The 72,089-nt window shown below is 32.3% G+C and overlaps 1 protein-coding gene and 1 pseudogene across 1 annotated transcript; one reads left to right on the top strand and one right to left on the bottom strand.

Moving 5' to 3' along the window:
- Positions 1–27,971: 27,971 nt before the first annotated feature.
- Positions 27,972–56,398, top strand: LOC132728398 (G-protein coupled receptor GRL101-like). The gene is made up of 17 exons (XM_060714047.1): positions 27,972–27,987; positions 28,687–28,857; positions 29,168–29,278; positions 29,659–29,778; positions 30,634–30,822; positions 31,105–31,313; positions 34,224–34,324; positions 34,953–35,155; positions 38,899–39,036; positions 40,574–40,690; positions 41,280–41,804; positions 43,910–44,957; positions 46,905–47,434; positions 51,130–51,257; positions 51,727–51,775; positions 52,297–52,532; positions 53,089–56,398. Exons 1-17 carry the CDS (start codon positions 27,972–27,974, stop codon positions 53,239–53,241), a joined length of 4,044 nt encoding a protein of 1,347 aa, XP_060570030.1. The 3' UTR covers positions 53,242–56,398.
- A 7,330-nt stretch (positions 56,399–63,728) lies between these two features.
- On the bottom strand, positions 63,729–67,465 carry LOC132728397 (uncharacterized; annotated as a pseudogene).
- Positions 67,466–72,089: the final 4,624 nt, after the last annotated feature.

Genomic DNA, 72,089 nt, shown 5'->3' with positions numbered 1-72,089 from the left:
ACGAAATTCCAAACGAAACAATCATTATAATAGAAAATGCCAAATTATTCATATTTTTTAAATTTATGACTTCTTATAGAATGTCAGTAATGAAAGATTTTTTACTAAAGTACAACCTATCTGGCTAGCTTACGGAACGTCGGTGGTTCTACTCAGGTGCCCGTTCGTGCCTGAAATAATGCACGGAAGAGCAACTGAGGTTTTCCTCCACCAGTAAAGCTGGAACGTCGCGATATGACCTATACTGTGTCTATGTGACGTAAAACCAAAAAATAAATAAATAAATAAATAAATAAAAAATAAAGTAAAACTGTTTTAAATGTTAATAGATTAACTTTTGTTTATGTAATAAATATGTAAATAATTAAATATGCATTGTGTCCTTGGCAATAAAAATATCTCCGAAGTTCGTCCGCATCTAATTCTACATTATATCAAAGTTGAACTTTTTTAATCGACATCAAGTCAACCCTTTTTCTTGTTAGGTCGTTGGGGGGATGAGTCCACTGAACGCCGCCTTTCCTTGTTGATCTTGTTAATAATATTTCATATTCTTTTTTGACCCAAGTAATAGATCATTTTACTTTTACTTTGAATATAGTAAAATAAAAAAACATTAAGTTTAACATTATGTCCGTACATGCCAGGGTAAAAAACTTTCTTTTTTATCAAAAGCTGTAGTTTTTCTTTCGTAATTGCTGTAATAGGGTTGGTTATATTTTAAATTGATTTCAGTTTAGTTATGATATAGTGGTTTTGGGTAGAAATTTGCTGACACCATTTTGGTACCCAATTGACTGTCGGACTCAGTCTAATTCCTTTAAGCAAAGTAAAACTTTTGGTTTTGTACTCTCTTTTTGTATGAATTACTTATTGATGGTTCCGTCTTTTGTTTAAAATATGATTAATAAAGCTACATTTAATAAATTTCATAAAAACAGAAATAGCAACATTTCATTAATAAATTGTGTTTCATATCGACTCCATATCTTATTTTGGTGTCAATACAACCAAAATGAGTTTTATAAGCATGAACATCCGCAACGTTATTGTGACGAAATTGGAAGATCAATTCCTGTTTGCATGAGAAACTCCGCCTTCGGATCATCCGTTCTGTCCTAGGGTGATAATTTGGTCTTAACGGTACATGGGAAAGTCCAAAACTGGATTATCTGGATTATTATCCGATATCGTAAAAGTAAACATTTACATATATTATATAGCATAAATCTTACAGTATCGTTTGTGTATTACCATTATGGCTCTGCCGGTAGATCGAAGTTATTGTATCTTTTCATGTTATGTACTCATAGGTTCGAACCCCAAGTAGTGCCATTTTATAACCACATTTTTTTGTTCTTGCTCTGTCTTTTTTATTTATTTTTCGTTTTCCTTTTTGTTTTCTTCTTAAAATATATATTTTATAGTATTTATTCATTATTTTTATTTCTTTTCTATTTTCTTTTTGTATTTTTTGATCGCAGTGTAATAAAATATTCGATCTCATTTTCATGTTTGTATATGAAAAAACCGGTCAAACTTGTTTTCTGACCATTTGACTTTTCTGTGGTAAAAAAATGTGTCTTACCAGCAGTCGAACTTCTGCATGCACAGGTAAAACACATTACCGACACGGTTGCTCTACCTACTGCGCTAAAAAGACATATGCTAACATGTAGTTTTATTTTCATTTTTATAGGTTGTGGCATTGATCTGCCTAACCTATTTTCGCATTGTTATTGGTCTTTGTTATGTAAACAAAGGCTCAAGTTATCATCCTTGGACAGTAGCAGTCCTAATTCAACGGTATATGTCCGCATTTGTAACGGATGTTTTTATGGTATGCCTAATGCACCGTGAAGCTAAACCGCGTAAAGTGTGTTTGCACATAAAAATGTAATTTTCTTTGTTTGAGAGTAGCGAATTAGAAGAAAATTAATTTCCCTGAATGTATTGAGTGACCGCTAGGTTTCGCTATTCGTATAATTCTGCACGTGCAAAATTATCGATTCAAGTCATTCAGCTTTGGACAGTCAGACTGACCTGTACGCTTGTTTTAAAACTTTTTTTTTAACAACGTGTTATGGCTTCGGGCGATGAAACTAACAGTTCCAGTATGATTTATACAGGTATACATGAACAATTAAATGTGATATTGTCGGAGCTCTCTAGTTTGAAGAAAGAAGTACACAATAACAACGTTTCTGTTTCTTCAGAAGTAAAACATTTAAAAGCTGAACAGGAGAAAAAGTGGAAGTTCGAAGGTGATAAGCAGCCGTATTGTTTCAACAGTGAACTTGCGGACATTGTTAAGCAGGCCTCGTGGGCTATTGAACACGGCAAAATTGAATATTGTGGTGATCAGCTGAAAGAGTTGGCTGAGAAGTTGCACGTTAGAAATAAAGACATAAGGATAGCAGATAGTTCCCCTGCTGGGTGGGATACGGTGCGTCAGTATAAGTGCAATCCTGTAGCTAGCGATAAGGAAAGATGAAGCCAAGATCAATAAAGCGGAAAATCGTGCACTCAAACTTTAACATTCTTCCACTAAAGGCGTGGCGCACGTGACATTGTGCGTCCTGTTGGTCCTAGTTTTCAGCAGTCTTATTCTTCAGTGCAAAGCGGAATGTCGGGCCGGGGACGTAATTTTCGTTCCTCATTTGCTCCAGTCTTGCCATACGGATACGGCTCCAACTTTGCTTATGGTACCGGAAGCGGCTTCTACGGCGGCCCTGTTACCCCAGGGCCATGTTTTAATTGCGGAGAGAACACCCTTTTCTGAAGATATTGTCCACGAGCGCAGTCATCAGCAACTTCCGGTTTCGGACAGCAAACCACAGCAAAGAAGTTGTTGTGAAGATACAGACTTTTCTATGAAAGATGAGTATGATTGTTCACGGTTTACACATAAATATCATGAATATGAACAAGGTCAAATGAATATTATTGTTAAGGGCAGATTAAAAAGTCATATTGATTTTTGGAAAATTGGTTGTAATGATTTCATATTAGATATTATTAACGAAGGATATAAGATTCCATTGTATTCTCAACCAGTTAAAGTTATTTGTAAAAATTATAAATCAGCATTATTAGAGCAAAATTTGTCTCTGGGGCGATTAATGATTTACTTGATAGACATTTGATAAAAAATGTTCGAAAATTCCCTATGTAGTTAACCCTCTTACCGTATCAGTTCAAAATTCAGGTAAAAACCTCTTATACTTGACCTGAGAGAGGTTAACAAGCACCTGTGGAAGCAAAGTGTTAAATATGAAGATATAAAAATTGCTCTTTCCTTTATTCAAAAAAGGTGTTTTATGATAAAATTTGATTTAACAAGTGCATATCATTTTGTTCAAATATTTGAACCGCATACATAGTATTTTGGTTTTGGTTGGAAAGACAAAGATGACAATGTCATATATTATAAGTTTTTAGTACTTCCTTTTGGTTTATCGTCTGCCTGTTATTTGTTCACGAAATTGTGTAGGCCTCTGATAAATTAGTGGCGTGGAGAAGGATTGCTTGTTACAATGTTTTTAGATGATGGATTAGGGAGCGCGTATTCATTGATAATTCTGTGAGGTTAAGTCATATTATAAAAACAGATTTACTTAATTCGGGTTTCGTACCTAATGCTACCAAATGTATATGGGAACCTGTATAGATATTAGAGTATCTTGGGTGTGATTGAAATACAATCAATGGTACTATTTCCATTCCCGATCGTAGATTGTTAAAAGCACAAGAAACTATTGATTTTTTGATTGGCCTTATATACAAGAAGGTTAAAGTTCCAGTAAGAAAAGTTGCTAGTGCAGTTGGTAAGTTTATTTATATGGCGACAGTCATTGGGCATATATCTCAAATTATGACTAGATATTTAACTTTAAATGTATTAAATACACGGTATTGGGATGAGCGCATTTCCCTCAGTGCAGAGATTTATGAACAGCTTTTATTCTGGAAAGGTTACTTATCGTGTATAGACAAGAAAGATCTTGAACGATCTCATATCAGTACTAAAGTATTGTATTTTGATGCAAGTGACACAGCTTAAGCTTGGTATGAGGTTAATACCTTAAATGGGGTATCGCATGGCGTCTGGTCAGAAACAGAACGCACCCTATCTTCCACTTGGAGGGAATTGGTTACTGTCTACAGAGTATTGTTGACTCTAGGACATTTCCTTAAAAGTCAATGTGTTAAGTGGTTTACTGATAATCAAGGGGTTAAGGCTGTAGTTTTAAATGGTTCTATGAGGCAAGAACTGCAAGAAATTGCTTATGCAATTATGAAGAATGCTATTTCCTTAGAAGTAGAGTGGGTCCCCAGAACACAAAATGAAAAGGCAGATTTTTTATCGAGGTTGTCTGATTTTGATGACTGGGGAATTTCGTTTGATATATAAGAAATGATAACTGATCGTTTCGGTCAATTAGAGGTTGATTGGTTTGCGTCATATTATAAAGCTAAACTGACTAAGTTCTTTTCAAGATTTTGGAACCCTGATTGTTTTGGGATCGACGCCTTTCCTGAAAGCTGGGAAGGGCAGTTTGGGTTATTTGTACCTCCTATATCTATTATTCTTAGAGTAATTATGAAATTGGCTTGTGATCATGCACATGGAGTATTAGTTATTCCTTGTTGGAAGTCCGCTATATTTTGGCCGTTTATATGCCCGAATGGGTGTTTCATCAAAGAAGTTGTAGATTGGTTTGATTTACCTACGGAAAGACACTTTTATATTTAGTGTAAAAATGGCAAAGGTATCTTTGGAAATACCGATTTAAAATTTAGAAAGTAAGCTTTAAAATTACAGTTAACTCAAAGGAAATAATTAAGTTTGTATTTCTATTAAGTCATAACCGGATGGTCTCCCTTGCAAAAGAAAAATGCGGTATCGCATTTAGCAGTATTGCTTTATACGGCGGGATCGCCTTTTGTATTGCTTGTTACAAGAACATAATGCTGTATAGCATTTTTTTGTTATATAAAATTGCAACAATAACATAAAGAGATAATAATAACAATGCATAAATTTGAGTTTGCGCTCATATATATTAATGTCATTTTTCTTTTTTACATTTTTTATAGATATACGCTGAAGATATTGAAGAACTGCCGGATGTTTTGGTGGGAAAAGTGGACTGGCTCCCGGACCTGTTGCGTAATTCAAGAGCACGAGGAACAGACAAAAAGTATACTGGTGCATTTTTACGTTTTCAAAAATGGGCTCTGTGTAATGGGTTGGGGAGTAGGGATACTTTGCCTGCTAAAATACTGACAGTTGCAATTTATCTAGCATCATTTGTTCAAACTGTAAATTCGCCAAGCCCCATCGTTTCAGCTTTTTATTCTATTAAATGTTTTCACGATATGTATGGATTAATTTCGCCTTCAGAATCAAAGTTGGTTTTATATGTTCTTGAAGCTAGTAAACGACTTCTGTCAAAGCCAGTTAAAAGGAAAGAACATATTAATGTAGAAATTATTAATAGTATTTATGACAGATTGTATGTAGAGAATAATATAAAAAGTCAACGAATTATCTGCGCTATTTTGATTTCATACGCAGGTTTTTTAAGAAGCTCTGAACTTTTAAAAATTCGTGTTAGAGACAGAGTGTTTAATTCTACTTAATATATGTCTGTTTTCATTGAAAGTAGCAAGACAGATAGATACAGAGATGGGGCTTGGGTATTGATCGCAAAAACGGGTACAAAGTTATGCCCAGTTGCAAATGTTCAGAAATTAAATTTGTGGGGAGAATTTCTGGATTCTGTAATATATGTGCAAAAAACAAGCTGGATACAGAAGAAGGAAAATAAATAAGCAAATGCCGTATTCTAATCTACGAGATATTTTATTGAAGTGTTAAAACCTCATGTTGATAATGTTAGTAATTATTGTTTGCATTCACTACGTTCAGGAGCAGCGAGTGCTGCAGCAATTAAATGTATTAAAGACAGGATTTTTAAGAGACACGGACGATGGATAAGTGAAGGTGGTAAGGATATGTACATAAAAGACAGCGTTCATGAGCGTCTGTCAGTGTCTTTAAATCTTTGCTTGTGAATTTGAATTATGTTATAGACAATTTATACACTTCCATTAATTCGTTGTGTTATGTTAATTATTTTCATTTAAAATGCATTTTTGCAATATAAGTTTGTCCACAATATATAAATAATACATGCCCGTTCTTTTTGGTTCATCTGACTGTCTAGACGCTTACTCAAATACAGATTTTGTATTGCAACTAGTTGATGTTTTATATTAAAACAGTTTAAGGTATAGTTAGGGAAGGAATGGTATAAAGGAAATGTAATTTTCTTTGTTTGAGAGTAGCAAAAAGAAGAAAATTAATTTCCCTGAATGTATTGAGTGACCGCTAGGTGTCGCTTTTCGTATAATTTTGCACGTGCAAAATTATCAATTCAAAAATCATTCAGCTTTGGACAGTCAGACTTACCTGTACGCTTATTTTAAATTTTAGCAAGGTTTTCATACATTGTGGACCAACATTATGTATAAATGATATTTCAAGTTTTTCATATAGATGTGACGTAATCGTATAAAGTAATATTGCTGGTATTTCATTCAAGCATATTTATCAGAAATAATGATATTATAAATGATTACGTGTTTTGTAAAATTGTTAAACACATAATAGTCAAGTTTTACTGTATTATTATACAATTATGATAATGTATGTCATATTATAAGTGTTCATCTGACTGTCTAGACGCTTACTCAAATACAGAATTTGTATTGCAACTAGTTGTTGTTTTATATTAAAACAGTTTTAGGTATAGTAAGGGAAGGAATGGTATAAAGGAAATCTCTTACCTACCTGCTCTTTTGTTAAAATCGGTCTAGTAAATCACTTACGACCGCTTAACAGGTCTACAAATCTATACCAACCTGTTATTGTTCTATTGTTCTCTATACAATCGAGAAACTCGTGCATTACACAATATTCACCAATAACAGATATCCCATAAGAGAGAAATTTTGAAAAATAACGATGAATTGTGCAATTTTATAGGGGGTAGGGGTGAGGAGGGGAGGTAATGACCACTTCAAACAGGAAAAAGGGTCTATACATATTTCACCAATTAATAGAACTAAATTAGCGCATACGGCTGTAAGGACCCTAATAACATATATTCCAGATACGAACTGGCTACGTATACTGTTCTGGCGTTGAAATTTGTGTTTCGCGATATTCATGAGTACAATAACGCACATTTAGCCTTTCTTTATAGTTTACTTTTCGGTATACCTAACACATTTGCCAAACCATATAGCTTCATAAAATACTTGTTTTCGACATATATTTCCACAACTATGTCTGACTTTGCACAATCCTGCATTATTTTAACAATTCTGCATCATGGGATATATACGACGATTATATTATTGGTGCATATCGAATCAAAGTCAACTTCTGCATCTTTCTTTATTAATATAGTAATTATTTTATTTATTCTGCATTATTATTAATTAATTTAGTAATATTAATAAATGCTGAGTTTAAAACTGATGTATTGATAGAAAAACAAAAGAGCATGTAGGTAAGATAGTAGGTCTGCATTGTATTTACAGACCCGGTGGCCTTTTAAAAACCTCGATCACTACACTCTCTCGGTCTTCAAATCGCCAACCAGGTCTGTAAATACTATGCAGACCTATTCCTCGTACGGTAACTATTACATATTTGCTGTGTTCCGGATAACAACTATAACACTGTGAAGTAGCACATACACGAGCTGACTATAGTCTTCATTTGCATGGTAAAATTCGTATACTAACTTCAGTGTTACCGTGGTGTTTTCCGTTAAAAAAACCGTAATTTATGAACAATTTTTGGTGAGATTTACAACAATACTGTTAAAAGCTTAATGAAACTATAGAATGCTTGGTATTGAGGTCGAAAGCAAAATATTTTAACATATTTATTTAATGTTACTTTAAGATTCTTATAACCAAATATTCATTTATAAGTATTACTTGTAATTGGGAAAATCGTGTGAAATTAACCTTTGAAGTACGTATTCATATTGCATAATCGTTGTAGTAAATAACAGTTTTTATTAATTAAACATGGGATTGTCTGTTTTTATGCCATCGCAGGATCTGCGGGGGTCATTGATTTTCACTATTTGTACATATAGTAAAAACTTAAAATACCTTCTTGTCTGAAGGTACCAGACTAAGAGGTTTGATATTTGGTATGTGTTATTAGTCCCCTACCGGTTTAACCGATGGGGACTTTAGGTTTACCCTCCGTCCGTCCGTCTGTCTGTCTGTCTGTCAGTCCGTCAGTCAGTCCGTCCGTCCACAAAACTGGATCCAGCGATAACGCAAAAAGTACTGAAACTTGATACATGGATAGATGGCAGTATGGAGATTATGCACGTCTTTTTCTTTTGTTCCTATGTTGAAAATTCTGGTTGCTTTGGCAAAAAATAGTCTAAAAATATGGCAAATTTAACACATAAACTGGATCCAATGATAACTCAAAAAGTACTGAAAATATTTTAATGAAACTTAAAATACGGGTAAATGGCAGTCTGGAAATTATGCACATTTCTTTCTTTTCTTCCTATGTTAAAAAATTCTGGTTGCTATGGCAACAAATATCCTGAATTTCACGATTTCTGATTTAGATTTTTCGGCTTTTTCACTTTAAGTTCTTTATTTCTTAAGGTGTTTACTTCAAACTTTAAATTTAAGTTTCTGGTCATCAACCACATCGTATGAGACAATGTTTACAACTCTAGCTCAAATATATCAGTATTACCTCCCTTGAACTAAGAATTTTTATGATTTTTTTTTGTCTTTTTTTTTAAATAACTTCTTTATTTCCTTATGTATCTTCTTCAAACTTCATATATATGTTTCTTATTATCACTCAACATTTTTGAGAAGGTTAAATACTCTAGAAAGACTATTTTCAGAATTATGTCCCCCTTGAACTTAGATTGTTTTCGAGAAATTGGTATTTTTTACTCCAACTTCTTCATTCCTTATAGGATTTACTTTAAAATCCCACATCGTAATAATATGACAAGGTTGAATAAACATAATTTCCTTACTAGGCAAGGAAACTTAACACATTACTGTGATATAGACAAACTTAAAACTCAAAATATTTAAGTTCATTCATGTACTGGTAAAATTGAATGGCCAATGGCCCATCAGAATGTTGCTGGGGTACTAACCGGTAGGGGACTTATGGATTGCTTGCAATACTATGATAATTGCTTGTTATCTATAGGTACTCTACCAAAGTTGTTCAAATTTGCCTCTAGTGTCAAATTCAACTCCATACCGGGGGTCATAGGTTTTTCATATATGTATATAGTAAAAACTTAAAAACTCACAAAGGCTAGAGGTCAGATATTTTGCATGAAACATTTTGTAGTGAACCTCTAGCAAGATTGTTCAAATTATAGCACTTACGTCAAAATTGGCCCCACCCCGGGGTCATTGTTTTCACAAAATATATATAGTAAAAACTAAAAATACCTTCTTGACTGAAGGTACAAGGCTAAGAAAAAAGGCTATCATCTATAGGTACTCTACCAAAGTTGATCAAATTTTGCCTCTAGTACCAAAATAAGCCCCGCCCCTGGGATCATAGGTTTTCCTTATATAAACACTTAAAAAATATCTTCTTGAAACTGACAAATGCTATAGGTTAGATATTTTGCATGAGACTTTGCGTAGTGAACCTCTACCAAGATTGTTCAAATAATAGTCCTGGGGTCAAAATTGGACCCGCCCCGGGGTCATTGATTTTCACTATATGTACTTATAGTTAATTTTTAAAAAAAAAACACTTCTTATCTGAAGGTACAAGGCATAGAGCTTTGATGTTTACTATATAATATCATCTATAGGTCCTCTACCAAAGTTTTTCAAACCTTTTCTCTTGTGTCAAATTTGCACTGCCCGGGGCATTGATTCTCATTATGTACACAACTTAAACAAATATTTTCTGAATTGGAGAAAGCTACAGCTTTAACATGAAACGTTGTTTGGTGGACCTGTATCTAGATGGTTTTGAATTATACCCTTGGGTCAAAATTTTGCCTTTCCCTCAGAGACAGTGACCTACTTTCTTGTCCTTTGATGTACAACTATGAAATTTTGACCATGTGCACAGTTTTAGTTGTAAAATTAATCTTTGATATCAGATTAACTAGATTTTGATGATGTGACCTACTTTCTTGTCCTTCGATGTGCAGCTATGAAATTTGAACCATGTGCACATATTAAGATGTAAAGTGAACTTTGATATCAGCTGGCATATATTTTGACAAAGTGTCTTACTGTGTTGTCCTTTGATGTACAATCATGGAATTTTGTCCATGTAAAATATGACCTTAACCACCAAATTCAATAGACACAACTGCATTGAAAGATTCCTACTCTGATCTTTTCTTTGAATAACAATAGATTTAACCACTTATCTGATAACAAGAATTAGATAGGTCAGTGATCTATGCATTATGACAATTTTTACTTGTATAGAAACAAAAAAAAATCTGTTCCTACATTACTATTTAGTGTTGTATTAATGCGGTGGCATAACATTTTTCACAAATGCAATCTTGTTTAGTTCTCAACGCAAACCGTTATTTATATCAATTTTGAAACTTTAATTTTGCCCACAATATAATAAGTTTACTTTGTGAGTGAAGTTATTGGTCTCCGTGGTCAAATAAATGCTACTGTGATTGTCAACAATACAGGCATTTGTAGACTTTGCAATAACCCCGAGGAGCAATTTAAATGGGGAGAAATGCCCTGGAAGAAATACTTCCCGTAGACTTTGGCCACCTATCGGTGCCAATTACAAAGGTTATTTGTTCGTTTTTCCAATTTGTATTCATCCGTTTTCGAAATACATTATTTTTTTAATCTTAAAGATACTGTAAAGTTTGTGATTGATATTGTAACTGTGTGTATACTACACTTGCAAAATATTATATATGTATTTCAAACATCGCAGAATATGTAAAATGTTTGTGCACATTATATTTAATCAATAAATTACATGCATTCATTTCTTATTGGAAAAGTTGACTTACAATTTATAGAAATTAAACTTCTAATTACCTCCCTTTATTTAAATGAAATGTTAAATTGGGTAATATCTGTATAAAAACTTACAATATTGACAAATCTTAATTTGAGCATCATAATTATTTTTGAAATAAAACGATGAAAAAAATGTGTTATAGGATCCTTAAATATAGCCGGTATTTTCTTTTGTTTTACCCTCATTCATATATTTTATCTCGAAATAAGTTTTTTTAGCTCGACTATTCGAAGAATATGAGAGCTATTGTAGTCGCCCCGGCGTCGGCGTCAGCGTCCGCGTCGGCGTCTGCGTTGGTTAAAGTTTTTTGTAAAGTCAAATATCTCAATTATTACTTGAGATATTCAATTGAAACTTACAATACTTATTTATAGTAACAAGGTACATCAGATTGACAAGTGGAATAACTCTGCCTACAATATTGACAGAATTATGCCCCTTTTTAACTTAGAACTTTGGGTTAAAGTTTTTTGTAAAGTCAAATATCTCAATTATTGCTTGAGATATTCAATTGAAACTTACAATACTTATTTATAGTAACAAGGTACATCAAATTGACAAGTTGGATAACTCTGCCTACAATATTGACAGAATTATGCCCCTTTTTAACTTAGAACTTTTGGTTAAAGTTTTTTGTAAAGTCAAATATCTAAATTATTGCTTGAGATATTCAATTGAAACTTACAATACTTATTTATAGTAACAAGGTACATCAGATTGACAAGTTGGATAACTATGCCTACAATATTGACAGAATTATGCCCCTTTGGAACTTAGAATTTTTTGTTAAAGTTTTTTTTGTAAAGTCAAATATCTCAATTATTGCTTGAGATATTCAATTGAAATTTAAAATACTTTTTATAGTAACAATGTACATCAGTTTGCAAAATTGCATAACTCTGCCTGCAATATTTGCAGAATTATTTGCCTCTTTGAAATTTAGAAATTTTGGTTAAAGGTTAAATGTCTTCAAAGATATTTACTTGAAACTTTACACATGCACTTAGGGTCATAATTGGAGGGTCATACTATCAAGCACTTAGAATAGTCGAGCGTGCTGTCCTACCGACAGCTCTTGTTATTTTTGTATTCAAATCTTCAGATATAATAACAAATGTTATAATTACGTCTGAAGTCATGTTATTTACGTGTGCCTTTTTCCCGCGCTTCTTTGAAAAACATTCTAAAAATGCTGGGTTTTCAACAAAAATTTGCGTTATTATAAATAATTTATACAAGTTACTGACGGGATATATGATAAAATATAGCCTTGCTGACATAAATATTGGTTATATTCTCCCTTATATCCAGCAATCAACTTGTATTTATAATAATATAAATAAAAAATTCGAAATTGGTTTATAATATAGTCATGCTATTTTGTTTATTGCTTAGTCCATGGCGAGTGGAGCCATTGGTCACCGTGGTCAAATAAATGCTTCTGTGATGGTCAACAATACAGACATAGACTTTGTAACAACCCTGAGGAGAAATTTAGCGGGCAGAAATGTCCTGGAAGAAAGACTTCTGGAAGACAGTGTTCGCCTGTCGATGCCAATTGCGAAGGTTTTTTCCCCATTTTGCACCTATTTCGAGGTTGTGAATTATTTTTCGTATTTATCGTAAACTCAATAGAAAAAACAACAACACACAATAAGAAGAAAGCAAGTTTAGTTCCATTATCTAAACATAATTACTTTTGTAATATATAACCTGAATTATATAGAAGATATAAAAAAATGTAGTTTTATACTGAATTTATTAATGAGTTAAATATAATTGAATATTAAATAAAACTATAAAGAGCATAATGTTATGTTATTCAAAGATTTCATCAACTTTAGTAATGAAGCTTTATGAGTATGATATCCTTTTCGATATACAACCATAAGAACTATTTACCATGAAAAGAAAAAATTATTAATTGACGCGCTTAAACGGTAACAGTACCATTTTTTCTACTTTATGCTTTGCTCATTTATCATTGATTATAAAATCCGATCTTAAATTCTCTTAACAACATATATGTTACAAAAAATTTTAGTTTCTACTCTACAAAGAAATTTCAAATAAAAAAATATTTATTAAAGTAGATATGTCTACAATTCCTTCAATCAAATATTTAACAACAGAAATGTATCATTCATATATTCTCATGAAATGCTGCTTGACAAAAATGACGAAAAAATAGTGTAGGATGAATATTTACATGAATAATATAATATTTTGCTTTAGAACATTTTTTTTATCAGATATATAAGTATATGAAATGTCCCATCATATATCTCACACTTGCCAACAATTTAAATGCATAATTCTTTCTTGGTTTAGGTTTATTATTTTGTCCAATAATATCAAAATAATTATTCATTGGATAGCCTCCGTGGTCTAGGGGTTAGAGTTGATGACTTCTAATCCAGTTACCTCTCTGGCGTGGGATCTATCCCCGGGAGATGCTTTGATAGTTTAGCACGGAAGAAGGTAGTTAAGTACTGGTGTTACTCTCCAGGAATGATGGTTAGGAACTACCCGCCTATATGACTGAAATATGTTGGGAAAAGGCGTAAAATGAAACAAAAAACAACAACAAAAAACTAACATTGTATTGTCTAACAACATTGACCTGGCACTCTTGCATTTGACCCTGTAGTCGTTATATTCCGTAAATGTTACGATCTACTTGTAAATCGACATGAATATAAATATCCAATTGTTAAAATGCTGTAAATTATAAATCCCTTGAAGCGCAGTTGGTAAAGAGTTTTCTCTTGAAGAATGTAGACGTAGACAGTAGGTTCAAATCTTACTTCAGCGATTTATTTTTTATTTTAATTTTGAAATTGCAGTTTTCCTTAAACTATGGAAAACCTTTTTATTGTGTGTATTATTTATGTAGTATTTTTAATAACTGCCTTAAAAGCGTGTATGCGCTGAAGCATATACGATTGCATAATGTCACAAATAGAACAGTTGAGAGACACTATAATTAAGTAAAAGATTTCATTGTGCATAAAAACGCCACTAAAAAGGTATTCTAAAACAAGGTGTAGTAAAATGATTTCAAATTTATTCTTGCAAGTACATGAAGTAATTAAAAAAATATCATAACGTGGAGTTGGTAAGGTATCGAACCAGAGACCTTCAGATCGGTAGTCCAATACTTATACCAATACACCACACTTCACTGACGAGTGAACTTAGCAAACATATCGATATATTTTATAGGTAATGGTCTATTCAAATGACCTTTCCGAATATAAATGAAATGCCAGGTCAATATTGTTGGACAATATAAGATATTACATTATAGTCCAATTTTCTTTAATCTGAATTATCGCTGTATTTGAATTTAATCTTTTATTTACTTTACTTGTGAATCTGGTGCACCACTACACTATAACTACAAAGATCACACACACACACACACGAATAATCGAATGTCTACCGTTACAGTTGGTCATTTACTTCTGTTGAATGAATTTTATTTATCTATGAAATGATAGTCAATATAAAATTACAAAATGCCTTCAGTCAGTTTGGCAAAACAATTAGCAAAATGAAGGTAGTCAAAGCAAGAGCTAGCACAGAATTTTATTATATGTGTTGTGTTTTTACAGTTCATATTGATCCTGTGGAGCGTACTGTTTCTTCAAAAAAGATGTCAGGTTCGAGAACAATTTGGTTTTAAACCTTTTACAGCATGTGTTACGTTTTACTTTCTATGTGCAATATAATCATAATAAGAATATCTAAATTAAATTTGACATTGTAGAAAGTAATGCATAGTCTCTAGGTTTACTTAGTTATATTCTTTGTTTGTTAGGCATTTCCAAAATTCTTATTTTTTTTTATTTCCAAACAGATGTAATCTTATTATTATTTTTGGATTTAATATACAGATAGAAATGGCCTAAGCAATTGGATTGCTTGGAGCAAATGTTCCACTGAGTGTGGCGAAGGATTGATGACAAGAAAACGAAAGTGTAAGATGTCAGAATCAAAAATAAACAATGATGATTGTAAAGAAGATGTAGTTGAAAGTCGTCCATGTACTGGCTTTGGAAACTGTCCAGGTGAATTGATCATTTTAATTATCTTTTAAACTTTCAGAATTAAGATACAAGTAATTTGCTTTTTAAAGTATTTATTTGTATTGAAATGAATGTACTCCTTTTTACAGATGTTCCAATTTTCCAACGTACAGTACTATCAGAAAAATATTACTTAAAAAATAAGAAAAAACAAATTGTGTTATATTTAAATTGCTTTCGTTGCGTTCATTGAACGCCGCCTTTCCTTGTTGATCTTGTTTATCATATTTTCTATTTTCTGCTATACCAATTGATAATTCGGACTTATTTGTTGTTAGTTCTAACTGTGTACCATTTTGTGCTGTTTTAGTATGTTCACAAACATTCAAGAAGTGCTATAGTATAATATCAAAAGCAACAAACTGGAATCAGGCAAGACTAGAATGCTGGACAAGGAATATGTCGATGGTTTCTATGGCGTCGTTGTCCGAAATGCGATTTATCAAATACTTGTTACGTAAAAGGAGGCACATAGACGTTCCTCCAACAGCATATTTCAATGCTGAATATTATGTTCACATTGGTTCGTACACTACTCCAAATTATGTTCAATCTTAATAAATATATCTTCTACCTGATGAGTCAATACATATTGATTCCAATTAAAACCATTCTATTTCTGATCATCAAAATAAAGTGGTGGTGAATTTTTTCAGACACTTAAACCTAATTTGCCATTTTGATGCTCTCGCATAACAAAATGTAACATTTTCTTTTTTTACCTGACTTGAGTTGTTTAGCATGACTTCCTACAACGGGGTTTTCTTATATACGAGTATACATTAATTTTTGTTCATTCTAACATTTTATTTAGTTCAACTTAACAGGAAACTAATAGAACAGGAAAATAAAGAATTAATTTCACAAAATTATTCAAGGGCACTTAGTTTGAATACTTTACAAAATAATAAATCTGGTTTTGAGAATAATGACGATAAATGTCAACTTGATTTTTTATCTTATTTATTGAATTCTTAGGATTGACAATCAGTTCCATATCTGGCAATGAATTAGCTGTATGGGAAAATGGATTCATTGCAATCTTTACAGCATGGTATGATAATATTTTATAAAAAACACTTTAATGTCATCAGTTTTTTTTTCTTTTTACAAGCAAGAAAAAAGGAGTAATTTACAAACACTTGTATTATGTATTTAAGCTGACATCAGTTTCATCATCACATTTTCATTTCAATTCTTATGGGTTAAAATTGGTTTAACAATGATAAAATAGAGAAATACAGAATCCCTAAAGAAATCCCAACACGACAAAATTGAAAATGTTGCAGGCTCGGTTTGATTGAGCCTGCACATGGACGGTATTGGAAAGTGCAAGTTACCGTCCACGCCCACTATCACCGGCTTAAGCAGAATTCAACATTTAAACACTAAAATGGTGAAATTTTGAATTTTAAAACATCCGCAGATGTGTTCATACGGTGGTTATCATGGAACCTTCAATGTGACACAGTAGTGTCATTCCATGAAAAGCGGCGTATGGTCCTCAAGTGAAAGAATGCGTGTGCCCTAAACGAGAAAATAATGGGCGGAACTAAATAAAATGGAATTTTGAAAGGGGATCTGAGGTTATGAAGCCTGCATATGAAGCCTGCATATCACAGATAAGACGTCAAAAGACAAATTTAAAAAGCAGGCAACATATCCTAAGGGTGATTAACAGTATTCAAATAGGAATACTGGAACCACCCAAATTGAAAAAGGCCAAATACAAGAAAATAAAAATGCCATGTAAAATGTATACACAACAATAATGTCGTGCTGAACGATCTTCAAGGATCGAAAATATAACATCATTGATTAATTGTACGGGGAGACTTTTTACAGCCGCCACACGGTATGGCGGCATGGCCTTGTGGAAACGTAAGCTCTAAGGATTATTGGCTCGTTGGTGTAAGAAACAAACTGCTAGTTCAATGATTATTATACTTCATACTTTTTGCTTAATACGTGTTGTTTCCAGCAATGGACATTAGCTTATAACTTTATATACACTCGACCTTAAATAAATGCCGTATAAACTAACATGGCTTTGCTTGTTGGATATTTATGATTTCTTCTTAAAGGAACTTGAAGATAATGACATCGGGAAAGTGCAGCCGGATGAATTTCAAGCTTTTCTATGAAAACAACACATGGGAATGTGAAGACTGTATTCATAAATTGGCAGAATATGTTATGTGTGAAAGTAAAGAAGAAGGTAGAGACAGTGGTAAGCCAAATATAAAATCAGTACTTATTAGCTAAACAGAACCGAAGGTTCATGGTGAGCTATTAGTATCTTAGGGGGATACCCCGGCGTTCGTCGTCCGTAATCATGCGTCATTAATCATCTTCTTCTTTGAAACTGATGGGCAGATTGACCTAGAATTCATTAGCGTTCTTGTGACAGTCACACTTAAATTTGCTCAGTTCATGTCATTTGTCTCCTTTTAAGGGACAACAGAGCTAAAAATAGAAAAAACTTTTGAACATCTTCTACTACTAAATCAAATGATGGATGATCACTAAAATTTTTCTGAAGCATTCTTAGGTAGTCTTTTATCAAATTTACTCATTTAATTCGATAAGCCCCTTTAAGGGGTCTCTAGAGCTAAAAAAAAGAAACAGTCTTTAGAGATTTTCTACAGAACTAATTGATGGATGATTATTACATTTTGTCTGCAGCATTCTTATGTAGTCTTTTATCAAGTTTGCTCATATTATTAATAGTTTAATTGGCCCCTTTTAGAAGCCGCTTAAGCTAAAAATAGAAAAAACATTTGAACATCTTCTCCTACTAAAATAATTGCTGAATGATCACCAAACTTTTGTCTGTAGCATTCTTAGATAGTTTTATATGAAGTTTGCTCATATAAATTTGATTGGCTCCGTTTAGGGGGCACTATAGCTAAAAATAGCATCTGCCTCTACAGAATAAATTGATGGATGATTACCAAACTTTCTATGTAGCATTCTTTGGAAGTCTTTTGTTAAGTTTGCTCATATTCATTTAATCGGCCCCTTTTATGGGCCGCTAAAGCTTAAAATGGAAACACCTTTGAACTTCATCTGTTACTGAAATAATTTACGGATTATCACCATATGTTTGTCTGTAGCATTATTAGGTAGTGCTTTATCGAGTTTGCTCATATCAATTTGACAAGCAAATTCGTTGAATTTATATCCCGCGCCGAGTACTGGTTATTATTAACACAACAACTGAAGACATAAGGCTTTATTTATATATTAATCATGGCATAAACTGTAATATTCTTTGAACTTGAAGCCTTGTACCTTCAAACAAGAAGAAGTTTTCACTATATACATATAAGGAAAATCTATGACCCCCTGGAGTGGGGCCAATTTTGACCCCAGGGCTAAAATTTGAACAATTTTGGTAGAGGACCTATAGGTTATATATCATATACCAAATATCAAAGCTCTAGGCCTTGTACTTTCAGACAAGATTTTTTAATTTTGCATTTTTGAAACTCCTTTTCTGGCCCTGTGACCTACTTATGCTACAGAACGGAACCATTTGATCAACTTTGGCAGGGGACCACCCTAGGATCATTCCTGTAAAGTTTGGTTTGCTGTGCAGTCATTTGTTTCTGAGGAGATGTTGTTTAAAGAAATTGCTGACGACGCACGACGACGGACGGTGGGGGATCACAATAGCTCACCTAGATGTAAAAACATCTTAAAACTCCAGACTTCATTGCCATTTTCAAGCATCAAGAAGGGATCTCACAATTTTCAAATAAGTTGAAAATTGCAAAATTTTACTAAGTCAAGGGCAATAACTCTAAAAAATAGTAAAAATATCCGGAAGAAAATACCAAGGTGCACAACTACACATACTGATCAACATTCCTGTAAAGTTTCATGACTCTAGGTCAAATACTTTTCGAGTTACATGCGACACAAGTTGAAAATTACAAAATTTTACTAAGTCAAGGGCAATAACTCTAAAAATACTAAGCCAAATATAAAATCAGTACTTATTAGCTAACCAGAACCGAAGGTTCATGGTGAGCTATTAGTATCTTAGGGGGATACCCCGGCGTTCGTCGTCCGTAATCATGCGTCAACAATCATCTTCTTCTTTGAAACTGATGGAGGGATTTACCTCGAATTCTGTCTGTAGCGTTCTTGTGACAGTCACACTTAAATTTTCTCAGTTCATGTCATTTGTCTCCTTTTAAGGGACAACAGAGCTAAAAATAGAAAAAAACTTTGAACATCTTCTACTACTAAAACAAATGATGGATGATCACTAAAATTTTTCTGAAGCATTCTTAGGTAGTCAAATTTGCTCATTTTAATTCGATAAGCCCCTTTAAGGGGTCTCTAGAGCTAAAAAAAAAAGAAACAGTCTTTAGAGATTTTCTACAGAACTAATTGATGGATGATTATTACATTTTGTCTTCAGCATTCTTATGTAGTCTTTTAACAAGTTTGCTCATATTATTAATAGTTTTATTGGCCCCTTTTAGGAGCTGCTTAAGCTTAAAATAGAAAAAAACATTTGAACATCTTCTCCTACTAAAACAATTGCTGAATGATCACCAAACTTTTGTCTGTAGCATTCTTAGATAGTTTTATATAAAGTTTGCGCATATAAATTTGATTGGCTCTGTTTAGGGGCCACTATAGCTAAAAATAGCATCTGCCTCTACAGAATAAATTGATGGATGATTTCCAAACTTTCTATGTAGCATTCTTCGGAAGTATTTTGTTAAGTTTGCTCATATTCATTTAATCGGCCCCTTTTATGGGCCGCTAAAGCTTAAAATAGAAACACCTTTGAACATCATCTGCTACTGAAATAATTGACGGATTATCACCATGTTTGTCTGTAGCATTATAAGGTAGTGCTTTATCGAGTTTGCTCATATCAATTTGATAAAGGGGTGCTTTAGCGAAAACTAGAAAAATATTGAAAAGTCTGCTTCTACAGAACTAATTGATTGTTGATCACCAAATTTTAGGTAGGCTTTTATCAAGTTTGCTTATTTTATTGTTTCGCCTCTACGGAGTAGTGGCGACATATAGGGATCACTTCTCCGTCGTCTTTCTGTCCGTCTGTCTGCCTGTCCGTCTGTCCGTCACAAAACTTGTCCGGACTACTCCTCATTAACTACTGGTGCAATTTCATCGAAACTTTACAGGAATGATCCGTACCAAGTCTTGTTATGCATATTGTCAGAATTTTCCGGTTCAATGATTTTTGTCTGAATTATGGCCTTTTAATAATTTTTATTTTTAAAGTTTGTCCGGACTACTTCTCTTATACCACTAATGCAATTTCAATGAAACTATACAGGATTGATCTGTAGCTCAAGTCCTTGCGCATATTGCACGGGTTTTCCGGTTGAATGATTTTGGCCGAGGAACGGACTTTTGATAAAAAGGTGTTTTTCTCTGTGTGTTGCCAGATACACAAAAGTTTATCCCTACTACTCCTCATAAACTATTGGTGCAATTTCATCCAAACTTTACAGGAATGATCAGTACCAAGTCTATTTGTGCACTGTCCGTCTGTCTGTCTGTCTGTCACAAAACTTGTCCAAACATGAAATTGGCCATTATGAGGCGACACATGTGATCACTGGTCGCTCTTGTTTAATAATATCATTGGTCTCTTCTAGGGGCCGTTAAATCTATAAAAGGAAAAAACCTTTGAACATCTCCTACTGAAATAAATGATGAATGATCACAAAATTTTGTCTGTGGCATTCATAGGTATCAAGTGTTTAGTGGCCTCTAAAGCTTAAAAAGAAATACATTTAAACGCCTTTTTCAAATAACTAATTGTTGGATGTTCACCAATTTGTGTCTGTAGTATTCTTAGGTTGTCTTTTATCAAGTTTGCTCATATTAATTTGATTTGCCCTATTAGGGGCCGCTAAAGCTATAAATAGAAAACCTTTGAACATCATCGCCTACTAAAATAACTGATGATCACAAAACTTTGTCTGTATCATTCCTAGGTAGTCTTCCATCAAGTTTGATCAAATTTATTAGATTCGCCCCTTTTAGCTTAAGCTTAAATGTATTGCGCCATAGCATTTCTTCAAAATTATAGTTTAAAGATATTCTGTGCTCAAATTTAATATTAGAAAATATTGACAATGGATATACAGTCGCTTTATAAGTGTAAAGTAAACGTAGTTTGACTTCACACAAAGTAGTGTTTCAAAATCTTCACACATAGGTGGTAATAGTATGAATACATAGTGTCATTAAAATAATTGCCTGTTTTTTTATTGAAAAGATCAACTTTACTTGGCAGCTTCCCTAACATAGTTTATTTATTCTTTAATTTGAATAAGACCAATTCAGTAAGAATTTTATAGATATTGTACATAAACATTCTATTTCTGGTACTATTTAGTGTTCCAAAGTGCAAGGTAACAATAAAATAATCATGTATGAATATCTTTCAACTCTAGAATATGGACACCAAGTTGCAAGCCAGCGTAAGGAATATTCCTAGGAAATAAAATTAGGCATAAAGAAAGGTTATATCTGTTTCATGTACCTTTCTAACAAAGATGAGTTTGTATGCTCAATATCTTTATTGAATTTTGTTAAATATTGTTGTTGTTTTTTCATATTTTCTTGAATTTGATTCAAACTTGGACATAGCACATTTCAATAAATTTTGGAACATACTGTTGAACCTGAAGATTCATGTGCATAATTGAATTTGATATCAGTTGAGCTGTTACGGATATTTTTGAAACCATTTCACCTACATTTCATGTACAGACTTGAAATTTTGACCAGGTTGCGAATTGAAATAAAATATCAACAGGCTATTTTTGATATAATTACATGTATATGATATTTTTTGACCTAGTTACTCGTTTTTTTATGAACCTACTTGAAATATGGACAAGGTGTTTAGTTTCTGATCCTGAATTGAATTTCGATATTAACTGGCCTACTTTTGATATCGCTTATTCTGTTTTTTATCTTTTATATACAGTCAAGGGCGTTATTTGTGTAGTAATTTTTATTGAATTTGAATTGAATTTTAATATCAGATATCCTAATTTTGATATCATTGACACCATTTGACCTACTTTCTTGTTTTTGACATTTAGACTTTAAATTTGGACCATGGGTGTAATTTCTGTTTGATATCAACATACCTTTTTTTGATTGTTTGATGTACAAACTTGAAATTTTGACCGTGAATTTAATTTCTGATGCCATAATAAATTTTGATATCAGCTGACCTACTTTTGATATTATTGAGATCAGCTAACTTTCTTGCTTGCTTTTTTGACATGCAGACATTTAATTTGGATCATGGGTGCAACTTCTTATGTCAAATCATTTTTGTTTATAAAATCGGATCTATTTTTTTTATATCATCTGACCTTCTTACAGACATGAAATTTAGACCAAGGGTGTAATTTCTGATGCTGATTTTAATTTTGATATCAGCTTGCCTACATTTGATATTTTTTACTTTTTTAACCTATTGTCTTTTTTGAAGAACAGTTATGTTACCATATAGAATGTATAAAAAATATGTTGTCCAAATTTGTAAACTTCAAACATCTACACCTTACATATTTTGCATAAGACATTTTGTGTATTCATTTACAAAAGTTATAAAAAATATTGTCCCACCAAATTTAACCCTGCTCTTTTGGTCATTTATTCTGCATTTATTCTATATAATGTCATAGGTACACACTTGCAACATACATATTTTGAACAAAGCCTTTCCAAAATATAAGGGCAACATATTTCAATTTATATAGTGGATATAGAAATGATGGGTTAGATGAGTGCTCTAGGGCCATTTTAGTCGCTCTATTGTTTATTATGAAGGAAAACATTCAGTGATGTGAAAATATATTACTAGAGGGGCAAGTTAAAGTTGAGCTCAACTTGTCGGAAGAAAGAGCTGGACTTGCCTTTCATCAAGTTTATTTGAATAATAATGTCCAACATTTAAAAGCAGTAGTTTCTGGTGAGGGATTTTATGACCCTCTTGTTTCATTACTTGTTAGTATTGGCATTAACTTCTGAGATTCGTTTATGAAAACGAAGCATAAATTGTTAAAAATTTTAATCATCTAACTACCCCCTCTCTTGAACTGTTACAGTTATTTAACTTATTTAGAAAATCGTAATGATTGTTTTTCCTTCCCATTACCGAAAAATTATAATTCAATTTCGTACAACTTACACATTAAAATGGCTTTGATAAATTAACTTAGGTGAAGCAAATATCTTAATACAATTTCATCAACAAAAGCACATTTTATCCTTATAACTGTTATTTAACAAAACAATGAAATATCATATTTAAAAAATGTATAAAAATTACCAAATTGCAGTTCTGGTCAAGTCCATACATACATTTCGTGACACTGAGCTTGTTACGATCCCTGAGCAGATACCGGCACAAGATTATACCGGCAATGTCAGTGTACAAATAACTGGTGCAAGATGCAATTATAACATGTCATGCACATACTTATTCGCCCAAAATAAAATTGCATGCAAATCTGAAGGAGTTTGGGAGGAATGCAGTATCAATCGTAGGTCCTACAATGGTTGTTTCTATGTAAATTATAGTGTGGAGAAAGTATAAATGATTACATTTAAAATTTTGAAATCAAGGATGAAATTACTCATATTTCAGGAAATGCATACGTAACTATGTTCAATAGACAAGTAAATATAATTCTACAATTTGGATTTAAAATGTTTCAGTCACAAAATACAGCTGTTTCTTCGTAAAATCACGTAGTTTGTCCTGTGAAATCACGTATTTGTCATATAAGTAAACTTCTTAGTCCAATGATACTGCTTTTCACATGAACATGTTAGCAATATTCCATACTGACGTTGCAAGACTCTAATCAAGCGCATTAAACCGTTTACCAAGATTAATACCGTCAAATTGAGGAGAGGAAACAATCTCATGTCAAATTAAAGGATTACGGTCTGGTTGAATAGCTTTAATTTTATCGTCGCCATTGTACGAGACGTACGAAACATTATATGTTAATACAAAATGCCGTTTGCTTATCAATAATATAATTAAAGCATACTCGTTTAGAAGCTTCTTAAAATGAATCTCTATAGACTTAGATATTTTTTTCTTATCCAACCGTATTGACGTATTCCATTACTTTGAACATTTCAAAGGCTGGTCATAAGTGTTAAGGTTATTTTCAAAATGTTTCATTTTAGTGCCTGCAAAGACCGATTCGAATGTTACATACGAAAAGTACTTGGGTACTCTCAGCGAAACATTCTCAGGCAAAGTGTGTCAAAGATGGGACCAAACCATTCCACAAAAACACACGCTTGACGGCAACATGTTTAAAGTAGGTCCAATTTATGAATAGATAGATAATCACGAACACTTTATTCCATTCAATTATGACATCCATGCTCATTTGAATTTACAATTTCAGTTGAACATTTTCTTACACAATGTAAGAAAATTCTGTATTGTAAAAATTATACATTTCACTTATTACTGAGAACAGGTATGAATTGACTTGTTTTCATCAGTTTAAATATGAGTTTACTGTTTATCTTACTGAATATTATTTACATGTATTTCTATGTGTTGATTGTTGTTGCGCATGGAATATAGTAATAATCTCAGTTTTGCAAAGAAAAAGCAAAAATTTCAAAAAGTCCAATTCGGATGTGTTGGCGTTGTTGTTGATTAATAATTTTGTTAAGATTTTTGTTTTGGATATTGTCATAAATACTGAAATTCATATTATATTGAAACTGTAATAGTTGACGCGTCGTTATGAGCCCATTTTCATGTTTACCATTAATGGAGATTCATTCCACCAATCAATTTAAAATTATACTCCCATTCCTTTTTTGTTTGAATTATTATGAGCCTCTTTTCATGTTTACCATTAATGGAGATTCATTCCACCAATCAATTTAAAATTATACTCCCTTTCCTTTTTTGTTTGAATTATTCTGTCCGGCATAAAAATAGTTGAACGGGCCGCTCCTCGGACAGCTAATGTTTTAATCTTGTTTCGGCAAATAAAAATGCTCATATGTCAATCCGTTACACCCGTATCTTTATATATTGCCATTTTGTTATGTATATTTGTTTGCGTAAGGTAATGACTCAAATATTAAAATTATCATTTTAATCATTATTTTCCTGTCATTGGAATGTTTCCCATTATGTAAACCAATATAGAAATAATGAAAGAATTTCTAAACAAGCTTTCAGCTATCTAATTCACCTTTTAATGCATTTGATCGATTTAAGTATGTGTGTGCGCGCGTATGTGCGTGTGTTTAGACGTGTATTTTAGTCGTATTAATATTTAGAAAAGGTTAATCACATATGTAAGTTATAGTGTTTTTTACCCAGGGAGAAGGTATATCTGATGCAGCTAATTATTGCAGAGACCCTTGGGATACCGGTCATCTTTGGTGCTTCACAACAGAATTTAATACACGATTGGAGCCCTGTTTATTACAAGGTAGAAATTGGTTTAAATGTATACAAAGAAAAACTGAATATTGTGGTCGAATTTTAAAGTTTTGAAAAAAAAAATTTTCTTTTTCCAAAAATCTATTTCATGAAATGAAAAAGATAGTTTGCTAGCATTTGATTCTTACTCCTTGGAAAATAAGATTATTAATTCCTATATCATTTTCACACCTGGAGAAAGAAATCGAGGATCTAAATTTCAAAATAGTAAATTGCTTCACTTTTTCGTACAATTTAATAAATTTAAATAATACAAGAAATTCCAACTTTATTTACCTGTTTTTGAACCTTCATTTAGTTAGGTTTTATTTGTTTAACTGTATTTGGAAACTGACACGTGTTTTAAAATACACTTAGATTGACCAACTTGTCCCTGATCGCGTTTGATTTGAATCCCAAAAGAGAAGATTATTCTTTCATGTGAGGAAGCTATTCAGCTCTCTGTTCTTGCCTGACAAGGTTAGCTGAGGTAGAAAAGCTGCAAAGTCGCTATATGACCTATACTATGTTGGTGCGAAGTAAAACCCAAAGAATATTTACCAACTATTATCAAAACTTTAGAATTTGAACGTATATTTGTTTATTTAAAGATAATAAATATGCAAAAGTTATTTTGCAGTAAATTTGACTTTAATTATTAGGCCTTAATGTTACGATTTGCATTTGGTAACTTATATTTCTTTACTTCATAACTTACAGATATCAAAACTAAACGTATTTGTGTAAAAAATATGAAATATACGGAAAAAAGAAATACAACGATAACTGGAAAGCAATGCATCAGCTGGGACAAACTGAATCGTAAAACAGCTTTCTTTTCCACCGCTGATCTTGGCACATCATTCAACTTTTGTCGAGATCCTTCAAATTTTGGTTTCAATTGGTGCTATGTAGCGGTAACAAAAGATACTGAACAATGGGAACCATGTCAAACAGAAGGTGACCGTTATCAGTGTAGCAATACCACGTGACTATGACGTTTTGGCATCATTTCCAAGACAATTACTGCTTGATTCGGAAAAGAAAATAGCCGTAAATATTTTATTTCTGTACCAATTTCTTTGGGGTATGCACCAGTCCACGGGGAAAAATATAAGCTTTCCACAGAATATTGAATCTTCGTCAGTTTATAAGCCGTTTTATCAAAAACTTTGCATAACCTTGGAAGTTGCTTGTATTAGAGCAGGCTTCAGTTGCAAGCTATTTCGTTTTCTGGCGTTATCTTGTCTACGCCATGATTAAAATGTTAGGTTTACATCAACCGGTAGTACGGAAGGCAAAACTCTTCCTAAATATGTTAGACTGGTGCATATCCCAAAGAAATTGGTACAGAAATGAAATATTTACGGCTATTTTCTTTTCCGAATCGAGCAACATTTGTCTTTGAAATGATGCCGACAATGACGTCAATGTCACGTGGTATTGCCACACTGGTAATTAGTACTCTTCAATTACTTGAACTTTCAATATCGTCTTTGTTTCAAGAATTTTATCTCTTCAGATATCAAGAAGATATTGTCACGTATTCGCAGATGCTCATTTGTAGATAAGAAAGTTTGTTTTTTTAGATGTGTATCTTTATTTGATTGTCTTAATTTTCTCTTTATAGCTTTTGTTGGTCATAGGTTTTATTCAGTTTTGCAATGATTAAAAGAAATAAATAAGACCACATGTCGCGCACTCGACACGATTAATACTCAAGGTCATGCAATGATGTATTTTACAAAAACAATTACAATTTCTGCTAAAGTGCTGTTTGTCATTTCCAGAAAGTGAGATAAACATTAATGAAACCACCTTTCATACGAAGGACAACCTATTCATTTGCGACAATGGTAAATTGCTCCCAAATAGTTTTCGATGTAATAGAAGATTGGACTGTTATGATGGCATAGATGAAATTAATTGTACTTTTTTTGGTAAATAGATATTGTGTAAATCGTATTACATAGCTAAATAGGATTTTATCTTATTTTTGCGGTTTTTTTTAAAGTAAACTCTTACTATATTTAACAAAAAGGCAAATATGTTATATTGTTATTTATTCTTACAAATGTTATTTCTGTAAAAATTATTGTATACATAACATTCACTCGTTCAGATGAAACATATATTTCTTAAAGAGTCTTCCTTAGGAATTGTAGTTTGTTTGCCTTCAGCATCTGCAGGGCCTTATGGCCAAAGAATATTTTTAAGATAACGTGATTAGAGACTCCTTTACAATAAAAAATGTGTTGGTTCTGAAATGCCGATGGCTAACTGTAATATTAAGAGAGTAAAAGGATAACAAGTTTTTTGTTTGTTTTGTCTACATCATCATCAACCACACCATCGGTCACAAGTAAGTTTTTTTTCTTCTCAAATATCGGTAAGCTTGTTTAAATGACATGAAGCGTGTCTCTGACTGCCTCTATATCATAAACAAAACTTCTAAAACTTGCAACCTATAGTTTTTGGATATTGGTGTGTTCACTGGATCAAGTATATTAAAAAGAAAAGGAATAACATGCTCCAAAGTTGGAAAATGGAGCATGGTCAGCATATGTAGCTGTGCACATTGGGTTTTGCTTGTGAAATTCAGTATTTATAGAGTTATCTCCCCTGATGTAGTAACAAATTGCAATCTTTAACTTTTGTCTCGCATAGTCAAAAAAGTATTTGCCTTGGGGCCGTGAAACGTTATAGAAATTTTGAAACATATTGCTAAATATAAATAATTAATGTTTGTCTGAATGGACTTAATTACTTTAAGTGTTTGTGATGAAACCAATACGATTTTTGAAAGATTAATTTTAAGTAATGAATTTGTTTAATTATCACAAAAATTATATTAACAAACTTATTCCTATACATTGATTAAAGCCGTATAAACAATACACTGTATCAAGACTAAGACAAGAATAGACTAAAGGATTTTAAATTTTGTATAAGTTTTACCCTTTATATTCCTTTAACTTCAGTTCATCCAATGGTAGATGAAAATTTTGGAAAAAATAACTCAAGACGATTTGAAATTGGATCTTTCTTTAGATGTAGATCAAATGAATATATTTCTTTAATCGCTACATGCGATGGAGTGATAGACTGTTTTGATGCATCAGATGAATTAGGATGTACTGAAAACAAAAATGGTATGATGCATTTTATCAGTTTAACTGCGACGTTATAAGTAAAACATGGATGCATAGCCTTCAACGACATTGTATTAGGTCCGAAATTGACCAGCATAAGTACTTAGTATACAAACAAGTGAGATTATTCATAAATATATTTATCAAAATCAGAATGAAACAGCATGAAATGAATCATGAAACAATGAATAATATGCATAATTTGCTCAAAGTGTCGGTGACAGTAACCACGCGGTCATAGATGCCCTATCCATGCATTTATAAAATATATTTCCAAAAGCCTAAATATTTTTTAATTAAATTTTAAAAGGTAATACTTGCTCGAAACATCAGTTCCAATGTGACGATGGTGATTGTATACATATCAGTCAAGTTTGTAACTTCAAGAAAGATTGTATCGACGGGTCTGATGAAAATTGCGGTATGTGCTCTTAATGAGGTCATACAAGTTTCAATTAACTTATTTTATCTTTTTACTTTAAATATTATAGCATATAATATTTTGAAATCAACCTGATTAAGCCCTTATTCAAAAATGTCTTAACTAATAATTGGTGCAGTGCTTTTTTCAAATCCAGCGGAGTCGCACACACAGTTGCTTCTGTATTAATGTGTGCATTTTTTTCTATTAAATAGCACCAATTGATTTATTTAAGAATTTACTCATTTTATTATCTAAGGCCTCATAACCGAAATGGGCTCCGCAAATACGTATATATATTTGCATTTGTGAGTATATAACACATACATTTGACACTCAATTTAAAAACCAAAGTACATTTTTGTCTGTTTGATAAATAGATTTTGAACAGTGTTCGGATTTTACGGAATACCAATGCGGTAATGGACTATGCATTCCACTGACGCAGCGCTGCGATGCAGTTCAACATTGTGCAGACGGAGCAGATGAAGAAGCATGTGGTTCGTTATATACATACGAAATTGATAAGATTTTATTGTGACATCTTACCGGTGATGATATTTATGAAACAATATACATTCATGATTTGATCATATTAATATACTTATTGATATTGAAAAATGTACCATTGCCAATCAAGATGAATCATCATGTAAGTTTCATTAAGTCAACTAAAATATCTTCATAATTAACCCATTAGCAGATATATACGCGTTTCTAAGCCTTTTCAACCCCCTTTTTAGTTGTCTCAAATGGTGATAAAAATGCCTTTTTTAGGCCCCCAGCACTTTGTTTTATTTGAGAAAATTTGTTTGAAAAAGTGACCACTTTTTCCTGCGCCGCCCTCTTTTCAAAAGATGCATCAAAAGGTTGCCAGATGTAGGATGTGCCCCCTTCTGTTTGGGGGAGATTGAAGGGGGCAGTCCACCTCATCGCCAAGAAAATTGTGGACTTGTGAGAGATTTAAAATGACCCTACGTCGATTGTAAGGTAACGTGTAACCTAAGCTGAAAAGCCTTTGACTCTATCTCAAGAAGTTTAGTGATTTTTTTGCAATTTTGAGATGTCCCTTCGTTGTCATGGTAACAGGAATTTAAGACTGAGCATGTAGTTACAAAGGCAATGGTCCAGTGAACATTTGTGCCAAATTTGATAAGTATTGGATCAGTTTGTATAGTTTTATAGCAATGAGAACTTGTAACGGGAGTCTTTTCAATGAAAACAGCCATTTTTCACAAAATGCTCATGCGGTAATGGGTTAAGTAAATTGATATTCATCAGCCGGATAAATTTTACAATGCCCTGCTTCTATATTCTTTAAATTTAAATGGAGAATCCTACCATTTTTTTCATAGATATATGTCAACATAACCTCGCCTTTCATTGTGACTTTGGAAGATGTATACCCTTAAGGTTAATTTGTGACGAGTATCGACATTGTGAAGACGGCACAGACGAAACTGATTGTGTAAACAAAGTGTTTGATTCATGCCAAGATGTCTGGGATAGTGGTTATAGAAAATCTGGATATTATAACGTTATGGGTAAGTTCAATGATAAAGAAATTAAGTATTACTGTGTACAAAATTGCAAAATAAAGACCAAAAAAACATCACTTTACTGTTATATGTGCATTGATTTTAGAAAGTTCCTTTACTGTATAGGAAAATCACTAAAAGGGAGAAGACTTTGTTTTTGAGACGTTTTTGTAGTACAATTTAGTTTTTAGTTTTTTTCAATGATGATTAATATATATGCACATACATTTCAAAAGACTTGTCTGTAAACCTTTATAGAATATAAATATTTGTTTTGACATTTTACAGATAACCAACGAAAGCTTCAGTGTTTATTTGATGAAATGGACAATAACACAATCAAAACTGTTTTGAATTATGATATTTTGTTACGTCTTATTATCATCAGCTTTTTTGAATTTTATCGTTTTGAAATTTACGACAATCCAACAACATCGAGTGAAACAAACACGAATTTCGTACTTTATAACAAAGTTGATACAAGCTGTATTCTACAGGTATGTACATGGTAATATTTTTGACCAGCTGAAAATTAATATTCTTAACCAGGTGTTATATTTAACTAGAACTATCCCTGAATGCGATTCATGCCCCAACGATGACCTTGACAGAAATTGGAATAACTATCATATCAAAATATGTTTATTACATGATAGAAATTGACACAGTACAAAAAAAATGATACTACTAGTATTAATTCAGTTAAAGTATTTTCAGTACTAATATTTTTAACTCACAAATCCAATTGCTTTCTACATTTTCCTTAAAATTAAATATATCATGAAGTTACTTTTAAATTAATTATTTGTCAATTTTCAAGTCAATATAATTTTACATTATTCCATTAAATTAACATTTCCTACAAGAGTGAATGATAGGGGGTAATTCTGTCAAAGTATTTTTCAATTTCATAAATAGATTTAAATAAAAAAAAAATGTTATGACAAAAAGTAAATCCAAATGTACTTATAGTGACATTAAATGTCCAGGTCATATTTGAATCATCCGACATCGGTTGTGTCAGAAACGTTGTTTTGACAAAACATGTATCACATTGATAGCTAATAACAAAGCTATGAGAATTCAAGCTTAGTACAATAATGTGATCTTGCCAGATAAAGTGTCTTTAAACTCAATCAGTTCAATTTTCTGCAAAATTATAAGCAACAGGTATTTTAGTCCAAGTATGAAAACATTTCATATGCCAATAACAAAGTTACAGCAAACAACAGGAAACAATGGCAAAAGTTCAATAATTAAACTTTCAAGGTCCATGTCATTTATGAATACAGGTCAAGGTAAGTATGATTTTCATCAAGGTCTTGTCCTTTATGATGATGTGATGAGTTTAAATATATGTTATACACTGTTACAGCAAATAATCAACAAGATTCAATAATTTGACCATTAAGGTCAAATTTATTTATGGCTCATTATCAAAGTCAATGTAAACAACAAAGTTACAGCCACTTTGGTATATTTTTGGAATATTCTAAAAGTTAAAAGGATTTATATTAATTACGTTAATCTTATACTATCTAAGTCATGTCACTTTGTACACACACACACACACACACACACACACACACAGACACACACACACAGACACACACACAGACACAGACAGACACACACACACAGACACAGACACAGACCCAGACACAGACACGCGCACGCACACGCACACGCACACGTACACGCACACGCACACACACACACACACACACACACACACACAGACACACACACACAGACACAGACACGCGCACGCGCACGCACACACACACACACACACACACACACACACACACAAGTATTGTAATATTGCATTTTTATTACATGTCTCTCCAAGTATGAATGATTAACTACACTTATAGCAAAGTTACAAACAAGTTAAGCAAAAAACAGTCAAACTTAAAAAAAACACTTTCAATGTTAAGGGCATTTATATGTCTAGGTCTGATTAAGTTTAATTTCCCAATAAGGATGTTGTGTTTATATATGAAGATAATTTGTTTGTAAATAACCAAGTTATAAACAGGTACAGCAAAAAAATCAGCAAAATTAAATTATTTGACCTTGAAGGACAATGTCATTTATGGCTCATGGTAACGGTCAATCTAATAAACTTGCAGGAACATTCCAAATAATTGTTATGTTAATATATGAAGGCAATATATTTATAAATAGCAAATCTATAGGCTCTTTTGTAAATTTTCGGCTATTTGATAAATTAAAAGGGACATAGTTATGGCAAAATAACCATTAGAGTTATGAAACTTGACCATTTGAGTCCACAAAACAAATATATTCAACCATAAAATACTTACTACAAGATAACACATTTAAAAGCAGAATTGAAAAATATAATATGCTCGGCCTTGCGTAAATATTTTAATCACAGAAATTTATTGATATCTATGAAATTTCTTATCTAATATGTCTAATTTAAATGAAAGAATGAATAAAATATGTAATAACTATGGAAAATTGCATTTTATATTAGCGGTCAAGTAAAGTTGGTCTTTTCTTAAAAAAAGCTGCAATTTTTATAATGTCAATATATCGACTTTGTGTGAAGTCAAAACATGTTCATTTTTTATTTACAAAGGGAATGTGTAGCAATTATCAATGTTTTCTAATAACAATTTAAAGCATATTAACCCTTAAGAGAATGTATTTTAGACAAATTTATACAAATAAATTGTCAGATTTTTTTTTATTATTATCAAATGCATAATTTTTCTACTAAGAAACACTCTCAGTAACGTTCCTGACCGTTGAAGAAAAAACAAAACATTTTATCATTTGATAAAATAAGATTTAAATTTGGCGGGAAGCCCTTCGCTTATTTCAATACATCTTCGGCTCGAAGTCACGTGGTATATGAATATACAACTGTATATGTCTATTCATCAAAAAACAAAACTTCCACTAGCGAGCTTAAAAATCCATCGATGTCACAATAAACATCGAGTTAAGATATATCTTTTTACATTAACAATATTCACCTATTTTGAAATGTTTATGCTTCACAATAGCAGATGCCAAGTGCTGCAGGACAACTTTAAAAATTGTTTCATTCATTAGTTCGTTATAATTATATTTTTCGGGTTCCTCGAGATAAAATATTTCATCACATGACTGTTGAAGACAGAATACCACTGATGTAGATGCGAGGGGAAGTGAAAGATTTTGTACTTTAACATCGTTTCTCATGACAAACTCAATCAAACCGAGACTGCAAATTTCATATTATATTTTCATTGAATTACACTGATCTTCCTTTTCCAGGTTTTTTTTATAGTACACACATCTGATTTTAAAATGATTTTATGAGTATTAGCATATATCTTTGTTATGATATTTACATTCCATTAAACATGATAAACTGTTTACTATTTTAGATCAAGCTAACGTGTGCACCACCTTATGACAGTGTTGCGAGGTTCAACAACTCACTTCCACCTTGTTTTTGTTCAGTTTATAAATTAGAAATACCCCGACGGTAAATACTGCACGTATCCATTTCTACTTAAATTAAAAGAAAAATGAATTAAACAAAACTATACGCTTTCCATGTGTACTTATAACTTATGATGGCATATGTTATAAACCATCTAAATACCAATTTCCTTTACATACGCTAAAATATAGAAAATAAAAGAAAGGTCAGAGAATGTTATTAAACTACCGGTAATTAATTGTGTCATTTTGGCAATTATTGTACATAACGTCTCATGGAATATCTTCAAATGCTTTACTACATTTGATCAGATCTAATCTACATGCAGCTTTATACTCATCAGAACTTATTTATCATGTTTTGCAAATGACAAATAATTATGTGAGAGCCGTTACCACATTTTGAAACAGATGGAATATGTATATAAGTAATTGTCTAATCAGTTAAAATTTCATGTCAGAGTTAAAGCATAAGCTGATAAACACCGCTGACACCGCTACTATTTTTTGATTTTTATTATTAAAATTAAATTGTCAAGGAGAACACATTATTTAAAATATTTAGTTATTTTAAAATTTCACTTGGATGGGCATAATGTCACTTTTGATTTTGATTTCATTATAAGTTTATGTTGTATAGGAACTAAATTTTTCTCATAATGTTTATGCAGAAGTGGAGATGAAATGAGTATAGAGAAATGCAAAATTTTGGCCAACAATAATTGGACAATACATCACGATTATCCTACATACAAGGGTTCTGTTCCAGGATATACAGATTTGAGTCATAATCAGTATGTAAATGTTCATTCCCGACGGGCAAAACAAGATGAAATATCTCAAACTGTACTAGGACCTGCCATATGTAGGGAAGGTAAGTCTGAAGTAATTCTTATAAAAAATGTCTTGATATTTGGTATTTATATGACCAGTTAAGCATTTGTTAGAGGAGTGAAAAATGTTGCATATCTACCTCTAAAACAGACTCAATGAAATTGAGTCTACAATTTTCATATACTATTTCTTTGCTTCTGATGGACCACCCATTTTCCAGATTTTTGAGACCGTTTCAACTTTTAACATTAAAATCATGTTTTCCTGTAAATGGTCATATTATGAGGCGATACAACAGTTTACCTTTAATTTAACTTTTCTTAACAAAATATTTGAGATTCCTGTTTAGCAATTTAATAAACGAATGTGATTTACATTAGGTTTAAATTTTGATTATAGCAAAAATGGAAGCAAACGAACCTTTCCCCTAGTTTCCTTACACATGTATATAAATATTAGTACGTCAACAAGACATCATAAATAAAAATTAGTTTAAAAATGATTATTTAACTGAAAGGCGTTTTTTTTTATAGGATTCAAACAACCACATTGTCATATTAAGCCCATTTTAAACCACTGATTATTTTGTAGTGATTTACGGTTTCTATTTCCTCTATAGTTACCACATACAAATCACTGAAAGCACTGTTGGGGGCAATTTGTAGCAATGCTCGAGATCTGTAGAGCTGTCCATTTGAGGTGATCAAGCTGATGTCATTCCTTCTTTGAAATCACAATTAATTTGTGTATATTATAAAATGTAATACCTAGAAACTCTTGTTAACTTTAAAATTATATATTGCAAACATACTAACAAACCCAAGCCCAAATGCATGGTTTAGACCATTTCATAATCGAGTGATATTTGAATTAATTATCAATCATGTCAGTTTTTTCATTAGTGTTCTTTTGTCCAATTTTGAAATAAAAATCCATGAAAAATAACAATTTATGTCAATTTAAGCAATTTCAAAAAATTGACTTTGACGGTAAAGGTCCGGTAAAGGTCATAGTGACAACATGATTTTGTCACATGTGTTCTTTTGTCAAAGAATGAATCACATATATAAAGAAATAAAAAAGGTTGTGACAATCTAAGCTAATTTTAAAGATTTGATCTCAACAAAGTTTAAGGTCATACATAAATTATCCAATATGCGCGTTATGTCAAAGTATGATTTAAATCCATAGATAACAAAAAATGACAATCTTATTAAATGCAATATTCGACATTGACAGTAAAGGTCCTTTATGGGACAGTATCATATTTAAATTTCTAGACATATCAGTTCATTTAGAGGCGTTCGTTTGTCAAAGTATATATGCCATCCATAGAAATGGCCAGTTGTAATAAATTTCACTTATTGGTCCTTAAGTGAACTTCACAATAAGCATTAAAACTTCTTTTATGTCTTGTCATAAGAATTGTTGTGCACAAGTATAAAAATAATCCATTCAGTAATTACAGTCATAGCATATCATGACCTACAATTGTAAAATACAATGATATTTACTTTCAATGTGAAGATCATTTATAAATCAAAGTCAAATTTGATCTTTTTAATGCCATGTCAGAAGGATTGTTGTGCTTAAGTATGAAGACACTACATTCATAAAACCCAAGTTTTAGACAATTATGGCAAAAAGCAAGTAAATTCCACTAATTTGCCCTATAAGGTCAATGTCATGAATTTGTGAAGTTCAAAACCAATTTGGTTTAATTGAAGATGTTGTCCAGAGGATTTTATGTCCAAGTATGAAGACAATCAATTTAGAAATTACAACATTATAGCCAAATGTAGCATAAATCAAGCGTAATTTGAGAACCGGCTCTTGATATTCAAGGTCATTTATGCATCAAGATCAAGGTTAGTCAGGTCAAATTGAAAGTCTTGGCTAAAGAGTTTTTGTGTCCAAGTATGAGGACAATCCGTTACGATTTTTTTTAAAAAAGAGGTATGTAAGGGAACAAGATATATGCCCGTGGCAGTTCAAAATAATAGTCATAAGTAATCAGATTATTTGCACTACATTCGTTATTTGATTTAAATATAAAGCTTTGTAGAAAAAATATAAACGTGCATTCATATAAAGTTAACATATCATGTTTTTGGTGCGTAAATTGACAAAAAGAATATTTGTAAATGTCGTTAGCGATAAATATGTTCTTATCATATCAGTTAGTACACGACATTCCATTGTGTCACCGTTATTATGTCCTCTTTCGTGTTTTGTCCCTGTCTTCTGAGTGTCCTGTGTGTGTGTGTGTGTGTGTGTGTGTGTGTGTCTGTGTGTGTGTGTGTGTGTGTGTGTGTGTGTGTGTGTGTGACTAGCTTGCGTCGGTGGCCTCGTTCTGTTAACGACTGTTTTCCAACAGAAAGACAACCTTCATCATTCCTACTTTTGATGTTTTCGTCAAACAAACGCCCCTGTTTTCTAAAAAAATGTATTGAAAAAGTTAATTGATGACTTAGATAAAAATTATTTCATACCTGAAAATCTTTTTTTCTGACTATTTTCTTTTAAAAGAACACTCTGATTAATAAAGGTAAATCACCAAAAACGATGTTAGGTTTATAACGCAAGAGCTCTATCAACCTAGATAATGTACAGACTGAATCAAACCAGTCTGCAATTTTCATGTAATTTGTTGTTATTAATGCTTCCGAGTGATCACTCTGTTTCTAGATTTATTGACACCTGCTGCTGTGAAATATTTATTTAAGGTATTAGCACCCTAATGCATTACCTCCGCTTTGAAGAGTATTCAAACAGGCTAGAACTACTGTTAACTACATTGAAAATGAGGGCCATGGGTTCAATCCCCAGAAGGGTCAACTTTTTTTTTCTTTCTTTTTTTCTTTTAACATTATTTATGTATCTCTCATGTCCCATTTGGAAAGAAAAAAGTGTTTAATTTTGATTTTTTAATTTATATAGGTATTTATTGGCTAAATTATGTTAAATCTAGTAATAAATATGGTACCTGATATTTTCAAAGTGTAATATAATCAAAACTAGACGGTAAAAGTATTTTATATTTTACAAGATCAACCAATATACTTTTTTAAAAATTTAGGGAAACTTTGAAAACAGGCACTCATTTGGGTAAATTTTAAGAATTTTTTTAAATTAGGCTCCCTAAGTAGAAAAATGGTCAGACACGTGGTAAAAATGGGTGGGGTAGGGTAACATTTTTATACAGATTTCATAAATTTTAAGTAGAAACCATAATTTTTCTTATTTGGATTGTTAGCTGAATGGTACTATTTGTTTCTTACCAAAAATTAATGGGAAAACATTTTTCATTAGAATGTTATTGCAGATTATTTAAAGGTTCCTACTTTCTAAAAAAGGGCCCTCATAACATCCTAGCTTGAGTTCAGAAAAGTGGCCATAACTTGATTTCCGTACGGTAAACTTTGTTTAAATTTTGCATACAGGTGTACTTTAAGGTATACATCTGACTTATGATGTCAATTTTTTAGTTCCTGATAGTGCCCATTAGGGTCCTAATACCTTAATTATTTCATACTATAATAGTTAACACTGCAAAATTTACAAGGTCATTGAAACATTTACTTTAATTCTTTATACTGTTATACTCTTGATAACTAAGCCAAATCCCATTTATTTTATTATTTCATACTGTGCTAGATATTATTTCCAAATTGGCAAGGTATTGGCATTACTTGGATACTTCTTTGGAGTACAAGACAAACTGAGAAAGGTCGTTGCATCAATTATTTCATTACATTATATTTGCATTTCATACTACTGTAGATTACAAAGTTGTAGATGACAGGTTTCTTTGTGATATAAACGGGAAACATATTCCAAAAACCATGAGATGTATCCATGACATTGACGAAACCGGCTTTCCTATTGGTTGTAGAGATGGAAGTCATCTGAACAATTGTGGTATTTACATGTTTTATTTAAAAAAAAAATGTAATAATAATAATTATAATTGTCTTGAGGTACTTCCAATGTTATGCGTGTTAGGGGTGTTGTTTAAAACGAACAGCCTTTAGATGTCTTTTATATACAACAACGGTCTCGTGTATCAAACTATTGAAATACAAAGTCTAAGAAATACAAATGCTTGAAAATATATATAAATATTTCAGGCTAGGAATGAAAGCTAGGTTTGTCCTAGGAGTATATATTGCACGCCCACTCATTGTTAAATTAAGCTCTAGCATGAGTATAAAGGTGCAAAATTGTATATGGAGCGATTTGGTTTATTTTATCAACCTGAATGCAAAAAATACTTGTTTTTAGTGGACACAAATAAACATAATTTAGCTCATCGCAAAAATTTAATTCCTTGCCGAACGGTACAAAAATACTCTGTAGTATATTCAGTATGACATCGGAAAGGGAAGTCTTTCGTTGTTTTTATTGTTGAACATTCAATATCTGGTATACAAATAAATTTAAACCAACTAAAGTTGTGAATTGTTTAAAAAAAGTATATTTTTGTCATAGACTTGGTTAGATGAATATATTGCAAAGTTTTCTTTACACTCTTCTGATAAGTTTCCAAAACTCTAATAGTATTTACATGTAAGATTTAAGTCCATCTATAATACCTTTCCTAAATATTTAAATGTTTAACTATTATTATGACTATGAAAGAAATTATGAAGAAGATATTTGTTTGGTTTTGTGTAATGTAATATGAAAAAATTAAATTACGCCACACGTAAGAAAACCGTCACGTTTACATGTATTCTTAATTGGGATTTCCAAAAGTATACATATTATTCTAAAATTTGTTTTTCCCACTTGCAACCTCGCCTTTTTAGGAAATGAAACTTTAAGGTCGAAGAAAAATTACAACATAAGGCAGGCAATGGAAACAAGTAAAATTAATGAAAGTTTGCTTCGATAAATAAAATAAACAATGATATAATCTAAAAATATAAATATATTATTATTTTTTTAATTATTTGTTATTTATTGTGCGAAGTCATGTATTCGGAACCTACCATTTGAAGAATTAAAAACACACCCAGGAGAAGGACAATATAATTTAAAAGTATTACAAACAAAAAAACAAGTTTTGACTTGTAAAATGTAGAAAAGTTTTAAATGCTGAATAAACGTTTTATTCTTCTTCATCACATATTGTTTTCAGGTACTGGTTATAATGAAATGAATTATTTAAAAAATAGATCATCTTTCAATTTAAAAATATTCTTACCCTCCTTTAATTTAGATAAGAAATCGTTTTTACATTCAATGAATCTTTTACTTAAAAGATATACTGAGTATGTTATGAGTATAAAATGAAATATTTCAAGCAAATAAGCCACTTTTTTCAGTAATAAACAATAATAAGGACGATTGATATTCTTAAACATGACATTTTTTCACATATAGGTATTACAATTCAATAAATGTTCGTGCTTGCGTGAGTTATCTTTTTGGAAATTATACATTTGTTTTGTAGAGCACTATAAATGTCCTCGTGGTATGGTCAAATGTCCACAAAGCTACTGTATTCCACAACGGTTTCTTTGTGACGGACAAATACATTGTCCTGGGACTGAAGATGAAGACTTGTGTGGTTAGTCATTTGTTTAACATTTTATATAAGACTGTTATGATGAATGGACTGGTATATTTCTTCAAGGATTTGTAACCGTTTGATATTTGTCTTGTCTAATAGCAAGATTTCAGGTTATTCGCTCACCCGTTTCTCAAGAAAACGTGTTAAATTATTCATTTTTCGACCAAGCAACAAAAAGCATTCTAATGTATTTAACTCAAATCGGGTGAAATATTGCACAAAAATCCGAGTATCATTTCAATACATTAGTTTAGAAATAAATATATCATTTATTTTTTCAGTTAATATGCGGGTTTCATATTGTTCTAACATTTAATTTGATATACGGTGCGACAATATGGCACACATAACAATGATTTGATTATAAAATAGAAACAATAAAAACATCTACAACAACAGAAATATGTGTCATGAAATCAATTGTTAACTCGTATTTTTAAACGTAAATTTGTCAAAAATGAAATGCTGTATCATGAACATCCTTTTAATTCTTATTTATAACTATACACATTATTTTATATTTGTTGTTTGTTGTTGATGTACAGTATAGCCTTTTATATATATTTAATTGACTTTTAAATTACAGGATGTTCTCCGTCAAGAAATGAAATACTTATCATACATGACGAAGAAAGTGCCGATGGACCGGCTATATTTCATTTTGCTCAGCAATTTTCCACTTCAACAAATATTATTCGTGTATTAAGTTATAAGGCATCAACACCTCTCCAAGATTATGGAATCAGTAACTTGGTGCTAAACGTTCATGATAAAGAAATAAGCAGGGGTCAAGATTTTGAAAATTCGTTTAGCTGCCAGTACAGGATAATGGCAAAACATCTCCTAGAGTCAGTTCACTTTACAAACGATGGTGTGAAAGGTTTCATTCTAATTCAAACCAATGGTATTGCAGAAAATGTCAATAAAGAAATCATCCTTGACACAAAGTTCATCTTGGAACATGACGCAAAAGTTTACAGGGTGATTGAAAATTTCAATGTTTCCAGTTATTCCAAGACTACAAGCCTAAGAAATGTTTTAGATGTTTATGTTAGAAGATGGGAGATTCTTAATAGAATTGGTGCCGAATATTTTAGCGATATATGCAATGGTAAGGTTTACCCATACATTGTTATAGAATAAAGAGTGATAGCGAAATGAAGCAACAATATGCGCATAAAGATATATATAAAATTGTATAATTTAAGCACGATGTTTAGGAATCGCGTTTGGGCTTCATGCGATTAAGGTTAATTTACGTCTCTGTCATCACGTATGAGCTTCACAAGTGTGTTTCTTCTTTGTATATTTTTATCAAATGCATCAAAAATCTAGTTGGAAGAAATGTTAATCATACAGAGACGGTCATAGCGCCAGTTGGGGTTTTCCAGGTCCATGTCACGCGTTCTCTTTTCAGGTCACCTGAGCTAGGTCAGGGTGAGCTTTAAGGATCCGTCCGTCCACATTTGTTTGTTAACTTTCTAGTGGTCCCATTTTTGCTTCAATCATCATCAAACTTTTTCAAGACGTTTGTCTAGGTAATTGCTCGACGGATTTTGAACACGGTCATCTCGAATGAAAGACTAGGTCACAGGAGCTAAAATAGATTTGCTTTTTTTACACTCTGATTTAATCCAAATATCCTGGAAATTGGACTGCATGTTTGATATGATGATTTCTTAATCAAGTTTAAATAAAGGTCATCTGGTATAAAAAACTAAGTCACACCGCCCATGTATGAAAAACCTTGTTAACACTCTAGTGGTCAAATTTTTGACTTATTTTTCAACAAACTTGGCCAGGGTGCTTGTCTAGAAATTTGCTCGGAAGAAGTTAAACATGGATCATCTCGGATGAAAAACTAGGTCACGGGAGCTAGAGAAAGAAACAAAAATTGTTAACACTCTAGTGGCTGCTGTTTTGAACAAAATATCCATGAAATTGTTCTGAAAGTCTGTTTTGATGATTTCTAAGTCAAATTCGTATATGGGTTACCTGGGGTCAAAAACAACGTCACACTGCATAAATATGGTAAAACCTTGTTAACACTAGTGGTCACATGTTTGACTCAATTGTCATCAAACTCAGGATGTTCGTCTTAGTAATAGCTCGGATGATCCAATGGGTCAGGTGAGCGATCTAGGGCCATATTGGCCCCCTTGTTTTACATAAATGATGGTAATGGGTGACTGATCTGTATTTACTATGGTATGTGTTAAAGAATATACCTCTCTTTTATCTTGCAAGATTAAACAGTTAGATGACGAACTTCAACCCTCCCTTGTTGATCTTTTTTCATATTTCATATTTTGGCATAATTATGTGATTTACTCAGATAAAAACAAATTTTGACACATTTCAAGAATTAATTACTTGTCATATTTAAAAGTTATTTCTGATTCTCTTTAGAAATATGTATTCGGGCGTGCATTACCCGACTTTGCGTTAATTGTATTAGAAATAGAAATAATATCTATGTTCTGTTACAAGTATCAGTTTATCAATTCTGAAAAGCCAAGCCATAAATGTTAGATACTCATTTCGAAGCCCTTTTTGTAAAGTGTATAATATATAGATGTAAATAGCAAGTGGCAATACTCAAAATAATCGCATACGCTAGTGTCCTTGCGAACTCAAACTATAGTTTCAAAAACTTCACAAGAGCAGGTGTCAAGTGCCGTGTGGCAGCTGTAAAAAGTTGCCCCGTTTTTCACTTCAGTGTTGTATCTTTTTAGGACCTTCGGGATCATAAATGCCAACACTATCAAGAGTTGAGAATTCAGTATCGCCCACGTTGGTGCTAGGGGACCTGAGGGATGTTGCACTTATTCATTATCCTTCATGTACAGACTCAATCAAACCAAAAAATCTGGAAAGAAAGTGATACCTCGGAAGCATTTATTGCAACAAAATTACATAAGAATCGCAGACTCGGTTTGATTGAGTCTGTACATGAGGAATACTGAATACGTGCAACATCACTCACGCCCCCTAGCACCAGCTTGAGCGGTACTCAATTCTCAACACTTATTAGTGATGGTATCAATGATCCCGAAGGACCAGAAAAATATAACAACAAGTCTACAACTTTCAAGAAATTTTGTTGTGATTAATGCTTCCGATGGATAATTTTGTTTCCAGCTTTTTGTATTCAGTGCACAAATGTACTTATTTGATTTGTATGTATAAGACTTTCTAAAATCAATTTGTTTTCAGTTACAACAAGAATTCACTGCCCCTATGGTTACAAATGTGCTTGGAGTCATGCTTGTTTATTGATAGATCAAGTCTGTGACGGGATTGTTCATTGTATCCATGGTGACGATGAGGCAATTTGTGACTTTAAATGTCCAGATAATTGCACATGCCATGGGTATGTTGCTGATTGCAGCAACACTGACTTTCAGTTATTTTTATTACAAACAGTACCAGGCACTGTCCGGTATCTTGACTTTAGTTCTAACAAAAATCTTAGTGCTATCTTAGAGGAATCTCATTTAAATTTAAAAGCTTTAATTATCTTGAATCTTTCGCGTTGTGATATACAGCGTTTAACGTCATATGCGTTTAGAAGAATCAAGAATATTCGCAATTTAGATCTCAGTTACAATTTAATAACACTTTTGCCAAATTATGTTTTTAGCAGCATAAGGCATCTCAAAATCCTAAATCTGCAAGGCAATTATCAGCTATCAGTTATCGAGATGTATGCCTTTGCTGGACTTGTCCATGTTGAAGAACTGGACTTAGCTAACGCTAAACTGGAAACAATTTTGGCAGACACGTTTTCAGGAATGACTCTGAAAAGCTTAGACATGTCAAAAAACGCACTGAAAAGGTTTGCAAATTTTGCTTTCCGCGATGCATCTATACAATTCATTAATTTTAAAGAAAATGATCTAAGTTCGTTTGGTACAGAAATATTTACCGGACTTATTGGTTTAGAGAAACTGATCACCCCGGATTTCAAATACTGCTGTGTTCGACCGAACTATGTTAAAGAAGAAAACTGTTATCCTCAAAAAGACGAGTTTTCATCCTGCGATGACCTAATGAGACATTCTGTGCTACAGTTTTTGATATGGTTAGTAGGAATCACTGCGTTTCTTGGAAATATTCTGACGATTTTCTATAGGCTGAAATATGACAGAAAGAGGTTAAATCTTGGGTTTGGCATATTTGTAACAAACTTGGCAGTTGCCGATTTTCTAATGGCTATATATCTCATCATAATAGCTGTTGCTGATTCTGTGTTTCGGAAAAGGTAAGTCACGTGTTATTTCAAATATGAAAGGTACCTTTTGAGATTTTTATGGCTATACAAGAGAAGTATGTATTTTAAGCATACATGCACATTATTTATAAACCTGTATAACAAAATCTGAACGGACATATAGATAATAAGTCCTTTGATATCAATTTGATACGGAGAGCCTGATATAGGCTAGGAAGTGGCGAAGCTCGATTGAAGTTGATATCAAAAGACAATACCATGTTTTACCATTAATCATGTTTTTCTATTAATCATGTAATATTTAGATACATTAAAAATTGCATAATATTCTACTTTTAAACAAATTTTGTTGAAAGAGGCTTTTTTGTGCAAAAAGAAAATTCTTTGAGAATGAATAACACCACCCTTTGTTAAATTCGCCGCCATTTCTGCATAAATTAATCATCACATAACGGTGTATTTATTGAATAACAAACACATTGCACCAAGTCATGTTGGATTCATATTGTTGTGAGTGATAATTAATCTTTTGTTTTTGTATTTATCTAAAATAGTACATTACTAAAATAGTGTATGGCCCGTAACTAAAATAGACCCTAGAATTCCCAAAATATGAAGTCCCACGATATATTATTTGAAAGTAGACTCAACATTGGTAAACCAACTCTACATTATTTCCTAACAAATAGTTCTGTACACGATGTCATTGAAGTTTAATTTTTAAAGAAATATTAATAGATTCAAAATTGATAATGTTTACCAAGCGATATTTTATTTGATCAAATTTGAATAATTAAGGTGATTTTTATAGTTATTTATATACTACATACGAACTGCCAAATTCTGGTAGCCGTTGCAAATAGGGTTGACCCATAACTTTATTGTCGCACAACGTCAAAGTAAAAGCGACATATTAAGTTATGGGAGCCAGAACACGACAGTGATTAAATCTTTTGGTAATAGATACAACATAATATAATAAATTAAGATCATTACCTTTAAACATCGATCCAAAAATATCCCTATGAATATCATGATAAACTTAACTGTACTTTACTTTCTTGAAATGTCAAATTAAAAAGTTAACCACGGCAATGAACACAAGCGACACATATGCGTATTTTTTCTAAGATAATTTTGCTCAATTAACAAATAATGATCTGACGAAACAAAGTAAACATTTACAATTTTTCCCAGAAAATCGTCAATCATGTTTAATATTATGTTTATAATATGTCGCGGGCATTCCATTTTGTTTAGTTTATTCAATTGTTTTCTCGTTTAGCGAACGCGCATTCTTTTACTGGCTTGTTATGGAATGGTAATACTGTGTCTCATTGACGATTCTATGATAACCGCCGTATGAACACATCTGTAGATGTTTCTAAATTCAAAAGTTCACCACTTTTGTGTTTAAATATTGAATTGTGCTAAAGCCGGTACTAAGGGGCGTGGATGACGGTCCATGAATAGGCTAAATCAAACCGAGCTTGCAACACTATCATTTTTGTCGTTTTTTGCGTTCTTAAGGCTTTCCATATTAATCTCTCTTCTATCGATGATGTCATTTGCGAAATAAATAATGATGTCACTTTATAACGTTGGTGCGTAACTAATCGCTATCTAATTTGTTCGTAATTGAAAAGGAAATAACAATAGAATTCACATCTTGATTCGAGTTTTGCAAGGGTATGAGATAAATTTGTCAAAAGCTGATAAAAAAAGAATATAACCTATTAAAAAGTCTAAATGAGCGGCGCTTATATTTTGATTTCAGTTTACTAACCTGATATCAAAAATTATTACCAGGAAATTGTTATTGGTCAGTTACCATAGCAGTTTCGTACTAAATTATATCAAAATCTTTATTTCCTTTATTCTTCTCCTACTTCAGTTATAACTTACACCGATGTCAGCTGAACCTACCTCATTTTTTTAATCAAGTATTTGTACACTGTGTCTTTTTTATATAATCAGATACATGTTTATGGACGACTTCTGGAGGCACAGTGTTTGGTGTAACCTTGCAGGAATACTTTCAACTGTTTCTTCGGAAGCAAGCGTTTTATTTCTGTGTCTTATCACAATGGATAGGCTTTTGGTCATCAAATTTCCTTTTGGACAAGTTAAACTTTCTAAAGACAGAGCTGTCACATGTGCTATTTTCACGTGGTTATTTTCAGCTACTGCAGCCATACTTCCTGTTGCATATGAAGGATATTTTAAAAACGAATTTTACTCAAAGTCTGGCGTTTGTATTGCTTTACCGCTAACAAGAGATCGTCCGCCTGGGTGGGTTTATTCCTTATCGGTCTTTGTTTGCCTGAATTTCCTTACATTTATCTTGGTCGCAATTGGACAGCTTTGGATTTTTATTGAAATTCGCAATTATTCTGGAATAGCAACCACTGTGGAAGCTTCAAGAAAAAGGGACCTAAAAATTGCCAGGAATCTTCTACTTGTTGTAGCAACGGATTTTATGTGCTGGTTCCCTATTGGAGTTATGGGTAAGATACTTTATATATTTTTGAACTGGCTCCATACATCGCTAATAATGGAATTACACTAATTCACCATATACATGTCTAAATGTTGAATTTAACAATTAGTTAGGTAAAGGGGGTGATAAAGCCAGTAAAAAGGGATGTGAATGGTAGCTTGACTTTACCATTATCTTTCGTAAATAGTCTCCATGGAACTAAGCCCGCGAAATTTTCAATTATGCAGTTTTTTGTGCCTTTTTATGCTCCCCGAAAGATTTGAAGGTCAAGGTCTAAGCATGACCTTGCAGCAAAATTGTGTCCGGCCCATAACTTTGTTATTTGAAGTCGGATTTCACAACTATTTCACAGAAATGATAACCATATTGTGACAATATGTCGCGCGCAAAAAGGGGGTTATTTTTTCATTTTGTACTCTGTCTGTGACATAACTCTGACACAACAAGAGGTATACCTTCCTGTGTCCAAAACCTATTGGGGGAGCATCACTTGGTTCAACCAGCTCTTGTTCTTTATTGTCAAAAGTGTTCGTAATTTACGAATCATCGTAAACATCTTGAAAAAGACTGTTACAGCTTTGGCCGCAAACACGGTAAGTTTACAATAACTAAAACACTTTTGACATCGAAGGTTTCATTTCTAAACGTTTCATTTTATAAGTTAATCGTTAAAAAAACAATAACACAAAAAATACATTTTTCCATTATTAATGAAAATTTGAGAGTATCTTGACAAATATGGCCAATAGTTTAACATGTACAAACATTATATCATACAACATAAAACAAAAAAAATCAAGAAGCAATTTCATATACAAGACAGTGTTGCCTCAACTTAAATTTATTATAGACAAAGTGAGCACAATCAAGAATAAGCTTTATTTAAAAAGTAGACCATGGATGTTTTCCAAAGTATTTGATTCTAGTATAAATTGGACCACATGAATTCAATACATTTATATATACATAATTTACATTTGCGATCATTTCTTTCAATGTAAAAAAGTCTACCAGTTTTTATTTCCTATTTCTAAGTTATGAAAATCTAGTTCAAAACAAGCACAGTGTTTAATATCTTAACACATTATTTGTTGAATCATCAAGATATCTTAAGCTCATCTTAACACGAAGTGTTGGGGCTATGTCCGGCGTCTGGCGGTCGTTCGTCGTCAACAATAAGGTTGTTTACACTCTAGCAGTCACAGTTTTCATTGCATCATCATCAAACTTTGACAGAATGTTTGTCTCAATGAAATACAGGTCAAGTACTAAGATTGGTCATCTCGGGTCAAAAACTCGGTCACAGGAGCTAAAAATAGAAAAAGCTTGTAAACACTCTAGTGGCTGCAGTTTTGATCCAAATAGTCTTGAAATTTGTCATTCAGTTTGTTTTGATGATTTCTAGATAAATTTAGAAGATGATTCATCTCTGGTCAAAAACTAGGTCACAAGAGCTAAAAATAGAAAAGTCTTGTTAACACTAGTGGCTGCAATTTGATCCAAACATTCAGCAATTTGTCAGGGGGATTGTTTGATGATTTCTAGGACTAGTTCGAAGATGGGTCATCTCCGGTCAAAAGTTAGGTCACAGAACCTGAAATAGAAAAATCTTGTTAACACTCTAGTGGCTGCAGTTTTGAATTAAATATTCTGAAAATTTGTCAGAAAACTTGTTTTGATAATTTACAGGCCTAGTAAGAAAATGGAACATCTCCCGTCAAAAAATAGGTCACAGGAGCCAAAAATAGAAAAAGCTTATAAACACTCTAGTGGCTGCAGTTTCATCTAAATTTCCTGGAAATCGGTCAGAAATGTTGTTTTGATATTTTCTAGTTGAAATTCGGATATGGGTCATCTCCGGTCAAAAATTAGGACACAGGATCTAAAAATAGGAAAATCTTGTAAACGCTCTAGTGGCTGCAGATTTTATCCCAATGTTCTGGAAATTTTTAAGGAAAGTTGTTTTGATGACTTCCCGGACAGGATTGAAAATGGGTTATCTCCGATCAAAAACTAGGTCACAGGAGCTAAAAATAGAAAAAGCTTGTTAACACTCTAGTGGCTCTAGTTTTTATCCAAAAGTTCTGGAAATTTGTCAGGAAGGTTGTTTTGGTAATTTCTAGATCAAGTTTGAATAATGGTGATCTCCGTTCAAAAACTAGGTCACAGGAGCTTAAAGTAGAAAGTCTTGTTAACTCTATTGTGGTTGCAGTTTTGATCCAGTGGAAATTGATCAGGTGTGTTGTTTTGATGATTTCTAGTTCAAGTTTGATTTTGGATTACCTGGGGTCAAAAACTAGGTCACACTGCCCAAATATGGAAAAAAGTTGTTAAAACTCTTATGGTACCATTTTGACTCAATTCTCATCAAACTGGGTCATGCTTGACTAGTTTATTGCTTGGAGAAGTTCAAATATGGGTATCTCTGGTGAAAAACTAAGTCAAAGGAGCTAAAATTAGAAAAATCTTTTTAACTCTCTATTGGCTCCTGTTGTTTTTTAAAAATCCTTGAAATTAGCCAGCAAGTTTGTTTTGATGATTTCTAGGTCAAGTTTGAATATGGGTCATCTGGGGTCAAGAGCTAGGTCACACTGTCCAAATATGGAAAAACGTTTTCAACACACAAGAGGTGACATTTTAGACTCAATTGTTATCATAATTGGCCAGGATGCTTGTCTAAGACATTGCTTGGATGTGGATAATGGGTCAGGGGAGCGATCTAGGGCAATTATGGCCCTCTTGTTTAAAAAATAAGTAGTTTCTATAATACGATATTATATATTTATTTCAAATAAAAGACCCGGGTCAACATTATTGGGAAAATGACTTTATACTTTATAACAGCAGGTGTCAAGTGCTGTGTGGCAGCTGTAAAAAGTTGCCCCGTACTTCACTTCAGTGTTGTTTTCTTTTTCTGACCTTTCGGGATCATTGATATCAGCAATATTAAGTGTTGAAAATTGAGTATCGCTCAAGCCGGTGCGGTGCTAGGAGGCATGAGTGATGTTGCACGTATTCATTATCACTCATGTACAGACTCAATCAAACCTAGTCTGCATTTCTCTTGTAATTTTGATGTGATCAATGCTTCCGAGGGATCACTTTGTTTCCCGATTTTCTTTTCTTTATCTGCACACATCTTTTTGAACTGTTGTATGTTTCCTTTCTCAATAGCAACAAGTATTTTTTTGTGATGATTAAAAACATTTAGTTCATTTGTAGAGAAATTCATCTGTTTCTTTATTGATTCTACTATTTGTCTTATAAACTTTCAACTTGAATATCAAGCACTGAAACAACAATATATGCACATTGTGAAAATTACACAAAGACATGCCAACGTATGTTACGTTAAGTATGAAGTTATTTAATTTTTTCTCAAATATAGAAAGTTTTAAGTGTAAATTATTGTTATTATATATTCTGGATAGGCAATATAGCCATATATTTACGGTTATTTGCAATATATCAAGAGCCTTAAGGTAAGAGCTAAATATACAAACAACCGTTTATTTAGACCATGTAATGTGTCAAAAATCTTTATAACTTTATCATTTATAACATAAAGACAGGAATATGAGCTTTTAATTGACTCATTGAGGCATAAACTGGCTAATAAATTAATGAGAAATCTATTCAGAGAAATATACTTTTCAGTATAAATATAATAGTGAAACATGATTATTGTATCTTTAATTCTAGCAATGTTCGCGCTGTCTGGTCACGTGATATCTGGAGAGGTATATGCATGGGCAGCTGTATTTATATTACCAGTCAACTCGGCTCTTAATCCTATTTTGTATACTCTGAGCGCAATCATAGGAGGAAAAGTAAGAATTGTACTATTAAATTTTAGTAAACTTTAGAACTTAAAAATGTTTTATTTCACATTACTTTGAATGTAATAGCTACATGAGATTCTCTGGCTGACAAACAAACATATCCCCTTCACCGTCGTTAAAGTCAGAAGTTCCATTATTTGTTATTTTTAAGAATTAAATTGATTGTACACACTATAGTAACATATTATGAGCATGTCATTGTTTTTAAACATGATTAATTCATTAATTCTTTATTCACAATGTATATAACTTATCGTATTTTTGTTTTTATATTTAGTACTTAGATAACGCCCACTAAGGGTTTGTGTGTAAATATGTTTTTCCTGTCCGTCACGCTTTTCTGCTATTCTTTGTCCCATCCATAGTTGGAAGTGTGTAGGGGCATTCGTGCTCTATATACACATTGCTAGTTGAATCACCGATAAACTGCAAGTAATTAAATTTAATTTTTCGACAGACATTTAACCCTGTAACAGATGAACAATCATTGAAAAAAACATCAGAAGGTGAGTTACCTAAACTTCCATTTGGTTAAATTCAGCGCAAGTATAATTTCGTATATAAAATATGATAAACAAGATCGACAAGGAAAGGCGGTATTCAATGAACGCAGCCCCCACCCGACCCAGTAACAAGCGCCAGCGGCAAGGAGCCCAGGAGGACCCCAAGGAAAACAGGACAGGGCACAAGGCAGAGCACGGGCAGGCAAACCACTACATCAGAATACATAATAAGTATCTTATAAGGAACTAAAACAAAACAAATAAATGATTTAATATAAGGCCCATTATGTCAAAAGGCACAGGGGAAGGGGACATGAGACACGGGGAAGGGGGGGGGGAATAAAATAAATAAAAACTAGGGACAAAGGGAAGATACTATAAAATTGCTTATGTACCGCTTAAATTCCTTTTCAATAATCATCAAATACTAATTCGCACAGACAAATCATTTGATATCAGAAACAAATTAATATGATGTAACCAAGTTTTGTGATTATAAGATTGCAGTTTCTTTTCTATTTTAGAAGTAGGAGAAAAAACGCTTAGATGTTTAAATGTCAGCCGTCGATTCACTAAGTCGATCCGTCATTTTGATTTTCAAGACATAACTAAGATTTCTCACGATGTGGAAATATCAAGTGTGTCTGTCTTATCTATTTGCGTGATATTGACGCAAACATTAGACTGGTTAGACTCTTGCTGTCTAGATATTAGGCTTTTGGACGAAGACTCTTTGTTTGTTGGTGTAAAAAACAACAAGGTAATTATTTTGCTTGTATTCAATCATTTCATTCAAATTTCATTTTACTTTTATAATGGTTTAACACTAGATTTTTTGATACAATATGCATGCACATGTTTTCTTGCAAAAGGAGGAATGTTAGATTGTTACATAAAACTGTGTATTAAAGATTCACTGTGGTTGTTTGACTGTCATCATTGTCAAATTTATTTCTTAATTTCTTAGAAAGTAATTGATATTTGATATTTATGATTTGACAAAATGTCTGCTTTGAAATCATTCGAGGATAGTTCATTCATATGCAAACATTTTAGATCCAAGGATATCAGCTCATACTGAACAATGTCTGCTTCAAATGATCAATATGTAAAATGTCAACAAGGAATAGGTTGTTGAACACAAGAAAGAGTAGTGCTTTGTTATAAAAGAAATACCTTTTTAAAGCATATATAGAGAGAATGAAGAACTTGCGATTATTTAGCATCATTTCAACACAATGTAATGGAAAACATACAACATGTACTTTAAAATACAAATGGTTTTACTGTTAATGTAATATATCTAACTATTTTAGCTGACAGGATCGCTGAAAGTAAAAGCTGTACCGTTTATTTCCTTTAAACCAGAGGATAAAACTGAAAGGATCAAAAGCCTAGGTATGATAATGAAAGGTCTTTTAGCAGCAAAAGAAAGGCAACAGTTTTGTGGGAGTAGTTACCGTTTTTAGAGAGAAATGATTTGTTGAACTAGATATTTTTAGGTAATTATAACTCTAGAAATCATACAAGAACTTTACAAATTACCACCACGAGAAAGGGAATTGTTGTTTGACATTCGAATGGAATATGAAAATTGCTGAATAAATTCTTTTAAATAAATGTAACACAGTAAATTGAAGGAACTTCGATACAAGCAAATGTGACATTGAAAAAGCATGGTGACATTTCAAAACTTCATTAATTACTGCCTGAACACTTTTGTATTTATGTTCATCATTACTATATTCGTAAGGTTGCAATTTAATTTGAATGAATGCAACCTCTCACTATCATATGAACAGTTAAAATTGTTGTTTTCTGGCTCGGACATTTTAGTTATTTGATTTAAAACCTTATTTCTAATCGTTGTTGTTTAAATACCCGTGGTATATTAAGCCCAGTGGTTGTTTTTTTTACATTTTTTTTGTATTTTATTATCGTTTTATTATATGTAACATTTTATTATGAAATTTAACGGTTTGCTGAAATAACACAATCAACACTACTTTAACCGCTTATGCTGCAAAATTTGATGGTTTGAAATGCATTGCGATTTAAGACGTTACAATCGTTTTAATACGTTTTTTAAACATGTTTTTTTTGCAAATTAATGTATCAAAACAGATTACATAATTATTAGTTTAATGTAAAACCAATCTACTTTTTTTACAGACACTATATGTTACAAAATACTAAAGCTTGAAAGCACCATTATCTGAATAAGTGGCACTTTTACAAGAGTGATTATTAACAAATAACACATAGCCTTGAGGGCAATGTGCAAGTTTACGGACTGATTGGTCAGATTGAGGAAGGTATATGGCCCGAAGCGCAGCTGAGGGACATATACCTTCCGAGGTCTGACAAACCAGTCTGTAAACTTTCATTTTACCCGAAAGGCCATGTTTTATTTGTTAAATTATACCGAATCTAAATCCTTTCATCCCTTTTGTTGCTGACATTTTACTATAATTTACTTTCAAATAATAATTTATTTGTTCAGTGTGTGAAACATTGAAATATTATTATTATTTTCAAGCGATACGGCATAAAAAAATCATGCCCTTTTTTGTTATTCAATTTTTGTTAATCAAATTAAACAGGCAAAAAAACCCCGAACTTTCAGATTTAATATGACGTCATCCAGTCCATATAAGTATTATGGACTGCCCCCGGTCTGTATTCGGTTTATGGACCGGATGACGTCATATTAAATATAGAGAGGCGTATGCAAATGAGGTATAATATACACATTTGTTACCCTAGTCTTTTATAGTAACTGACAGGAGGAAAATTTAAACAAAACACCCTAGATGATATATCAACAGTGCTTATCTCCGTCTAAAGAAAAAAAAGAAAGGTATGAAAATATTAAAACATAAAAAAGTAATAAAGTTTCCTTTTAAAAGGAAAGGCTTGCACAGTTGTGCCTTCATCCCAACATATTTAGTTGTTTTTAGTTTTGTAAAAACGAATATTTTTGTCAAAACGATTTGAAATATATTCTCTATTGTATAAAACTAATAAAGAAAATAATCAATCGTAAAAATACTAACGTGGAGATCTATCTATCATACTGAAAGGAAACAAGAGTGCACATTTCATTTCCACTTCATTACGTGGCACCAATTAATAAGCATGTTCACAGATACGTTGCGCTATCTATAGATCATCACGTACGTTGTAAGGTTAATGATATGCATGGGCTATTTTTAGATTACCTCACCAAGTTCAGTAGATCTAAATATAACTCGATCATGCACTAATATTCTGTGTGATTTGGACCACCCTTTGAAGACGGAATACTACTACAGTCAACATCCTCTATTGTATAAAACTAATACAGACAAAAAACAATTATAAAAGAAACTAACTTTTGCTTCTTGAAAAAGAATTGAAACGGAACAATATCGTTTATAATTTATTACGGTTTAAATCAATAAATCAAGTAAAAATACGAATCCTATTTATATAAACAAACTGGGATTACCGAAGTAACTAAAATAGCTTAGATTTCCGTAATATTACTTCGTCTGATTCCGCAGTATGACAGAATCGCCCGAATTGTCACGATTGCAATCGGAACTACATCGGCTTTTATCATTAATCCGAAGAGTGACGGAAAAGGCCGAAAAGTTGCGATTGGCACGATTGCAGCTGGATTCCCGTTCAATCATGCACTTACAAATGAAAGCAGAAAACCACCTAACCGGAACAAGTTTTCCAAATGAAATGGCTTGCAGCCGTGGCTGCAAGCCAAAAACATGTAAAAAAGAATGGGACAATTGAACACCTAACCTGTAACCGACAAAAAGAGAAAATAAATAAAAACAGCGAGATACTGATAGCTAAGCAATGATTCGAATACATTACTTTACACAAGTAAATTCTTGAAAACTATTAACATAAGTGTCGTATTGAAATTAAAAGTATATTTAATTAATGTCGTAAAATTGTTAGTGAAATATTTTTATTGATAGTTTTACTTATATTCAAACAACCATATATTTTAATTTAAGTATCATATTTTTGTTTTATTTATTGTGTTTTATCTATTGTATTGTATTTTTCAAATTAATTTTCATCATGTATACAGGTTCAGGTACATTATAACAAGCCATTACTGTTGAACGCAACAATTGTGCCCCCTTACAATTCATTTTTATGAATACCAGGCTATTTATCGACAGTTAGACCCTGATTATTTGTCCTATAATTAATTGTTCAATTTTACTTATAATTGAAACTTTGTAATTGAGTTAATACAACGGGATGATAAATGCAATCTAATCATGAAGGAAATAGAGTAATTTTCCTGTGTAAATGTTTGTTGTTGTACATTTTAAGAAACAATCATACATGCTACTTCTGCCGACGATCTGCACAAATTGTTTTATTTTCAATTTATTTACAGTAACACTCATTTTGTATAATTTTTTTAAAAAAGCTAATGAATATGTAAACTTATAATACAGACAGGTCATTACTAAGTTATATGATTATTTACGTTATATTCATGTGCTTGACTGATATATGCGTTTAATTTAATTGAATAGAACAGAAAAGAACCTATTTTTTATCATTTTATCAAGTTTTTTCCAATATATATTGTGTTGTACTAATAAATGTTGTGTACAGGTTGATTGCGTTTATTTGTTTGTTTATCGCACATGTGTTATCCAACACAAAGATTTATTTATTGGTAACTTATCGGACGTCTTTAACCCTGAATATAGTTTGATATCTTCTAAAACACACGAAAGGATTAAGAAACAAAAACTATTTTAAACAAGAGCTGTCGGTAGGGCAGTAACGCTCGACTATTCTTAGTGCTTGATAGTAAAAAAGCCTTGATAATTTAAAACTGAGTTAATAAAAGGGCAAAATTATTCTTTGAATCCACGTTTCAGTTATAAGCCTTGAAGAGAGTCCTATTATGCTCTCATCGAAGAGTATAAAATTTCATCTTGTTTCAAAGCCAGATGTCAATAGAACATATCTGAGGTGGCATGCAAACTTAAATGTAAATTCTAAGTCGAAAAAGGGGCATTATTCTGCCAAATGATTGATACAGTTACCTCCTCCAGTCTACAGGTTGGAGTGATGATGGTGAACAAGTGTGCAAAGCTTCAAAGCCATACGTCAATACGTCAATGGACTATGAAAATATTTGAGGTATAACAAAAACCTTAACGTGAATTCTAAGTCGAGAAAGGGCATAATTCTGTCAAAATGCTTGGTACAGTTACCTTTATCTGTCTACAGGCTTGGTTCATGATGGCAAACAAGTGTGCCAAATTTCAAAATAGATAAATACAGAATCCCTAAAGAATGCCCAACACGGCAAAATTGAAAATGTTGCAGGCTCGGTTTGATTAAGCCTGTTCATGAACGGTACTGAAAAGTGCAAACTACCGTCTACGCCCCCTAGCACCGGCTTAAGCAGAATTCAACATTTAAACGTGAAATAGTCAAAGCCATATATTAATGGACTTTGAAAATATTGAGGTATAACAAAAACTTTAACGTAAATTCTAAGTAAAAAAAGGGGCATAATTCTGTCAAAATGCTTGATACAGTTACCTTCTCCTGTCTACAGGTTCGGGTCATAATGGTTAACAAGTGTACTAACAATATGTCAATGGACTTTGAAAATATTTGAACTATTACAAAAACTTGAACGTAAATTCTAAGTCGAAAAGGGGGCATAATTCATTCTGTAAAAATGCTTGATACAGTTACCTCCTCCTGTCTACAGGTTGGAGTCATTATGGTGAACAAGTGTGCAAAGTTTCAAAGCCATATGTCAATGGATTTTGAAAATATTGAGGTTTTACAAAAACTTTAACGTAAATTCTAAGTATCAAAAGGGGCATAATTCTGACAAAGTGCTTGATACAGTTACTACAATCTATCTACAGGCTGGGGTCATGATGGCAAACAAGTGTGCAAAGTTTCAAAGCCATATATTAATGGACTTTGAAAATATTGAGTTATAACAAAGACTTTAACGTATATTTTAAGTCGAAAAAGGGACATAATTCTGTCACAATGCTTGAAACAGTTACCTCCTCCTGTCTACAGGTTGATGTCATGATGGAAAGAAGGTAAGTTTCTCAAATTATATAGGTCAGCTGATATCAAGTTCACTTTTACATCTGAAATTGTGCACATAGTCCAAACTTGAAAGCTGTACATTAAAGAACAAGAAAGAAGGTCATGTTTTTACTATCTTTGTCAGTGGACATCAAAGTAAAGTTTAAATTTAAAACCATGCACATTGTCTAAATTAAAAAAAAACTGTACATAAAAAAATTAGGTCACTTTGTCAAATTATTTAGGTCAGCTGAGAATAATTTACTGTGTCAAAATCTAGGTCTCTGATATATCAAAGTTTAATTCTAAATCGTAAACTGCAAATGATTGGAATCTTATAAAAAAGAGAATTTCTTAAGTTTGACCTTGATGGTCAAGGTCAATTAAAAGTCAAGATATGTCTAAAATATTCAATGTTTTTGTTTGTTTGTTTGATAGCAAATCTTGTTTGGTGTAATTACTAAACCAAATCCGTACATAATGAACAAAATAATGACCAATTAACCAAACATTTATTAATCAGACGTTGACGGTCAATGTCATTAAGCTCAAAATCAAAGTCAGTTCATTTGAAAAGGAATGTTTTGACTAAGTATAAAAATAATGCATTTATAAATTACAAAGTTACAGTCGATTATAGCAAAAAATAGTGAAGATTCAGTTATCCAACCTTCAAGATCATTATTCAAGGTCATAAATGGGACAATGTCATTTTTGGTTTGATATACATAATGGTCTAATCTTAAAAATGTTTTGTCTAGATATGAAGTCATTCCATGCATTAATAACAATGTTGTATTCAGTTACAGCAAAAATCAATAATAAACCTTCAAGATGAAGGTTATTTATTAGTGAATATCAGTAGCTGTCTGGTTAACTTAAAGATCTTTCCTCATGATTGTTGTGTTCAAGTTTGAATGCAATTCATTCACAAAAAACAAAGATATAGCCACAACTAGCATAAAGCAAGCACACTTAAGATATTTGACCTTTTAGATCCAGGTCATTTAAGAAAGAAGGTCAAATTTAGTCTGGTCTACTTGAAGGTTTGGTCCTAAGGGTTGTTGTAGTCAATTATGAAGGCAATAAACTAGGTCATTTACAGGTTATGATCAATGATAAAGTTTCGGGAACGGCAACAGGAAAGCCATTATGACTGTAGCAATATCTCTATTTTTTCTTCGGAAAAAGTCTGGCTAATAGGGCGACCGGTGTTATTATTCACGCGTCAGCAAGATAATCAATATTGGCGGTATACCAAATACTGTTCAATACCATTCAAAGTCAAATTTGATATTTGATCTACTATGGCATTTCACAGGTCAGTTGAGAGCTATATAACAAATTAACTGTCATCGAAACTACAAGGTATACCCCAGGAATAAGAAACAACACAATTTCAGTCTATGTCTATGTATGGATGTTATGTTTCAATTTTTTTGCCTTTTTTCCCAATGATGTTTTAAGATTGATATATATCAACCGGTCTAAATAGATATATTGAATATATTGCGTCCAGTACGTTAAAGGGTATAGAAATATTTTTATAAAATCTGTCAACAGTAAAATTATATAGGTTTCAGTTTTATAGGGTTGATTCCCGAAAAAGTTGTAACACAGAATGTCTCTGTTATTTAACACACATGAATGTAAATAGAATAAAATGTTCCGGAACAAAATATTATTTGACTATTTTAAGTTGTGTTTTGTTTTGTTTATAAATGACTTTGTGCATGCGCCACTCGCTTTGAGGCAATTAATTGTCATTGTTATTTCATACAAGCATTTTGGAAGTATTCTTTGTTTTTTTTAAATCCAAACGATAAGTTTTGCATAAGATATATTGCTTTATACACTTCAATTCAATAAAAATGACCAGTACAAAAAATGTAATGAAATGCAACAAGATGCATTATTCGTTCATTTATGTGTAACTGCAGAACTAACAAATATCCATCATAATATTCTTATATTTTAAAGGCTTATTGGTTTCATGTGAGATTCGTGTCTTGTTATATTTATTTTATGAAGTCTTTGAATAAAAGGGATAAAATACAAGGAGCAGCCTCGTATTTTATCATTTTAATTCCAATTCGTTTAAAATTTTCAATTTAAAAAGTCACTTATTAAGATCCTCTGTATAAGTAATAACTGGAGCATCAATATCCAATAACTTGCCAATGCACTATTATATTAACTACTTCTTTACAAATTTTACAAATTTACTAACCATATTAATAATACTGATATTGAAACGATATATTCCATCAATATAGGTTTTATAAAAAGCCAAAACACAGAAAAATACTCTTGCAAAATAGAACCTATTGATAAAAATATAACTGTTTAAATACGCGTAACGTAAGGACCTGGAGGCCACAATTAATCGTCTCTCTGTAAAAAAGGAATAAATTGCAAACGCTTTTCATATAATTGATCAACAATTTTTTAATGATGTTAACGAATCTTGTTTTACATTTTCTATTTAATTAATTTTATTTTTTTATTTTCTTCATTTTATAAACCGATCTTTTATGGCACTTCATTGATCAGACAAAATGTAATAAATAACAGGATCTTCTACATTTTATAAAATCTTCACATTTGATTTCATATCCTTTCCTTTGAGAACATGACTTGAGAGTATGTTTGGTGCCTATTTGTATATTTATTATTATTAAATTTCTGGCAACGCCGACACATTTCCTGTAATTTTGTTACCTATAAAATTTGTTTTCAAACATTACAATGATTTAAAAAGATATAATGAAAGATATAATGAAAATCGCGACTATGATGATGATATCCTGTATGCCAAACGAAAAGGTGAGTTTTCAGAAGAGTCAAATTGAACTGTTTAAGTTAAATTAAGAAATTGTGATCTTAAATTTGAATTATTTAAATCAAGAGACCATTTTAGGAATAAGAATATCAGAATAGCAAATGATTAAACAAGCTTCGAGAAACTTCAGCTGGATAATCCTAAAAAATCTAGAAAATCAGGTCACTTCTATAAGGGTAAGCTGGTAATACATGAAAGTAACTTTGGTGGTACAAGAATATCAATGATATTCCGAAGAGCTTATCGGAAACAAGTAATAGGTCATGCTAGAAATAATGAATAAGAAATGGACCATGATAATACTGCGTTTGATTTGACAAATAACGCTACTTATGACACAAGTGTAGATTATCATGATTTTATTGAGGAAAGGGGAGAAAATTGTGCTATTATTGAATAGTGGTGTGGCTAAGGCTCACCAAAGAATTATGATATAACATGTTTGTGTAATATGATTCCAAGATATACTTGTTATTGTTGTAGTATCATTAAGGGCTAAAGGAAATATAGGAGGGGTTTTAGTTTTTTTCACAGATTCGATTAATCGGTTTATTTAACGGGTATATGAAATTTTTTCATATGGGGTCCTGTTGATTATCAAAACAGGATAAATATATTTGAACAAGATGTTTTAACTAATTAAGAAGAATTAATATGTAACAGTGATACAACCTTCTAACTATGCCATTATTATGTTTAGTGATTTAAATGCTCGTACAAGTAATCTGGATAACTTTGTTATAAAAATTGAAAGTGTTCATGAATTTGATATTGTATCGACAATTTTTGAGATTGATGTTATTGATAAGCGTTTTTCAAAATACTGTATTGTTACCCAATTGTTACAATTTTGTATATTATTTTCGCTAAGCATTGTAAATGGCTGTGTTTGTGCAGATGAAGGTATAGGAGAATTAACATAACATTCTAGTACTAGTTCGTGTTTAGATGATTATTTTATATGAAGTAGTTGCTTATATTATCATTGCATGTATTTTAGTGCTGATGTTAATACTGAGAGTTAACATATCCCAATATTATTGACTCTTGAATGTATTGAAAATAAACCAAATCTTAGATATATTGATACCAGCTTTGTTAAGAAAACATGTTTTCTTTGCACAATATTAAGAACTATTATGTAATAGTTTACTTAATGGTGAATTTTATGTTGTTGAGTAAATGTTGACTACTGGTTGGCGACCTACAACCGGACGTTTTCACAACATTTTTCACAATAGTTTGAAAACGGTTTACCTGACACGCTCAATATTCAACCTTGGGGAAGTTAGGTTCAAGGCCTCTGTCACGACATGGGTTTTTCTTTTTTCTAAATATAGAACACCCGTTTTTGAGGCCCTAACGTAGGGTCATTAAACTGTATAAATTAAGCTTAAAACAGGACCATGTTTCCGGACGCTCTGTTAAACATTCATAACACTTCAAATTTATAATTTTTTGACTTTTTTACTGTCAATCATTAATAAGTAAGATATTTTACTTCAATATTCATTATTCAGGTTCATGTTTGTCGCCTATAAATAGACAATCTCCACACAGTGATCTCCCCTTAATTCTTCGGCGTAGATCTCTGCCACCAAGGTCCCAATATATCAGAATGTCTGATATATTATATTTTTTCAAAAATTGTTTAATTTACTGCTTTTATCTACCAGTTAAGTTTTTTTCATTGATTAAACAATGTTTATGGATAAATAAATAAATAATATGAATATTTAGAAATAATTTAAAAAAAGTATGAGAATATTTTCTACCGAGACAATATTTTGATATTTTATATTTTATTTTTTTTTAGCTTTTGAATTTATTTTTCGTTATTTTGCATACTTTTGATAATTTTTTGATAAACTATATCGATCGTAGGCACTAAAAGTTAAAAATAAAACAGAAAGAGAAAAATGACGTTAGATTTTCTATGTAACGGTCGATATTTACATTTGAATTTCGACGTTACGTCATGTGACTTTCATCATCATGTGACGTCTTTGAAGGCAGTGATTACAATTCTGCCAAGGGAGGTAATCACTGTGAGGAGTTTGATAAATAGAAAGCATGTATAAAAAATAAGCCTTACCGTTACTTAAGTGTGCGGTAATATGCAAAATGTCCAAGAGCTCATGCAACATCACAGGTAATATGTCTTTCTGTCTGACGTTGAAACATCATCATATGCGTTGATTTTAACTTAAATACTAAAGGAAGAGTGAATTGTTATGTTTATTATACGAATCTTTATGTCAATTATCGACGTGACATTCGTTACCACCTGGTTTTAAAATAAAAGGAAACTAACATGATTTCTAGTTTTTTATCAGTAACTTGATATTTATACCCTTTCATCTTTGATAAAAATACAAATAATATTTATTTAAATTTTACATATGAAAGTACACATATACACATATATACACATATTAACATGAATGTAACATTTATTTCTCTTGGTACAGCCAGGGTTTACATTTGCCACAGTACCAGTCACTCTTCTCTTCCATACTCTCTCTTAAACATTCTCTCTCTTTCATACTTAAACATTCTTCATGATACCATTTCTCACACATACTCTCATCACAACCATACCACATCACACCATTTCACTCGTCATTCATGCGACCTCTCTCCCCGCACAATCCACATGTAAATTTTCTATTAGCCAATCGTCCACACACAGCTCTCCTAATTTGTTCATCTTTCTTCTGTCTTTCTCTACGTTCCTTCTCTTCTGTCTTTTTCTGTTTCTTCTGTTGTCTTTCTTCAATGTCCCTTTCTTTCTGTTCCTTTCTGAATTCCTTTAGCTTACGCCTTTCTTCTTTTGCCTCCTCCAATTTTCTTGCAGACTCTTCCTTTTCCTGAAACATCCATATACCCTTTATATTAATTTTTCGATCAGCAAATTATTCTAACGTTTGTTTCACTGTAAAAATGGCAGAAAGATACGCACAGTCAAATATACAACAAATTATAGTGCTATAGGTACCAACAGCTCTCGATCTGTGTTCCATCCCGTCAGTATCTCTATATAAGAAGTCAGGTAAGTAGGAAGGTGGTAAGTATTGAACTTTGCTTTTAGAACAATGGAAGTAAAATATTTACTTGAAAATACACACTGATAAATATAAAACAATTGATTAATTACTTAAACAAAATATATATAACGTAGCTATCTATAAACATTTTTTGTAATACTAACGCCGTGAAAAATTATAGAATATTTCACACAACATTTAATCTCTGTAAAATCGATTTCTATTTTGTCATTATAGTTAATACATGTCTATTTTTAATGCAATAAACTACTAGTAATATATGGTTTAGAATAGATACTTTTAATTGCTTAAGTATCTCGTCACCGCTCATGACACGCCCCTCTGCAACAACCCGGGATTTTTGGTCGGATTTACTTTCATTTGGGCATTACATGGAGGGATCAAGATTTGTGCCATAGAAGCAGGAATAAGTCCTTGGTCTATCAATGGGTTAACTAGGAAGGAGCCACACGATTCACATGTTCGCACATTAGTACTTTCAGTTCTTCCGGCTGAAAAATATTAATGCGGTATATTATTAATGAACAAGTCCGGAGGAACCGAACATTATGATGACAACAAATATTTAAAACATAATTATATTCAAGTATAATAGAAACATGGGTGTATTGAATATTTTACCTACACATATAGTTCATTTGTATAAAAGTGAAATGTCAGAAAAAAGCACTTACTTTCTTCATTTCTTCGCACAAAAGTTGGTGGTATAAGTTGACTTTTGTCGATTGCCTGAGGGTCAAATGGGATAATGCCCGTGAGCCGGAACGCTTCTCTTACAGATGACGGTGTAGTCTGTTCCAGTGCATGCCTTAAAACAACTGGAAAATTCCCCTTGCTTATTGTAAAGTTTGGATTAGCAAAGCCCAGGTTGGTGGCTAGGGAACTAAATCTCCTTTTCAGCGGTGCATTAACCTGTTATTTATTTATTTTAATTATTTACAGCCAACATTAAACACTATCAAAAACTGTATAATTATTACGAAATAATTATTATAATAATAATAATTTTTATTATTTACAGCTATTTAATCGCTTCACAACTGTATATTTATTCAAATATGAAGCAAAATTGAAATACTTTACGTGATTTGTTCTACATAAGGAGAAAGCATTATTAAGAAAAATATTCTTAATATATATCAAACCTTCACATCTAATGGTTGCAATATATGTGTTGTATGTGCAGGCATTCAAACCAATATTACGTTGTTTGCACGAGCTGTCTCCACTAATGGCAGCGTCACATGAGAGTCGTGATTATCAAGTATTAAAAGAACGAGTCTTTCTCTGCCGCAGTTCAAGAGAAAAATTCTTTTAAACCACGACAGAAAAAGTTCCCCGTCCATATACCCAGACATAGATGTACCGAAAATCCACGAGTCTGGAATACCTTCAGTGAAATTTCGATGCGGGTAGGATTCCTGTAAAATAATAAAAAAATGAAAAAGAATAAATGATGAATTATTATTTTCATTTACATTAATCAGTCATTTAAATCTGTATATCAATAATAAGTGGCTAAAAAGAAAAGTATATTTACTTTATAAATAATCATTGGCGGCAGTATTTTTCCATCTCCGCATATACAGAGATTCGCCGTGACGTGGTCATTTCTGATGTTTTTATTTGAAAAAACGTGTCCCTGTTTTGGCCCGAGCACTTTTGTCCACGACCGTTCTTTCCCCGACCAACCAGTTTCATCAACATTGAAAATCTGAAAGATGAATATGTATGAAATTACATTCAAACGATAGAGCATTTATGTATTGTCTTCAGTGCGGGTTAATCACATCCGTGTTATTTGTGCCGTGTGGCGGCTGTAAAAAGTCTCCCCGTACATTTAATCAATGATGTTATATTTGCGATCCTTGAAGATCGTTCAGCACGACTTTATTGTTGTGCTTGTGGTATTTTTAGTTTCAACTTTTCGGCATTTTCTATATGGGTGGTTCCAATATTCCTACTTGAATAATGTTGAATCACCCTTAGGATATGTTGCCTGCTTTTTAAATTTGTCTTTTGACGTCTTATCTGTGATACGCAGGCTTCATAACCTCTGATCCCCTTTCAAAATTCCATTTTATTTAGTTCCGCCCATTGTTTTCTCGTTTAGGGCACACGCTTTTTATTGCTTGGGGACCATACGCCGCTTTTCATGGAATGGCACTTAAGTGTCACATTGAAGGTTCCATGATAACCGCCGTATGAACACATCTGCGGATGTTTCTAAATTCAAAATTTTACTATTTCACGTTTAAATGTTGAATTCTGCTTAAGCCGGTGCTAGGGGGCGTGGACGGTAATTTGCACTTTCCAGTACCGTCCATGAACAGGCTCAATCAAACCGAGCCTGCAACATTTTCAGTTTTGCCGTGTTGGGCTTTCTTTAGGGATTTTGTATTTATCTATTTTATGATCACATCCGTGTTATTTGTGCCGTGTGGCGGCTGTAAAAAGTCTCCCCGTACATTTAATCAATGATGTTATATTTTCGATCCTTGAAGATCGTTCAGCACGACAATATTGTTGTGCTTGTGGTATTTTTAGTTTCAACTTTTCGGCATTTTCTATATGGGTGGTTCCAATATTCCTACTTGAATAATGTTGAATCACCCTTAGGATATGTTGCCTGCTTTTTAAATTTGTCTTTTGACGTCTTATCTGTGATACGCAGGCTTCATAACCTCTGATCCCCTTTCAAAATTCCATTTTATTTAGTTCCGCCCATTGTTTTCTCGTTTAGGGCACACGCTTTTTATTGCTTGGGGACCATACGCCGCTTTTCATGGAATGGCACTTAAGTGTCACATTGAAGGTTCCATGATAACCGCCGTATGAACACATCTGCGGATGTTTCTAAATTCAAAATTTTACTATTTCACGTTTAAATGTTGAATTCTGCTTAAGCCGGTGCTAGGGGGCGTGGACGGTAATTTGCACTTTCCAGTACCGTCCATGAACAGGCTCAATCAAACCGAGCCTGCAACATTTTCAGTTTTGCCGTGTTGGGCTTTCTTTAGGGATTTTGTATTTATCTATTTTAATAATTTAATATCAATAATCGTGATGAATAATTCAAATGAAAATTAGCTAGGAATAGTTAAAATACCTGTGACTCTTTATTTTTCAAGTCATTTTCGTCTAGAATTGATTCCAGAAGGCTGAACCAACAATCCATGGTTTTTTTGGCTTGACATCCGTGCTCTTGATTTATCAAGATTTTCAGGCGTTCTTTCAGAAAGCATCGGATTACGCTTCATGAATGCCCTAAACCATTTATCCGACGGACCTTGTCCAGCATTGGCTGTTTCCCGTCCTAAAAATTGAATTCAAATATATGTGTGTACATTTCTAAATTTATATAAGCCTACAACACATGCACTCTTTAATTTTTATATGAACATTTTAAAAAGATATTTCAAATCATTACTAACGTCTTTTGATGACTGGCGTCTTTATATAAACATGTATAAAGTAACTTAATCTATCTATCTCTGGATACTGCCAACCCCTCTTACGAGTGTTAAAGTGTTAATCGTATCGGGTTTCTAATTTACCTTTACGTTTGAGGATTTCTCGGACATAGCACCTAACCATCGTCCTTGTCATGGGAAACCCCTGACGAGCCATGTACTGGATAAAAGCTACTAATGCTTTCTCTTCTTCAGTAGTAAGGAGGCGGGGCATTTTTTTCATGTTTACGTGAGATGAATTCACTTTCAGTCTGTCGTGCAACGTGCTTTTCGGCATTCCAAATTCTCTTGCTGCTGTCCTCGTTTCAGTTTCTTTTGTTTCACAGCAGAAATTTCCTTCTGCAGGCTGTCTGCGGTATATTGTCTAGCTTGCATTTTGGGAACTGTGATTGAGAAAAAATTAAGTAGTCACGGTCAGTCGGCATTTAGATATTTCAATAAATAATTAATATTAAATCTACAAACATTATTATAAGCGAGTGATCAATTAAATTAAATTGTGAACTACATTTTTTAATCACATACACAAAATAAAACAAAAAGAACGATATTTAATACAAGTATTTATATTTGCAAAGAAAGACAATCCTTCTTTTAAATATTAGGGAGAAATAGTGCGAGTTACCTCCCTTGAATTGAAAAAATTGGCGTGACCCGTCCCTGTTTTATTTAAAATTTGTTTTCATAATATGTATTTGCACAAAACATTATGCACTTTCATAAAATGATACGTTTAAGTTGTAGGGTATGTCTGAGTAAGTAATAGTTAATATATATCTTATTGCAAAAGTTCGTCTGCTTCATATTTTCTTAAAGTTGACCCCTTTAAACTTGTCTGGGCCTCAGAAAAAAAATTGCGCATGCGCATTGCGTTATATTTGACTTCCCCCGCGAGTAGGCAAACAACGAACTCGCAGACAAACGTAAATATTGCATTTTCATCAATTATACTTACATATCGTTGAAGTTGTTGATTTTGGTTGCTGCAGAATCAAGCGCTTGAGTGATCGACAACAGTTGATCAAATTTTACGCGAAAATAAAGCGTTTACGCGGGTGTCCGGATTTGGTGGACGTCCGGATTTGTAGGTCGCTAACCAGTATAATAGAAAATATTGCTTATGCAATTTCAATATTGTATTTTAAGTGTGTACAGAATACAGCTAAACAGGTACTAGTAAAACCATGAGTACAATGTTTCACTGGTTTGATAGTGAGTGTAAAAGATTAAAACGTTTTGCTGATAGTGAATTGAGAATATACCACTGGGTAAAAATACACTTATATTCAGGAATATACGGTCCCGTATTTATAACATATACGGGCGTGTACGGGATGTATTTGTCTAATATAAGACCAAGTATATGAGTCCGTATAGGGAACACCGATAATAAGGGAAGTCCGTATATCAGCTAGGCATGTACGGAATTCCGTATTTGTTCCATGTACCTGACTGTTATTTACTTTGTTCCACTGGTATCTGAATTCGGCGAAGTATCTTTCTTAACCGTCCATGAACATGCTCAGTCAAACCAAGCCTGCAATATTTTCATTGTTTTGTTTATGCTTTTTTAAAGGATTATTTCTTCTCTATTAAATCCATTTTCTGGATACTGTATCATCCCTTGTAGAGGGCTAGGTCCGTTTTGGGTCGATTTTGGCCCACAATTTTGAGAAAATTAAATATTTGATATAAATGAATCATTTAATGACAATTGACAAAGCAACATTTAAGCAAATAAAAACTGACGTTCCTTAATATCGCGGCAACGTTGATGACGTCAGGGATGACGTCAATCATCCTCTAGTTCGGGAAAAATTCGTAAAAATGAGTAAATTTTGGTGTTATTCTACAAATATTAGATTAACGCATTTTTAACCGCTTAGGTTTTTACATTTTATATAACCATAAAATATTAGCTTCAATTATCACCTACTTTGCTTGCGCACTTCTGTTAAATACCCAAAGTTTACACTCCGTAAGTCTACTGTTTACATACTGGCAAATGGCGACGGATTGGTAAGGGGCGTAATCGAGTATATATTGGTAGCATAGGTGTTCGGCGCGTTGATTGGTCACTACCCCGCACCCCCCACCCCCACACCCACTCTACAGCCCTCCTACCTCTCTAAACCATGTAAAATACAGTATTTTTCATTTGAAACATGTTTTAATATTTAGTTTATGCTTTTAATTCAATAACCTTCATTTCCTACAAAAAATAAAAAATTGATACATATATATTTAGTAAAAGTATGCAACTCGCCGATCAATTTTCAGCACTCATCTTAATATGAACTCCATAACTTCAACATTTTTTCACCAATTTTCAATATTTTGGTACCAAATGGTAGGGAATTGATTACTCTTAAAGGAATTAAAGTTGTCATTACAATCATTTCAAGTTATAAGAAGATATGTAATCTCGAAGTCACCGCAAGTGTAACTCGACAGTGATCTGACCGCTGGGTTTTCTTCAAAATTACCCGACTAAACGGCAGTTTATTCGAAATGAATGCATATTTCATTGTATTGCGCATATAAATATGATAGAATTATATTATTATTTGTAATAACTGTTCAATCAAAACAGCTTATAAAACTATAACAAACTTTTTTTCCGATATGCCAAATCCTCCAATCCAAAATGAAAGTACACATGTATAAACGGAAGCATTCGTATGGAGTATTTTCATTGGTCGTATGAAAACCTTAGACCAATGAAAATACTCCGTACAAAAAAATGAAGGGGAGAGCACTCTGTAGAACTATTACTTGCATTATAATTTGGAATTTAACATATAGGAAAAAAGGTTTGTTATAGTTTTATATAAGATGTTTTGATTGAACAGTTATTACAAATAATAATATAATTTGATCATAATTATATGCGCAATACAATGAAATATGCATTCATTTCGAATAAACTGCCGTTTAGTCGGGTAATTTTGAAAAAAAACCCAGCGGTCAGATCACTGTCGAGTTACACTTGCGGTGACTTCGAGATTACATATCCTCTTATAACTTGAAATGATTGTAATGACAACTTTAATTCCTTTAAGAGTAATCAATTCCCTACCATTTGGTACCAAAATATTGAAAATTGGTGAAAAAATGTTGAAGTTATGGAGTTCATATTAAGATGAGTGCTGAAAATTGATCGGCGAGTTGCATACCTTTACTAAATATATATGAATCAATTTTTTATTTTTTGTAGGAAATGAAGGTTATTGAATTAAAATTAAACCAAATATTAAAACATGTTTCAGATGAAAAATACTGTATTTTACATGGTTTTGAGAGGTAGGAGGGCTGTAGAGTGGGTGAGGGGGGGGGGTGCGGGGGTAGTGACCAATCAACGCGCCGATTACCTATGATTGGTAGTAGGAGAGGCTCCAGTTCTTAAATTAGTGAAGAGATAAATATCACCGTACATTTTAATAAACTAAAGTATTTCTCTTTAATGAGCAATTCCAATAAAATGCAATAATATTTGCATATAAATTATCCTAAGACGTTAATATCAGATATATTTTTCCAAGACATTTTAGTAATACACAAAAAATGTTGACACTAATCCACTGATTGATAAATATGTGTGATCTTTCTCGTCAATTAAAATTTTGTAACACTGCTGCTTTGCTGAACAACTGTCTGCATAAATGACTCCGCCTACATTTACCTAGCAGTTTGTCACGTACGCAAGTCGGCAAAGTCATTTGAAGTCTTGATAAAACCGCCCTTGAATGATATGGAGGGCGATCGTTGCCATAATTCCAGACATGTAATGTGTTCCTTTGAAAATGCAGACGTGTATGTCAAGCATTTTTTATTATATTCGTGCACAGCAAATGATATGCCTCTTAATCCAATCTTTTAACTGAAGGCACCCGCTCTTAAATAACAAGTTTACATGTTAATCTTAACAACTGATCTAACATGGAGAACAACAACAAATTAACAAGTTCGTATCTTCCGTTGCACATAATACATAAGCATGTTTACACACTTGTAGATATCTATCTGTACCTGAAAGTTACAAATGGAATGTAAACTCGAATACAGAAAATAGAATTTAATAAAACGTCTTCCAGTCGTAGAACTACAACAGTACGTTTACACAGTAACATGTTTAAAATGACAAAAGTAGATTCACAAAGTTAAACTATTTTAAGTCATGCATAACGCCCCGCCCCTCTCTGAGTATTTACGACCTTTTATTATGGAAATGTACGGACAGGTATAATACCCGCAGCCTCTCTCCTATTTCTCAATAAAGTGAAGGAAAACACGGCGTCCATTCTAACTTTTTTTATTCTATAAAAAAGTCAAATAGTTTTGGTATTAAATGAAAGATTACTCTATAAGCTTTTTATGAGTGCCTCAGAAATAAAAATGAATTAATTGGATGTATTGAATTTTTTTGTTTCAAAATTTATCATTTTTTGCTCTGAAAATGACACACTCAAATTGGTAAGAAAAAACACGGCGTTCCCTCAAAACTTATTTTAATTCGTAATCAATTTTGATAATTTTGGATTAAAATAAAAGTGTGTTTCATACGATTTATGATATAATTATAAACTATGGAGGTCGATCGTTGCCAAAATTCCAGAAATGTAATGTGTGCCTTTTGAAAACTATTTTTGAAAATGCAGATGTGTATGTCTAGCATTTTTGATTGTATTCGTGCACAGCAAATGACATGCCTCTTAATCCAATCTTTGAATTGAAGGCACCCGCTTTTAAATAACAAGTTTACATGTAAATCTTAACAACTGACCTAACATGGAGAACAACAACAAATTTACAAGTTCGTATCTTCCATTGCATATAAA

Source organism: Ruditapes philippinarum, unplaced genomic scaffold (genome assembly GCF_026571515.1).
Source record: "Ruditapes philippinarum isolate M1 unplaced genomic scaffold, ASM2657151v2 ctg1370_1_1_1_1, whole genome shotgun sequence".
NCBI classification, from domain to species: domain Eukaryota; kingdom Metazoa; phylum Mollusca; class Bivalvia; order Venerida; family Veneridae; genus Ruditapes; species Ruditapes philippinarum.
Note: the sequence above shows the minus strand (reverse complement) of the source record. Positions and strands in the feature narration are given on the sequence as shown.

What these genes read in the sequence shown, in the direction of transcription:
- LOC132728398 (XM_060714047.1), top strand. An exon ending in AGCAGATGAAGAAGCATGTG is followed by an intron (nt 29,779 to 30,633) that starts GTTCGTTATATA and finishes TTTTTTTCATAG; the next exon opens with ATATATGTCAACATAACCTC. An exon ending in ATACAAGCTGTATTCTACAG is followed by an intron (nt 31,314 to 34,223) that starts GTATGTACATGG and finishes TTACTATTTTAG; the next exon opens with ATCAAGCTAACGTGTGCACC.